The sequence below is a fragment of the Phodopus roborovskii genome, unplaced genomic scaffold (genome assembly GCF_943737965.1).
Source record: "Phodopus roborovskii unplaced genomic scaffold, PHOROB, whole genome shotgun sequence".
Lineage (NCBI taxonomy): Eukaryota > Metazoa > Chordata > Mammalia > Rodentia > Cricetidae > Phodopus > Phodopus roborovskii.
The window spans coordinates 3,425,941-3,498,029 of NW_026126546.1; the positions used below are offsets into that span (position 1 = coordinate 3,425,941).

The 72,089-nt window shown below is 42.0% G+C and overlaps 1 protein-coding gene across 1 annotated transcript; it reads left to right on the top strand.

The window, feature by feature from the left end:
* Window positions 1–27,922: 27,922 nt before the first annotated feature.
* Window positions 27,923–57,469, top strand: Hs3st1 (heparan sulfate-glucosamine 3-sulfotransferase 1). The gene is made up of 2 exons (XM_051200264.1): window positions 27,923–28,109; window positions 56,141–57,469. Exon 2 carries the CDS (start codon window positions 56,246–56,248, stop codon window positions 57,179–57,181), a length of 936 nt encoding a protein of 311 aa, XP_051056221.1. The 5' UTR covers window positions 27,923–28,109; window positions 56,141–56,245; the 3' UTR covers window positions 57,182–57,469.
* The last annotated feature ends 14,620 nt before the right edge of the window (window positions 57,470–72,089 follow it).

A 72,089-nucleotide genomic window follows, 5' to 3' on the forward strand; every position in this document is an offset into this window, starting at 1 on the left:
GACCAAATAATCAAGTGAGATAACCTATCATATTATCCATATATATCATAGCTTGGAATTGATCAGATATGTCACTGGATTTCTTTCAGATTTCATGATTTAAAATCAAGATAATGTGGTAGTTCATTTTGTCAATTTGAGAAATTCCCTGGGAGTGCATACCTGTAGGGATTATCTTGGATAGACTAACTGAGGTAGGATGACCCACCCACTATGGGTGACACTATTCCCTAAGCTTGTGTCCTAGTGTGACATATTAAAAAAACAAAAAAATAGAAGTTGGGCTAAGCACACTATTTCATTGTCTTCTGCTTCGTGACTGTGAATGTCATATGGCCGATGGTCCAAGTTTCTCCTGCTGTGATTTATCCACTTTCATAGACCATAGCTTTGACCTGTAAGACAAAATAATCCCTTCCTTCTTTAAGTTGTTCTTTTCAAATATTTCAGTACCTCCACAGAAAAGGAACTAACATATATGGATTGGACTATTGCAGCCTGGTGATGTTTTTTGCTCATCTCGGAGAAAAAATGAGTGGGGAGAGTCTAGGACAAGTGCCCAGACAAGGCAAAGCAAGGAACTGGAGAAACTTGGCTCACAGGGGGGCCAGTGAGGATCACTAGGTGTTTAGAATGGTAGTTTTAATAGAAGGATGTTTTTGATACAAATTACTGTAATGTCAAATTGTCATTCACCATCTCATGTCCCAAAGAAGTACAACCACATCCAGAATATTCTGCTTAGAGGCAGAATTGTTCTTCATGTGCTCTCAGATATTTTGAAGAGGATAAAAGCAAATGGAACATATTTTTGAGTAAAACTTGGCATACTTACACACACACACACACATGCACACACACACACACACACACACACACACACACACACACACACCAGTTTTACATTGAGAATAGTAGGGAAGTATCCTGGGAGATAAGAAAGGGAAAAGACCAATACGTAGTACACCCCCACAGGTCCCTTCTGACTAGCAGACCTCTGTCCTCCTTTTGGGGAAATGTACATTTTTATTTTTTGAATGAATTTATTTTTATTTTATGTGCATTGGTATTTTGCCTGCATGCATGTCTGTATGGCAGTGTCATGTGGGTGCTGGGTATTGAACTCGGGTCCTTGAAGAGCAGTCAGTGCTCTTAACCACTGAGCCATCTCTCCCACCCCCAGAAGTGCACAAGAAATGAGATTGACTGTATGTGTTTTCTTTAATGTTTAAATTATTATAGTTATAAATATAAGGGAAAATCTATTGCAGCATGAATTTATATAATTAGCACAATTATCATAATGCCATGTAATTTTTAAAAATAATTACAAACCTTACTGAAATTCTATATGCATCTCAATAAAAGCATAAGCTAAATGTTTCTTTAAGTGCTTTAACACCCTGAATACATACACAATATTTACATAGCATCACAATAGTCATTAACATATTGCTAGTTTTCAAACAAATTATAAACAATTATTAATCCATTGCTCTAGTCGATTTCTTTATCATTTATTTATCTATTTTAATGTATAATAGAGTACCTCTCCTAGGTATAACAATTTACTGAGTATCAAAGCAAAAGGCTATTACAAATCAGCTGACATTCTGCAGTGATTACTGATTTGAGAGTATCAGGTTTCTCTTACCTGGTTCCTTATAGAATCAGTAAGGGCTTTTGTGAACAGGACTGTCCAAAGCCAAGTTTCCCTTCATTTTTGCAAGCTGGTAACTTTATTTCATCTATGCCACGAAATGTGCCATCACAAAACCGTGTCCCCTAATTGCAAGTGTTCAAGTCTTCCACTCATTTGTGCTTCCATACGTGCCTACTTGAAGTAAATGTTATTATATTCTGAAGCACTAGGAGTCAGAGAAAGGGAAAGTGGAGTCTGTGTGGCCCATAATCCACTATGACTAGTGTCCTTGTGGCAAGACTGGGATAGGCTCACAGAAAGATAGCAGGACTCAACTGAAGGTTACCACCTTCAAGAAGTAGAAAGACCCCACCCTGCCACACCTTACCCTTGGGCTCTCGCCTTCAGGGTGGTGAGCTCATCACCACATTGGTTAAACTGCTCTCTCTATGGCAGACCTAGCAGGTCTCTATGGGATACTTTGTTTCAATTTGCAATTAGCTCATTGTCTAATCTCAGGGCAATTGGTGGAATTTTCCAAGGGAAATTTCCCTTTTCCGGCAGGGAAGACAACTGAGCTTTAGCATTTCCTTCTGAAGTGTGTGTGTGTGTGTGTGTGTGTGTGTGTGTGTGTGTGTGTGCGCGCGCGCGCGCACGTGCGTGCGTGCGTACACACACACACACATGTGCATGTTCCTGTTTGCATGTGTAGATGTACATGTGAGAGACAGAGACATTTTTACACACACACAAGCATGAGCATGTAGAGGCTGAGGTTGTCACTGGATGTCCTACTTGATCACTTATTCACTCTCCACCTTGCTTTTGAAAACAGTTTCTCACTGGAGTTCATCAATTCTACCAGATTAGCATACTGGAAAACTCCAGGGACCCTTCTGCCTCTGCTTTCCAGGGGGCTGAGATTTCATATGCATGCCACCATGTCTGGTTTCAAGTAGGTGCTAGGATTTGAATCCAGGTATTTACATTTGTTTGGCAGGCTCTTTACTGACTGTGGTCTCCTCAGCTCCTCTCTCTGAATTTTGACCATTCTATCATATAGCAGCACACTGACTTGTTTCCTGTCTAGTTTTTATTTCCCACTCTCTATACCGATAGAAACCTCCTATCCCTCTCTACCAGACACAAAGGAAAGTTAAAAAAAAGAAAATCACATTTTGGTACAGACAGGTTTTTGAGGAAGAGGAATGTCATGCATGTCAATCATCCTTCCTAAGTTTTGTTAATTTAAAAATTTCATTTGCCCTTCTTTTATATTATAATTACCATCTTAGACATTTTAATGAACTGATTTCTTCATTGAATATATGACTTTCTTATAGACTCAATTCATTGCAATTATCTATAGAGCCTTTTATCTTTTGATGCTCAAGTTTTCTAAAGTGTGGCTGATGGGAATGTTCTGAAGCTCCTCATCTCTCTTCTCAGGGTGGCCCTAGATACTCTTTGGGCTTTCTTGCTTGTCTTCTCACAGCTAAATTCCATCCATTGTTTTTTCTCCATCTCAAGACATTGAAGCAATTGGTCTCCAAGTGACCTTGATTTTCTTGGACTCAAGAATGAATACTGAAGAATGGATGTGGTTGTCCTGTGCCTGTTAGTGCTAAAGTAGAGGTGGGCTATGCCATGCCATTCTGGGGAGAGCTCAAATCAACTTTTCTACTGAGTAGCTAAAGTGCACAGCTGCATTCTGACACGGTGTTATGATTAATATGTTATTTTAGTTAGTTTAGCATTAGTATTTACAATGTAGTTTGGAGTCCACAATTCCAAATGTAGTCTCCTTTTCCTCTTCCTTGCTTTCTTATGTCTCATTGAACAATGTAACTTTATGATCAATTTTCTGACTCTTGACCTCCTAGGTCTCTGGTGTGTATTCTCCCAAAGCTGTCAGTGTTCCCGCAAGGCGCTCAGATTCTTGTGTGTAGGATGCAAACTGGAGTACAATGAAGCCATGTAAAGCTGACTTTCAGAAGCTCAAGGAAGGCATAATTTGCCAGCAACAAAATTACAAGTAGAATGATCTCTGACTGTCCTTTTCCCCTCTTTGCATTTAACCCCCTTGTAATATACTTTAAATTTTTTATAAGTAAAACAAGGGCAAAAAGCGAGAGGCTAGCTTTCAATTTCCAGTTTTCAAAACTGAATAATCAAGGCTAAGGGTGTAACTCAGTGGTAAGACTTTGCCATTTCACACACAAGGCCTTGAGTTTGAACCCCCCCTCATCTTCAAACATAAATGCATAAGCTAACAAATATACCCAGAATTAAGTGGGGTTTGACGTCTACAGGATTTCCATAGAATAACAAGGAGGGAAAGACAAGAAAACCAAGAACCCTCTGGTCAGACAAAAACAAATTAGAATAAAAATCAAACAAACGAACAAAAACCCAATAATTGTCTTCAGTCATGTTTTTCCATAAGAACTTGGAAACTTGAAAGTTGTAAATTATTTGAAAACTCTATGTGTACATGCTGTCAGAATTACATTACAAATGGCGGATTCTCTTGGGCATGAAGGAGTTAAGGTGGCCACCTCAATAAAGGCTGTGAAGTCCTCAAAGTCTGTGCCTTCTCCAGCTCTGATTCAGTGCTCTGCCATGAGGCCACACAGAGTTTGAGATATGAAAATTAATTCCATGGATAAAAAAGCAACCATTCACCCATGAACCAGGCTATTGGCTTTCTCTGCACACCTGTCTGGAAAAGATCCAACTGAAAGACCTCACTCACAGGAGATAAAGGCCAGTCCACCAAGGACTGTGATGCCATGTGCTTCTCCTCTCTGCTGTGTAGCTCTGGGCTGCAGAGGCTGGGGAACACAAGCCTTCCTGGACTGCTATATTTATTCCAGTTCCCAGGGATGACACTCCAAATTCTGGGCAGAAGTACACCTTTGTTCTCATTCCAACATTACCACATAAAGCAAGCTCATGTTACGGCGGCCTAATTACCCTATGCAAATTTTCATGCTACCCTTACCTCTTGTGTTTTCCAGCCCAGGCCTTATTTACAGGGAAGGCACACACAGCTCAGAAAACCTCACAGGGTCAAAGAGTCAGATAGGAAAGATCTAAGGCGGCAGCAGTCTGCACTCTTCCCCAACCATTATGGATGGGAGAGTGGCAAGGGCTGAGTCACTGCTGCAGCTCTTCCCCAACCTTTGTGGATGGGAGAGTGGCAAGGAAGAAAGGGCTGAGTCACTGCTGCAGTTGCTATCATGTCATATCGTGGCCTTCAGCTTTAGTTTGGCTATGGCTCTCTGGCATGGCTGGAGGATGAAGAGGACCCATATAATGATTTTTATGGTCACCCCTGAAAACGTACATCAAGGTAATATTATATGGACTGAACAGGTTATATTTAGGAATATATATATATATATATATATAATAATATATATTATAATATATATTCCTAAATATATCTATATTATGCATGTTATCAATTTAACAATTTGTGAAATAAGAGGCAATGTATTTGAAGGAGAGGGGTAGCAGTGTGTGGGAGAGTTTGGAGGAAGGCAAAGACAAAGAGAAAGGTCATTATATTATAATCCCAAATGTAAAACTAAAATGTTTATTTTTAATTTATATATATATGTGTGTGTGTGTGTGTGTGTCTTTTGTACAGTTTTATAAGACACCTACTGTAACCATCAGCACAAGCAAGGTACACAGCAGCAACAAGCACCACTATTTGTATTCAACTCCTCCCCTTGCCAGCCCTTAGTCTCAAGAACCATTATCAGTCTATCCTTACAGATTTGCCTTTTCCAAAACAGCATACAAATGCATGTCTACTTTCATTCACTTCACATAACGCATTTAGATTCATTCAGAAGGCATGTGTGTCAGTAATTTGTTCTTTTTGATTAGCCTGCTCCATTGTTTATCACTTGAACAAGCCAGTGCTTGTTTGTATGTTCTTCAGCTAAAGGCCGTTTTGATGTTTTCTGCTTTGGGTGATTAGCAATAAAATAGTTCTAAATGGTTAGATGCGGGTTTTTTTGTGACTTATGTTTTCACCTAGCTTGGATAAACACCGAGATAATATTGTTGAATATAGGGAAGGTAAGGTTTTGACTTTATATGAATTGACCAAGTGATTTTGAATGTTAAGGTATTTATTTTGCATCCTTCTCTGCAATGAAAGGAACTACCCATTGGTCCACACTTCAGCAACACTTAGTATTGGCTGGTTTTATCCCTGTGTTGATTTTATTGCTGTCCTCTCATATGAATGTGGTTTTGATTTGCATTTTCCCAATGACTGACCTATTTCATCATTTCATCTTTTATGTGTACCAACTATTATTGTTTATAATTTCGCCAGTTTTAAATGAAGTGCTTCCTTTGTGCTGAATTCCATCAACAATTTTATATTTCTTGCTAACTAGGGGCAGTTGGCAATCATAAACACAGAAATTAATGATAGAAAAAGTATATAATCTAAAAAGAATTAAAACTTTATAATTCTACTACAGTGGTTCTCTGAAGTTGCTATGCAATGAAGTACACAAGAATTAATTTGGAGTGTGGATTTTCATTGAATAGAACCAAGGTGGAACTTGAGGATCTTTAATAATCTCACAGAAGTTTTTTCATTCCTTGGTCTGTGCATTACAATTATAGTAAGATGACTCCATGAACCTTTGTTGGTTTAAATTATCTTTTTAAAATGCTAAAGCTAACCAACATTCATTATTTAATTAATTTTCCCTTTGCTTTTGGAAGAAAAAAAAATAAACAAAATTAATAAATGCATTGAGACATTTACATCTCTCTCTTAGGACATGATATTTAGTGTCAGAAATCTCTTATTCCATGCCCAAAAATATTCTGTCCTGTTCTATCCTGCTAGAGACAGATTTAATGGAGGAAGATTTTATTAAACCCACTCTGCAGAGAAGCTGCTTACATTTGTCTTTCACTGAAACCCTAACTTTTTCTCTTGTAAGATATTTTGATGTGGTCTGTGACTATAGTCAGATTTCTCTCAGCTTTTTTCTTCCTCAAGAATAGTGTGGGGATGGTAGCTTGTGAGCCAGTCACTTAAGTTGTTACTTACTATGGAAGATAGGAAGGGGATGTGAGCACAGTGTTTCCCATCATTCTTAGAGACATGTTCTAAAATTTCTAGAAAATATTGAAAAGCACCAGTAGTATGGCACTATAGATTTTGTTTTTATCCTATACACACATACATATCTATGGTTAAGTCTCTCTCTGAATCAGACAGAAAGGTCAAGCCACATTCAGAACTTCAGACTTCACCTTTAGGACATGGGGAACTACTCTGTGAGTTAAAAGTCTTTCCATATGGGAGGACAAAGGACATGAACATGAATGGACTTTGTTATGGGAAGAGTAACAGTAAAATCAAGTAGGCCGTCTGAGCGAAAAGAATGATGCCAAGAGTAGCTGACACACTATTGAATCATGCAGAGAGTCAAGAAAAGACAAAATTCACCCCAGTGTGGACCCAGCTCTTCCATTATCTTAACTTCATGGTAACATGAAGTTAACTTACATCAGTTCAGAATCGTATCTTCTTAAGGCCCTGGAGATTCTGGCTCAGGAGGTCAGCGTTGGAACATTAGACTATTCAATAAGCTCCACTATGTGATTCCTACACTCCTGAAAATTTGAAGAAAACTATACAGTACCTAACCTGATGCAGCTATCTAAGACATACTTAGCAGAGATTTCCCTAGTAACCATCTGAGGAACCATCTCAGAAAAACAAACAAACAAACAACAACAAAAAAAAAAAAAGATACAAATGTAGTTTGAAGCCCCAGACAGTTTGTAATTTTGCTTATGTCAATGCCAGTCAGTTCCACATGGTTTTAGACCAGAATTTCTAATTATATAGGTCTGAGGGTCTGACAATTGCATTTGCAAGATGATCTCAAGGGGAGTAGAGCATGTGCACATGGTGATGCAGGGAGAGGTCATGCTTCATGAACTGCCCAGAGCAGAGCAGAGCAGAGGGTACACATGTGTTCAGCACATTGCAAGTCAGGCCTTAGAGGCAGTGGTCCCTTAATTCTTATAAAGGCACCACCATCTCTGCCAACAGCCCACAAAGCTGAAGAGAGAATGTCCCCCTAAAACCTGCCTGCTCTACAACATCAAGCAAAAGACCTATGGTCATGTGTCAGAACATAAAATGTGGAGCGTTGGCATGTCTGCCAAATAAAGGCAGCCATTTATTTCATCTCTTAACCCCTTCTAGAATGAACAAAGGGGGGGGGAGGCATAACTAGAAAGGAGAGATACATACATGGGGGGGGGGGTGTTTCTACAGTTCAGTCTTGATGGAGCCCTGATAGAGTCAAGTCAGGGAAACTAAGTCAAATTCAGATTTGTGTATTAGGAAAAGAGTAGATGAGATGCTGGAAAGATTTTACTGGGGATTAATGTAAAAGGTAGAGGCAGGAGAATATGGATTGGAAAAACCAGTTTGAGGAGCCATGTACATAGAAACTAGTTTTAGGAAGGCTCTCAGTACCAATGGTGGAATGCCCTTTCATGAATCAGTTCTCTTAATATACCAAGCAAATACCTGCACATTGCTAACGTTATTCCTAACAGATTGGAAAAACTGAGGCATAAAATCATCAAGGATCAGCAGTAGGCACTCAGTGAGTCTTTTTATGGGCGACAGGCCACATCTCAAAATCAGGTTGACATCAGAGACCGTGGTATCACTCCGATATGTTGCTGCTTCTCTTTTGACAGAGTACCTACCTCTTGAAGAGCTAATGCTGACAACCTGTATTTCAAACCCTTGAAGAGGTGATTAAAGGAGAGAGTTTATAAAAATAAAAAATAAAATAAAAGTAAATTTAAAAAAAGAAGCATCTTTTCCTTCCTTTTCCTTGAGATAGATCACCATCTGATGGGACGATAGGCCCTCTCACAGCTAACTGGAAGACTGGGAGAATGCCAAGCATTTATGAATCATGGTAGAGGGTGTGCAGGAAAAGACAGCATTGATAGTTGGGATGCTTGCTATTATTTAAGTATGAAGGGTCATCTGGAAAGCTGATGTGTCGAAGATACGGGATGAAATGCCATTTTCAAAGGTGGGGTTTGAAGACAATGACTGAATCATGAGTGCTTGAATTTTCTCAATGAGGTGATTCACTGATGAATTCATGATTTCATGCCTACTATTAGAAGGTAGGAACTAAGAAAAAGTTGGGCCCTGAGAATGTGCCATTGAAGGATGTAACTCTTCCTCTAACCCTGCCTCATCATTATCATGGTCATCATTTCCTTCCTCCTTGCTATCTTCCTCTTCCTTCTTTTCTTCTTCCCCATTTTCTTCTTCCTGGCTCCTAAGAGCTAAGCAGTCACTGTCAGGTCACAGCCATGATGCTCAGCCTTAGCTCAGCAACAATAGATCTAGCTGACCTAGTCCATCCTCCTTTTCAACACCTTTCTGTCTGATTATGTTACTGTGATAAGCAATGTACTCAATGGCGAGCCATGGAGTTCTGACAAAGGGAGGTTTTGCCTTGAATGAAGTGGAAACAAAAATTTGTCAGTGGGAAAAACACCAGATTGTGAACCTCTGACCTCATTTTTCAAATGCTCCTCTATTGTGTGTCCTCTGACTTCCATTATAGCCACCTGCTTTCCTGCTGGCCTCAGAGCATAATAATCCTCAACTTTTCCAGCCAGACAGAAAAGACTTTTCACTTAACTCCCCACTGTACAGCTGAGGTGAGGCTAGAATTAAAAATAATGAAAATCAATAGGCCTTTTACTAAATGCTGAGGAGCAGAAACAGGGAAATAAGCAGCCCTATAATGTCCAAACTTCATCTAAGAGGTTTTCCCTATCCCCGTGGGACTTGCAGGAAAGGAGGCCATGCCTGATTCTTGTCCTCTGGGCCCTTGTCTCCCTCAACTTAGCAGTTGCTATTTTTATCCATGTCTATTATCTGGACGCCCCCAAGTCTAGACAAGCTGATGGGCAATGATTCTCTTTAGATCTGGTGCCTGCCCTCCAAGGTACAGCCTCCTGTGTTAGAACTCACCCTTTACCCAAGTAATTGGAAGTGACTGACTTTCCCTTATGGGCTTCAACTTCTTTATGATCTTTCTGAGAATGTCATGGCTACCTTCTCTGAGATCAGATCTGGATGTTACCATTAATTAATGGCATAAATTTGGTTCAAGCACTAAGCCTCTCTGAGTTTTTTCATTTTGCTGCCAGCAAAATTAAGGGTTTGTATCGGCACTAACTCAGCCCGTTTCTGCCTTCCCTGGGGTTCTGGGGCCATCCATTCACATGACTCAAGCTGTTCATAGCATATGCTTTGCCTCTGAGCTGTAATTCATTAAGGGAATCTCTGAACCTGAAAGTTTAGCATAGGACTGAGGCTCACCTCTCTGAGCTCAAAAGTTTCTTGTCTCTTACAGAAGCCTAGGTATGTAGGGCTTGCATTTTCTAGCCCTTTATTGTGCTTACAATAGGGATAAGGAAATTTAGTAGGTAAGTTGGGGAAAGGTTAGTTGTGTGTTAAAGTAGCTGATATGAAAACAAAGGCAAAGACCTCGGAATCTCCCTCAGGCCCCAATGTCCCAGACATCTTCCCACCTTCAAACTATGATCTAAGTCATGTGCCATAGGACGATCAGCTCAAGCACAGAAGTGACTCCTAACCACCAATCCCATGCTTAGAGTCCCATCATGCACAAATATAAAGAATTTTTCATGATGACAACGATAAGCAGAAGACTGGGATCAGATGTGGCTAGTAGCCTGATGATGTTTGTACTATCCCTATGGCCAGATACTACACTACATCTTCCCACAAACCATTATTATAAGCTTGTTTTTTTCTGTAAATTTATAGAATTAATCTCTATGGAAGGTGTCACATGTACTTTACAAAGAGTTTCAATGTAGTCACATCCTATCTTTATTGAGCTTACTTAGTACTTTATTGTACATGAGACTGAGTTAATTATCACCAGGAAAGTTTTCACCGAATTATGCTGTGCTTAAATATGCCTGGAATAAACTACTCATGGTTAGGACTCCCAAAGTTTTAACAAACATCATCTATGCAGTTGTGTTGAACTGAACTGCCTTCTTGCTAAGACCCTTGCTCTTTTGGCCATGGTGGTCACAGAGATCCCTCACAACCACTGGCACCTGTTAAAGTTCATGCTATTGACTGAAGGCTTTCACCAACTAAAGAGCTTAAAATGTGCAATGTTTCTCCTTGGGCAGAAAGTCTTGGAGAATCAGAACTGAAAGATAGAGAGTAGAAGAAAGATGGAAATGTTTGCTTGTATGAGCGCAGGGGAAACCACATTGGGGAACCCTACATCAGTGGGTAATCAAAATTAGGAGGTCAAGAGGAAAGGGAAGCAGATTTTAGATCTGGGTGCAGATCAAGAGATTCAAATGACAGGAAAGGAGGGGAGCTGGGACCACTGAAGCAGATGGGTGCTCAGATAATTAGTCTGTGGAAGATTCCAGAGCCTCTAAATTGTTCCAGTAGTTAATAATAACCAGTAGCATTTAAGCACACGGAAGTGCGGGGCATAGGAATCATCTCAGCTTCTCTGAGTCAATCCAGCCCTCTAAAATGATACAGTAATGTGCTTATTTGGCCTCACAATGTCATAGGCTTTCAATTTAATTTGGTTTCTGCTGTTTAGTTACATGCATAGTAGTTACACATTGAAGGAGAATAACAGCACATATTTAGTATATCACAGGTTCTGTGATCAGGAGCCAAGGCCTGGATGTATTTCATCCTCTGCTTCCAAACTCTTCTGAAAGCTACAGTTGAGGGGGAGCCAGGGCTGCAGTCTCTCTGTAAGGTATGACTAGAGAATCATCCTTTCCCAGGGCCTGTGGCTGTGTGCTGTTTCTATCGAGATGTCAGGGTGAGGGTATCAGTTTCTTGTTATCTATCAAATAGTAATTGTCCTCAGCTTCTGACCACGTAACCTCATCCCAACACAAAGCAGCTACCAACAGTGGACCTGATTTCTTCATAATTAGCAAGGTGAGCTGCCTACTAATACAATGCTATTAATGTCTGTTATCTAGTCATGGGTGTGCAATCACATATACACCAGCACCTTTATCTATCATATTTTCTCGGCTAGAACCAAACAACAGAACATGTGTTTGCACACTCAGAAACTGAAATCGGGAGCCATTTTAGAATCTGTCACACACACAGACAATTAGTGTTAGCACCTGGTATCAGGGATCCTCATCAAAAAATAAGATTCCACAGCAGTGCAAAGAGCAACGTCACAAAATAAACTACAGGCAACAAGAAGAGACAATGAGGTGCTCAAACCATGTCAAATAAGTGGGACAATTTTTTTTTCTTCCTTTCTCTTTCTTTCTTTATTTCTTTACTCATGGGTGGATTTCTTCCACAGAAATCAAAGCCTCTCTTTTTTCCAAATAGACAGAAACCACAAACACAATAAAATGAGGTGAGCAATCTAGCAGGGACAAGTGTAAAGATCAAGATTTAGGTCTCTAAATTGACTTCACAAGTTGAGGCAGGGCTGGATAATAAGGGCTTGTGAATAAGGCATAAGGGCTTTGGCTGGCTCAGTGAGTCAGCAGCATGAGGTGGTTGCCAAGAATAGCAAAACAATTGTGGGCCGTGTTAGGCGAGTATAACTCATTCATCCAGAGGGAGAGAGACGACCCTTCCTCATTGTGGTCGTGTGAGTACACCTGGAGGAAGGTGCACATTGGAGAGAAACATAAGTCAACTAAAGCACCTACCAAGGAGATATCTCAGGAAATGGACCAGATTGAGATAACAGCATGGCTATAAACAGAGACTATTCAATCTTCAAATGCAAAATCCTACAGTAGATAACCATATTCTTTCCAACCCTAGAGATCTTTGTTCAGGGTAAACAGGTAGCATATCAGTGACTCGTCTGTGTGCTGTGACCAGATACCTATCAAAAGACAATGGAAGAAAAGAGGGGTATATTTGGGTTTATGTTTCAAGAAGCAATATAGACTATCATAGCACAAAGACAGAAGGTGTAGAGCTGATTGCATTCATGCATTCGGCCCATAGGAAACAGAGAGCTGAATGTTGGTACTCAGCTTGCTGTTTTCTTTGTATGTAGGACTTCATCTCATGGGATGGTGCCACATTTAGGGCAAGTCTTCCTTGCTGAGGTAAGTCTTTCAGTAAATAACCTCATAAACAAACCCACAGGTATTTTTTTGTGTGTGTGGTGATGCCAGTTTCTATGAAGTTGGCAATGAAGACTAGCCATCAGATAATGTTATCTAGACAAAGAAACTCATAGGCACAAGTAGGCGTAAGTCCCACAAGGTCAGCTTTTGCTCAGAGTAAAATCACACCCAGAAGACACTTCTGTCCTAGCAAGAAATCGATGCTTCCCATTGGGAGCTCTCAGTGAACCATGGACATATTCCACTGAATGCCAAGCATAAGCTTTGCATGACAAAGATACATTCCCTGTCACCAGGTGTGTCCCTTGAGTAAGACAAGCAAATACATTCTTGGAAAATTGTTGGAACTTTTAAGTGATGAAATAGCCAGCACAATTTAAACCTCAGTTGCTTATTTTCTTTTTAAGATTTATTTATTTATTATGTATACAGCATTCTGCTTGCATGCATGCCTGCAGGCCAGAAGAGGACACCAGATCTTATTGCAGATGGTTGTGAGCCACCATGTGGTTGCCAGAGTTGAACTCAGGTCCCCTAGAAGAGCAGCAACCAGATGCTCTTAACCAGTGAGCCATCTCTCAGTTGGTTATTTCATGTAAACGTCAAATGCAGGAGGCCAACGACCAATGGCTGTGGCTTCTGGAGCATTCTTCTCATTCTTAGAATTGAGCTAAAGGAACTGAGGACATAAAAAGCAAGGGAACTGGTGGAGAGTTTATGCCTTTGGAGTTTTCCTCGGGAATATTGTCAGATCAGTCCATTGGCTGAAGGAGGTCACATGGCCAATGGCATCATGAAGGATGGGGAAGCATAATCTCACCATATGTGGAAAGGGGAATACCACAGATCACACAGGAAGTCCAGCTTGCTATTGAGAGGGGCCCATGGAAGGTCAAAATACTCCTTCCACTCACAAGTCAGATGTTTTGTTTGGAAGCAATAGTTCTTTCAAAGAAATAGCCAAGAATCACTCTTTCTACTACTGGACTAATCATCCAGTTTTGGAAACCTCTCTTCACATACACAAAGAGTAACTGCAGGCTTCACAGTAAACACCTATTAACTGACTATCTCTGGTCTACAGGGATCGCTTTCCTTGCCTGAGAGAGAGTTGGAGGATGCAAACCACTTGGGAAGAGAAATTCACAGAAATTCAAATCTTGTAAATGAAATCCAACAGCTGAGAAAGCAGCACTATGAAGAGCTAAATTAGTCTGGGGGTGGGAGAGGAAATGGATAAAAAGAAAAATAGGAGAAGCTCAATTTAATTAAGGGGCCTTAAAAGAAAGTATTAGTAGCTAGTCTCCATAAGGAATAATAAATGCAAACAGTCGAATTGGGCAGCAGGGGCATAAATTGTGGTACCTCTTCTGTTTCCTTCCTCCAAATTGAATTTATTTATCTGTGAAAATTCCATAGTTGGTTCGAGAAAAAGAAGGCTGATCAACGCTTATTTATCTGCTTTTAAGAAATTCTTATTGTCTGGCCACCAGGAGTGAAATAATCCCCAGTGGTGTGGAGAACAAAGACCGCTTCTGGTTTCTTCAGTGTGCCCAGGGTGCCAGGGGAAGCTGGGTGAGACAGAAGGAACACTTAGCTGAAAATATTCCACCACTCTCCTGCGGCTCTTCTAATTTCAAAAGGATTTTATTTCGGTACTCAGAGGGTAGTTTTATTTATTCGTTTGTTTTATTCTTATTCTTCCGTTACCACTCTTTTTAATCTCTTGTGAGGAAGGCTAGGGACACGGCTTAGTAAGTAGAGTGTTGGCCCAAAGTGCATGAAGCTCCAGGTTCAGGACTCAGAACCATATAAACTGAGTACTGTGGTACATGTGCAGCTGTAATCCCAACACACTGGAAACAGAGGCAGGAGGCAGAAGTTCAAGGCTATCTTCAGCTACACAGTGATTTCAAAAGCATCATGGACTGGGCTACATGAGACCTTCTTTCAGATAAGTAAAACAAAACAAACTCTTGGAATAGGCAAGTCCAAAACTACCCACAGTACACACATAGCTTGTGCGAATTCAGATTCCCAAGTAGCTCTGTTTCAAGGTCAACTTGCTATCCTATGGGGAAAACGTGTTTTAAAAATTCTATTGTGATAGCCAGCTCAACAGCATTCAGCTCCAAAGCTTGCATTATACTTCGGGTTAAACCGAAAGTGGTGAATGGGCAGAATTTCTAAATGTCAAGTCTTGATCTGACCAATGAAAATTGGAAGGTTTGGAAGGAGTCCTCTGTCTCCAATCTTGGCTATTGCTATAAGCACCAATCACTTACTGTATACCACACATGGCTCTCAGATTTTGCTTGTAGTGTCTCATAAAGATATGATATGATAAAGGCATTATTTCTGTGTCCAGTTCACATATATGAAAACAGAGCCAGAGCAGTAGGCTCACACATACAAAAATTTATAAAAATTCATTATTACAAAAAAAAAAATCAGTGTGTCAGCTGTGGTGGCACAGACCTTTAACCCCAGCACTCAAGATGCAGAGGCAGGGCTGGGGGTAAATTCAAGGTCAGCCTCATCTAAAGAGCAAGTTCCAGATCAATTATGGAGTCAGTCAACAGAGTGTCCAAAATTGAATGGATTGCTGTGACCAAGTCCTGGAGAAAGAGCAGGGCAACACAATTGAAGAGATATGAGCAGATTCTGCTTCTTAGGAAGATCAGAACAATCAGTCTTAATCACCAGGATGGGGGTTGCTTTAGGAGCTAGCAGCCTCACTTGGAGGTTTCATCAACATACATGTTTGCCACTGTGCACAAAAGATTACATAAGAGTGTTCTGAGAGGCAGAGTCTGTCAAAGTACTAACTACAGAGAAACCACAGAAATGCCATCCACAGAAGGGCAGCTAAGAATACCCCTCGCATTCAGCCCACAGCATCCAACATTTAAAAGGAACTATAGCCATGTGCAAAAACAGGTGAATTTTGTAAACAGTGGTGAACAGGACCAAGAGGAAGAAAAAAAACATATGATGGCATTTAAAAACAAGAAACCATTTGTGAAGCTCAGGCTAATGGAAGACTTTAGGGGTACAGGAAGGGTTTGTTGATGAGGAAGAGACCTCCAGGGTCTCCTGGAATGACATCAGTGTTCCACACTTTGCCTGAGTGAGATACAAACCACACTTCTTGCATCCTGCTTCATGAATTGGGAGTGAGTGCTGGCGGCTCAATGACAGAACCATTGCCAAGCATACATGAGGGCCTGGGTTCAATTCCCCTTCACCTAAATAAGTAACAATGATGCCAAGAGCGATAATGTCTGGAGGATTACCTATTGCTCATGTTTCTTTAGATCTCCATGTACAAGCATGCTGGCTTTTAATTTATTGTCTTATACAGTAAGTGTTGAAGTAATTGTTCTGAAATGAAAATTTCTTCTCTAATTGTACCTGTGCCCATGAAAACGGGAAGCTAAATAAACAATCAATGTTATGTTTAATAAAGCTAGACATGAACTGCTTTCAATGTGAAAGACTTAACAATGGTGATGTACGACAGACCAAAGGCTGAATTTCCCTCTCAGCTGAGCCTTGCTTCTCCCCCAGTTTTCATCTGTGAGTTGCCTTTGGGTAGTGGAATTACTGCTGTTTTCTTCTTTATTATTTCTAATTTTCCTGATCACTTTGAATGCTTAAAAGGGACTACTTTATAATGAACCAAAATACAGAAATAAACCATTAGGTTTAATTAGGTCTTGAAAGCAAAGATTGGGGGTTAAGAGCAAGGCATAGTACTGTGGGTATCATTCCCTCACATGGCACCTGCTTCTGTCTCCATGTCAACTCACAATATCCTGAACAAAGAATGGTGTCTTTGGACATCCTCCCAAGACAATAAGGCCATGCTGCATGAGTTCCTTTCGCTCATCTCTCTTGTGAGGACCACATTCTCTGACCAGCCAGAAGGAAGAAACGCTTTGTAAATCTTACTGGCAAATGCAAAAGGATCAGGAGCTCATGGTCACCTTTAACTATATGGGCAGTTTGTGGGCAGCCTAGACTACTTACATACAACCCTGCTTCAGAAAACCTTATTATATTTTTAAGCTATGACCAGCATTTTTTCTACCAATACACATTCTTAGGATAGAATAATGCTCATATCTTGACTAATTAAATGATTTACCTAGTGCCTCAATATTTGATACAGGGTTACTTATTATTTTACATTGCATTATAATAATATTTTCTATTATGCAATGTGAAAGTCTCAAGAAAAGCATCTAAAATATGACTTCAAAGATTTTAAGAAATAATATATTGTAATTTATTGACCTTAGGGGTTTTGATTCTTAACATTTTAATACTTGAGAAAATTTAAATGCCTCTTGAGGGATGGCAACTTATGCCTGCTTCTGGTCAAGTGGTCACATGGTGTCGGTGCCAGAGCAGCTGCTGCTCCATACCTGCTCCCCTGTGCAAGGATACTCTCCTATGGAAGGATGCTCCTTGCAGAAGGATGTAACCCTGTGGACGGATGCACCTATTGGAAGATGCACCCCTGAGGAAGGAAACACCCCTACAGAATGATGCACCCCCATGGAAGGATGCACCCCTGTGGAAGGATGTATCCCTACAGAAGGATGCACCCCAAGGATGGATACACCTCTATGAGAGGCAGTCTCTCCATTGCCTTCCTATGATCCCACCTCCCAGAATTTGTCCTGCTAAGTAACTCCGTTAACATGAGAATGAGCTGGATCTGGTCATTTGTCTCCAAAATCTATAAATGCCAAATGCAAGAAGATGACCCTTCAACGATTCAGTTACAATGACACTATGGAACCTACCTTGGGTGCATTTTTTATTGTCTCCTGCTTAGCCATGAGGATGATTATGTTCTATGAACTGCCCTATAAAAGACCACATAGCAAGGAACAAAAGAAGTCCTCTGCAACAGCCATCAAAGAACTCAGCCCTGACACTAACGACCTGTGAAAACATGAACCTTCTCATTAGCCAACGTGGACATAGGCTCTTGACTACAGAGCCTCTGCAGCCACAGTCATATCTTGTGACTAAGACATTGGATGCTAGAACCAGCTGTGCCAACTGAGATTCCACACCCCACAAGATACCATGAGATACTGGGTTGGGTTTTTTTGTTTTGTTTTGTTTTTGTTTTTTTTTTTTTTTTAAGACGAGACATTAAAACATTTATGGTTTTAGAACAAGAACTTCATGCAGCAATATCTAACCAGTATGTATATAGTGACATCAGTTTAATTGCCATAATACCGGCACTATTTGAAATATAAGTATGAAATATAATCATTTGAATATCTTTAAAAAATGCATACTAAGATTTGACTTAATACCTAAAAGAAAATCAGAGATAGAAATGGAGTACTTTAAAGCTCCTGTCTAGATATGAGTGACCAGGAATTCTGTACTATATGATCAAGCCCAAACCAAAACCTTATGGAACTAGACTGCAGAGTTTGTCGGCCCTAACGTGGGGCCACAGACAAGATGACCTAAACAAGAGACATGTGGTATCTCACAATTTTACAAGCAAGGGCTTCTAAGATCAAGGCCTGCGCAGGTTGGCCCCTTACGAAGGCTGTGAGGGAGAAGGCCCCATGCTTCTGTCATTGGCTGTTGATAGCTCAATTCTGCCTGTGTCTTCTGCTTCTAATTCTGAGCCTGTATCTATTGTTTTCATGGTTGCCGTTTATATTGCATTTGGCTCACTACCTGGTAGAGCTCATCCCATTGGCTGAAAAGATACTGGGGGGGCCAGGGGGAGCTGGGCAGTGGTAGTGCATTTGGTAAATTCCAGCATTCAGGAGGCAGAGACAGAGGAATAGGCAGAGGCAGGCAGATCTCTGAGCAAGTTCTCAGACAGCCAGGGCTAAACAGAGAAACACACACACACACACACACACACACACACACACACACACACACACACACACACACAGGCACGCACATGCACGGTGCGGATGTTCATACTCCCTAATCTTTAATAAATATAAACAGATACTAAAAGACATAGACAATGGACACAATGGAATTACAGTACTTTGAGCAAAGCCACGGGCCATGAACACAAGTACAAAGCCAGATAGTGCGTAAGGGATGCTAATAGTGGGTGGTACGAAGATGGCATCAGGATCTTGAAAGGAATCGAATCTAGGAAGTGCATCAGGGTTGTAGGAAGGCAGGTGCTGGTATAAAGAGCCTCAGCAATAGCACCACTTTCCTGTGCTGATGCAACAAAGACTTAAACAGTTTGAGAACTAAGCCCATTCCTTTTCAAAGATGGAGCTTAAGTTGGAGAATGTTATCACAGGAGAGGCAAGAAGCCTCTGTCCATTGAGTATGTGACCATTGGAGGCCTGATGGTCTGCTATTAGGATCAACAGACCTTAGGGCCTCAGGGTGTGCTAATTTCTCTGGGCACACCGGAATTGCAGCTATCTCTTTGTTTCCTAAGGACCCTATTCACCACCTGCTGACTCACAGGAAAGGAGGGGCAGTGTGAATTCTTCTTATCTCAGGGCCTTGTGAGAGGAAGTTAGCAAATCCCAAGGAACAGATATCGGTTAGGATATCCGTTAGCTTTCCAGGTCAGACCATCCTTCATTTTCTTTAATTTCTGGTCTTTCACCTGCTAGCTGACACACCAGCTATACTTACACTGGAAAAAAGGGCCACCCTAGACCAGGCAGAAGTCTACCCTGCAGCAAAATGTCCCTGAGTAACAGCCAGAAACCTTTGCCAGCTGGGCACTCCCTGAAGACACTTTGCTCCCTAAAGAAGGAAGGATTGAACTGATGGAAGCATCTGCAATGTTCCTTTTCACATCTGTCAATAAGTGCATTCCTCCATCCTCTTTGGCAGGCAGTACCCTGCCAACTCAGAGTGGCTTCCAGGAAAAGGTGAACCCTGAGAGGCGGGCCCCCGCCATAGAATGAACAGGAGCTGGAGAAGGGCATTAAATCCGACATGCAATGGGGCAACATATCTCTGATACATAGCTCCCTGGGGACAGTGTACCACTGCTACGTCACCTGTGTCCCTCTGTGGTCTATCATCCTCTATGCTGAGCTGAGTAGGACTGGCCTTTGGCACAGATGCTGACAGAGCATCACATGAAATCTAGGGCCTTCAAGACGACTGCTAGAGTATGCCTGGGAACTCTGAGACCATAATAGCTTTTCTAGTTAAAGGCTGAGTATATGTGGGAAGAGGAGCCCAATTACACAGAGAACTGAGCTCTTAAGCCTAGCATTTTCTTTTGTCAATTAGTTTATGCAATGCAATTACAACAATATCATGAATATTGCATTTAAATACTTTATGGAAAGTTACATTCCTGGAATGTAAGTACATTTTGAAGGCATGAAGAATTCAGCTCTCTTTATTTGAGGAAGTAATGTAGGATACACTACACTCCTCTCTCTGAGTCTGTGATGCACACACACAAGGGGTATAGCATGGCAGGTTTGACTTTGGCCTGCCCCTCTAGCCAGCATACTGTTGGCAGCTGGAACATTCAGCCTTCAATTCTGACTCCTCCATCTTTTGCGTGAAATTGAGACACGTACACAATATATTCAAATCTCCTAACATAGAATTAAATAAATAATTTGTTTTTTAACTATATGCCTTTCTTGTTTTGTTTCATGTGGTCTAATTGAATTTTCTAATTTCATATGAGATATCTATTTTTCATTAATTTAAAAGCTTTGTGATGTTGTGACATATATTAAAGATGTTTATTTTAAATGCAAATTAACATTTTCATTTCATTTAGGAACTAATTGCCTAAATTTTGAAAGCATGATATAGATATTTATTACTATCACAAAGTATAGACGATAGACAGATAAGCAGATAAACGATAGACAAGTAAATAGATTGATAAATGGGTAGACAGGTAGATAAAAGGATATACAGATGATAAGTAGGTAGGTAGATGATAGAAAGATATAGGTAGAAGATAAATATAAGTAGATGAATAGATAGATAGATAGATAAATAGATAGATGATTATAAGCAGATACATAGATTGATAATGGGTAGAGAGGTAGAGTAATATATAGGTAATACATAGGTAGATAGATGATAGAAAGATGTAGAAAGAATATAGATACATGCTAGGTAGATGGATGGATAGGTAGATGATAGATAGATAGATATATAGATAGATAATAGGCAGGTAAATAGGTTAATAATGGGTAGAGAGGTAGATAGAGGGGTATATAGATGATGGGCAGGTAGGTGGATGAAAGACAGATGATAAACTGGTATATAGATAAATGTATACTAGATAGATATATAGAGATCACAGGTAGATGATAGATTCTAGAGAGATGATATACAGTGTAACTACACTTTATTTCATAAGTAATCTGTCCACAAACAAGGCAAACTGAAACCTTATCAGTTTGAGGCTCTGGAAAGGCCATATGGAGAGAACCCCAGAAAAGAGAGAGCTGCCAAGATCTCCCTAAGCTGCGTAATGCAGACATCTGAAGGTGAATTGGAAGGGCAGGGCTCAATGTTCCTTCTGCTTTCTTAGCACCCAAAGGCTCAGGAGCTTGTGAGACTCATAGGATACAACTGTAGTTTTCTGTTCATACCATTCACATCTATGAATTCCTTTAGAAATGGAATTGAATTGCATCTTCTCTATAAAAATCTCTGCCCATATGCCCAGGGCAGAGCTGCTGCACAGGAGGAAGTCTGGAAAAGTTGCTTTGACTGAATGGGCGGGGTTGTAGTGAGATGGACAACTTTCTATTTTTATCTTTTCTCTTTGCATAAGGTCCAAAGGAGAAACATCAGGGCCCTCAGAGGACCAGCAAATCTAAAATCAAAAGGAGTTCCATCATTTACAATTGCCCTGAAGGTATTGCAGTCAATGCAGAGTCCAACAGTGTGAACAAGGAGACCACTTAGATCCCTGAATGTGGCCATTTCTTTGGCACTAACGTGTGTAATTCTGGCAAAGTTTGGCAGGAGATAACAAATCAATGCAGTATGTTGTTTATAGCCCAACAAAGAGATTCTCAGGCATGTGTGTAAGTACCTTTTAATGAGGACCCTTCATCCTTACTAGCTAAGCATCCAGCTCCATGGTATCCTCTTCTGAATACAGCCTACCTGGTTCTTAGCCGTCATTCTCTCAGTGCCTAGAGTCCAGAATGCTTCAAGAATCTAAACATTTTACAATTTATTTTAAAGTTAGAAAAAAGGTTAAAAGTGTTAAAAGACTTAAATAAACAAGAATAATGGAGTTATCTTTATACTAATAGCATCATAAAGTACAATTTTAATTTGTGTGTATCTTTAGTCAAGTTTGTTACCATAACAAAAACAGTAGAGACAGCCTAATTTACAAGTGAAGGAAGTATAGTCATAACACAATTCTGGAGCTTAAGTCTGGTACAGATTTCTTGGAAGGACTTGTAGTCTGTTTTACCTGTTGTAGGTTGCAATGGCCAAAGAAAGGTCTGGGGCAATCCAGCTTAACAAAAAAGAATAAGGGATTGGATAACCTAGTATTTTTTCTTTTATTATTTTAGTGTATGTGTGTGTGTATGTGTGTGTGTGTGTGCGTGTGTGTGTGCATGGTGCATGCGGGTATACCTGTAGACTTGTGTGTGTACCTGTGTATGGGTGTGTTATGTGCCTCTGTATACCTGTGGATGGGTATAATATGTGCATGTGTATGTGAAGATGTACTTGACTATGTCTCTGTGTGCTCATGTGGAAGCCAGAAAAAGACATTAAGTATCCTTCTCCATTGCTCCCCACCATATTTTTGTTTTTGTTTTTTTGAGACAAGGACTGTCACTGAACCCGAGCTTGCCATTTCTGCTAAACTGGCTGATCACAGAGTGAGTCTCTGCCACTCTCACTGCCCCATTCTGGCACTGGGGATGTAGCCATCCCAGCTTTTATGTGACAGGGAACTAGGACTCAGACTTGTCCTCAAACATCTGTGGGATTACTGCTGTTTTAACCGCTCTTGGGAGAATTACTAAGGCATCCTCAGAGAACCATCTTAACCCTATTCCTAGACCCAACTTCAGTGGTCCAAAGACCTTCCCTTGAACCTCACCTATAAAAAAAAAAAAAAAAAAAAAAAAAAAAACCAAAAAAAAACAAAAAAAAACCCCCTTCCTTTCAGCCACATGAAGCCACCTTTGGGACCAAAGTGGAGGTGGGACTTTCGGTGATAGTGGTAGGAATCATTTTTAAATCCTAGCAGATGAAAATGAAGGGACTTGGAGTCAAAAGAAGAAATCAGGTCATGATTTCAGAGAAAAGAAAACCATCACATCACCGATTAATCACAAAAGGGTGGGTTGTTTGTATGTGTGTGTAGACAGATTGGGATTTGGGATGGTCTGCAGGGTAGGCATGTGATGGTCAGCTGAGTTGGAAGGATGCCCCAGCCTTCATGTTTGTGGACATGACCCAAGCTTCCTCCCTCCCAAGCAGACAACTCTGGCTAATTAGCAAATCAAAAGAAACAGAAACAGTCTTAGACCCCAGCACAATCGAATTAGTGGAGTGATTTGAGAATGTCATTTCATAGTGTAATCATGCTCTCTTTGTTGTGGTCAAAAGGAGTGAAAATTATCCTGCAACCCCAAAGTGTTCCCTGTAACCAACTGGCTCAAAGGATGGCTTCATTTCCTATCAGCTCTCTTCAGTTTTAGATGATGGCTTTTGATGAAGACAGGAATGCACAATGCACAATTAGGCAATATCCATCAAGCCTCCCCTACGAGGAGGACCTTTTAAAAATACATTTGACTTTTAAGGTGATTCAGCACAGAGAGCCATTAGCACACCATCTAAATCAGGACCTGGAAAGTTTATTAAAATTGGATTTTTAACCTGATCCCAATTTCTACTGCTTGTAAAGAATCCCACTGGACTCCTTAAAATTCAGGCTATTAACCTGAAAGACTCAAACATCCATTATAAGAGGAGAGGATATAGGGCAGCCCTGAAGGTAGGGATTGTAGGTAAGATTCCTGAGTGTGGTCAGGTAGTGAGTGTGACCCCTCCAAGTCCTCAGAAGAGGCAGGGTCCCTCTGCCCCTCCTCTCCCAGCTTCCTCCCCTCCTTACCTCCTCACCCATCACATATTTGAAAGACAGGGAAAGTATACTCACAACAAGAAACATAAGCAAATCATTCGGTTGTTGAGAGCCCTGGACTATGAGTGTAGTTTTAACTAAAAGGGGAGTGGCCTAGATTACTGCTTTACCTGATGCACTGACTCTCAATTGCAAAGTAGGGAAGGGTTGATGATCCCTGAAAATGGTTAGGAAAAACTTACTAGTATGTCACGGTAAACAGGTTACCAGGTTCCTTTCTGCGCAAACTAAGTTATCCCACTAGTAAAGTGAAAAACTTTTTATTTCTAATCAGGGGGCCATACAAACAGCAGATGCATAAGGGAAGAGGGCTTGGAAAGTAAATGTGTGCCTGCAAGTCTAAGGATCTGAGTTTGGATTCCCAGTGCATCTGTGACTCCAGGGCTGAAGGGTAATAGGGGAAAAGCAGAGCCTTTGGGTGGTGGTGGTGGTGGGGTAGGGTGGGTAGACACTAGCCAGACAGCACAGGGAAGTGGTAATTTCCAGGTTTCATGAGAGAGCCTGTCTCAAAAAATAAGGTGTCAAGATCTAGACAAGGCATCCAATCCAATCAACCTTTGGCCTCTGTATATACTACAACATGTATACCTACATATCAAACACACACACACACACACACACACACACACAGAGCATTTGCAGTGTACATAATTCATTTTTCCCAGCACCTGGCTCAAGTCTTGGCTCTATCTTAAACACTATTATTGCAGATTGTTGATCAAAGTCTTAGGTCACCAGCTTTTTTATTTCCTTCTCACGGCTTTAGCTTTGATCTGGGGACAGAGTTTATAGTTTAGCCAGGATGAATGAGTCTCTACAAAGGTAACTTGTACTTATAAGCCTTACTGTTCCGTGAGCCAGTGACATCTTAATATTCCTTTTCTCTTTCATATCAAGAATCTAGAAACTGTTATAATACCTCCAATTCTAGTGGTGAAGAAACCATCTGCAATACACTCCAATTTGCTAGTTGGTGGGACTGACTTGTGTTATAGAACCATGAGTGATTGGTTACTAACATGTCTCTTATGCACCTCAATTCTCACATCCAAACTTGTCTGGACCAAATCAAACCATCTTTAAAATGACAAATATATAAACTTAAAAATTATTTTCAGTTTCCATATTAGGTGTGTGTGTGTGCTCATATGTTCACACTTGTGTGTGAAGCAGGGCCTGTCAGGTTAGGAGAGGGTGTTGGATGCACCGGAACTGAAGTTCCAGGTAATGTGAGCCCTCTGTCCTAGGAACAGAACTTTGATCCTCTGCTGGACAATGCTGGCTTTTAACCAGTAAGCCATATCTCTAGCCCCTACAGATTCATACTATGTTATTGTTTGTGTGTTTGTTGTGGGTTTTGTTGATGTTGTTATTTGGGGTTTTGTTTGTTACTCTTTCTGGTTTTTTTGTTTGTTTGTTTTTTATTTCACTCTTAGGTTATATGTCTGACCACCTACAAAAGGCTGGTAAGTGATAAAATTGCATCATGGATGCTCATGCCCAAGACCCTTCTAATCTACTGGAAAAGACAGATGCAAAAGCAGATCTGTTAAATTCAATATGGGGGTGACGCAATAAAGCTGAGAACTACACCGAGTGAGCAGAAGCCAGGCCCAGAAAACATCTGGAAAGAGCTCCGAGTCTAAGCACACACAGCCAAAGAACAGCACAAAAGCCCATTGAGGCTTTTATTTACCTATGTCTAAGAACATTGATTATTGATCAGGAAGTGCTTGAGGAAACTGAGGTGTGGTGACAGCTGTAAAGCCTGGGCTCCAATTCTGATCACTTTCGGACATGCCTAGAGTCACTTCCACAAAGCAAGGTGACTAACAGAGACTCTGAGCCCAGGGCTGGGATTTTAGTTTCTTTTGAGGTTTTGTAGTAGGTAATTAAGAAAGCTGGTTAATTGACCTCTGACTTCCAGGGTGTGAATAGAAGAATCCTTGCTAATCTCCCTTTGTGTCTCATGGATGACTTGTGGAATTCATCTTGTGTGGGGGGGGGCATTAAAACACTTTGGATTCATAGGAAACAAAACAAAACAAAACCTTAACCATTACAATACAAGGAGGGGCATCACCACCCCTCCCTGTATTGAAGGACTCCTGATGGGGCTGGGCATCTGGTGGCCGCTTAAGAAGACCATAATTGACAATAGGCCACCCTTTAATTAGCTCTCCATTTGTCCAAGAGAATTTTACACAACTTCATAGAAAGGGAGAAAAATCTAAGGTAAACTTTACATGCTAAGACTTTTCAAGATGCAATTGTTTTTTCTTTTCTTTCTTTCTTTCTTTGTTTTTGTTTTTCGAGACAGGGTTTCTCTGTATTTCCTTGGAGTCTGTCCTGGAACTAGATCTGTAGACCAGGCTGGCCTTGAACTCACAGAGATCGGCGTGCCTCTGCCTCCCCAGCGCTGGGATTAAAGGCATGCACCACCAATTTAAAGTGACTTTTGTAAATGCACAAAAAAAAAAAAAAGAAAAGAAAAGAAAAGAAAGAGAAAGAAAGAAAGAAAAGAAAAGAAGAGAAAGAGAAAGAAAGAAAGAAAGAAAGAAAGAAAAGAAAAGAAAAGAAAACCCAAACCTGAAATGGCCAACTTTACATTTACTCAAAGGTGAAATGGTCAAAGGTTTCTAAGATGCTTCTTGCCTCATCTGCCACAGTACACTGTACTGGACATTCCTTGGCCTTCTAAAAGGACTAAGGCTAACCTTTGCACCATTTAAGTGGTCAATTTCCCAAAGGAATTTCTCCCCGTAAATGAGCGAATATGGATTCTAGAAATGTAAATGATAAATATTTATGTTCTCATTTTTTTAAAGATATGGAAGATACTAAAAGCTAGAGAAAGCTGTTTTGATTTGTATTTGGCTCCTTCTTTCTTTTTCCTTTCACCCCCCCCCCCCCCCCACACACACACTAGGCCTGCCTCTTCTTTTGGTTGCCTGCTTCAGAAGAGGACTTGTTTGGGCTGAAGCAGCTCAGTGTCTCCAAGGAGATTCCAGCTCCGCTGCCCTCCACTTCTTAAACTGAATCACAATATGCAGGTTGGCTTCCACACAAAACCTTTCAGCTTTGGAACGCAGGAAGACCTTGATTAGTTCCGGAGGTGAAATTTGCCAACCTAGTTATTTTTGCTAAAGGGGAGCTGAATCCTCCGTGTTCGCCTAGTTAAGTTTCAGTCCTCTTTGGAGGGCGAAACTGAAAGCGAGAGAGAGTGCGTTTCATGGAGACAAGGCATACTAGCTCTTCAAGCAGCTCCTGTCCCTGCTGCAGCGGCGCAAGATGGAGCAAAGGGCCCCGGAGGCCTCCGGGTCCCCACACCGCACTCCTGTGTAGGAGCCTAAAGCGGATCACCTGCCGGTAGGGAACGCTGATGCGAACACATGTGGGTACTGCGAGGATGTTGGGGGATCACGCGGAGTTTACGAAAGGGGTAACGGAGGATTGGGCCCCATTCAAACACAGAGGGTGTCAGTGAGCGCTCTGGGAGCCCAAGGGTTTGCCAGGTTGATGAAGTCACCCAAGCCACACGCCCCACCCTCCAGGTTGAGCTGGTCTCTCCTCCTAGACTGTAATCCGAGGAGCCACTGCACGGGATGAGCAGAGGAGCCGCCTCCTTCGGGAAGCAGAGAAGCGCAGAAGCCAGGTGCTAAGCTGGGTCGCTGGAAGTCGCCTCGCAGGGACGCTCTGGGAGGCGGGACTCGGGGCAGCACCGGAGCCAACGCGGCAGCAGTGGGCGCTCGCGATCCTCTCCTGCCCTCCGCGCTTTCCCGGAGCATCGGCCTCCGCTGTCCCCTCCTCCGGCTTCTGCTCCTCCTCCTGCTCCTCCCATCCTGGGATCTGGCACCAAAAAGCCTGTCTGCAAGGTCCTCTGCGCGCTGCAGCCACGAGCTGCCACCACCGCCGGGTCTCTCTCGGTGAGTGACAGTGTCGCTTCTTCGCTCGCCGGCCCCGAGGTGACTGGGGATTTGCTCCAAGTGGCTCAAGTGCTCGAAGGCGGTGCTGCCCATGGCCGAGCCGGAGAGAAGACTCAGGGCGCCTGACCGGCTGGACAGGTACACGTCTCAGGTGAGCTCTGTGCGCCGGGGGTAAAGGTGTCAGGCTGGGGAGTGGCCGGTGAGGGCTTCCTAGGCTCTTTCTTCTGGTGTCCCTATTTTGAACAAGTGCAAAACCTAAGGTGAGTGCAGGCTGAAGCTGTTAGACTGAAGAGTACACTGAAGGAAGACTCGGGGGTTTCTAATCCTCCTGTCCCCTGCCCTGGAAGCTCATCTCTAAAATTCACAAGATAGACTATAAGGGTCCCGAGTTTCTGACTCTTACAAAACTGGACTTATGTCTCTACCGGACTCAGGAGAGTCATCATCGGCTGCCGGCTGCTCAGCGTCGCGGATTCTCTCTAGGACCCTGTTCGAGTGCAGCTGGAGCGCAGAGCTTGCCGAGCAGGGTACCACTTGGGGCGGAGAACTGGGCTGGGGGGACCGCTGACTGGAGTTACTCCGGAATGGGGCGTCTGGGATGTGCAAGCCTCGGTCTAGTGTGCCTTTACGTTCAGTAATGCGGAGACCGAGCATCTTCTGGGGTACTCCAAAAGTAAGGCGGCAGGCAGGACCGGCAGGCAGGACCGTAAGTATTAAGAAATCCAGTTACAAACCGCTGTTGAATTTTCATGTTACTTTTTACTACCCCCCCCCCCAACCTGGATTTCTATTTCGGGTACTGCCGATAGAGGAGGTGAATGGGGCATGGTAAGGGATGTCGGGACACGAACCAGGGGAGACTGTGTTTAGAACAAGCAGGGTTTACTCATAGCCCGACCTCTTCAGGGGCGCCCCACACACCCACCCGCCTTTGCAGCAGTGTGCTTTTCCCATCTGGAACCAGCCTTTCCTTAGAACTGGAGGGTCAGCTCTCAGAACCTAGGGCTCAAGCCAGTGGTGGAATGGAGAAATCATCCCTGAAAGCCAGATGCGGTCCAGGGACTGGTCAGTAGTGCCAGACTCAGCAACTATTTTTGTAGGTGCTTCAGATTATGTATGGCACAGCCTAAGCTAAGGAGGCACCCTATCTTATTTTCACATGCAGGGCTCTCCTCCGGACTAGGTTCTTTCTCTCTAACCCCCACTATGCAGAAGCCGTGGTATCCTTGCCTGGCCTTGCCTTGCCTTGCTTTGCCTTGCCTTGCGCGAGAGACTTACTCCTCCTCTTCCCTCCACGTTATGTTATCCTGGGCTATTTTTATCTAAACTGTGCTAAAATGCTTTGGGGGGATCCCAAGGAGGCAACTCTGGAGCCGCGGTCTTGAAACTGCTCTTCCAGTAGCAGCCTCTTGTTAGCCAGGACCTAAGGTGAGGGAGGAGAGAAAAGAGTGGACTAGGGAGAAAGGGAGAAAGCCCCCCTCCCCCCCCCCGGGGTTCAGACTAAGTTCACCGTTCTCAGGACAGCTCCACCAGCACCCAAGACTGACACCCCAGACACCACCCACACCCCTGGGGAGCAGGTCCCCAGCACAGTCCACTTGTGTCCCAGCCTTGAGTATTTGACCAGCTGCTGGATGAAGAGCAAGGTTCTATGGTCTCAGCTTTGCTCTCCAATCTCAGTGTATTTGTTGAAATCCAATTACCAGCTTCCACCCAGGAGTTAATTCCAGGAACTCTATATTTAACTCTAGTTTTTAATGACAGGAGATGGAGATAGCTCAAGTTCTGCACCCCTACCCCAGCATTTCTAAAGTACTGATTCTGTCCGACGCTGGGGGTTAGTCTTGCTTCCTACTTTCCCAGCCACAGTGAATACAGTTAGAATTAACTGGACCTTCCAAAATTCCAGATGAATGCCTAAGCTTCAAATTGCTGCGCTGTTCTTTTTTATTTCCAGCATGCTTAGACTTTTCTACTCACAGAACTGGAAAAAATAACGTTGAAATGGACCCTTGTGTTATGCAAGGTAACCGCCCACCCCACAACACCAACCCCCTCCACAGCCAGGAGAAGGTGAACTTTTCAAAGAGCCTGGTTGGCGTCAGTTGCCCATCTAACTCTTGTTCGACAGGGATGGACAGCTTCCTGACTAAGCACTCTAAAGTCTCTGCAGTTAATTAGCCAGCAGCCTGAGAAGATGTCTTGGTGAGCAAGGCTGAGCTATGCATGCTTCTGGGTTTCATTTCCTCTGCCAAGCTCCTGCTTCTTGCGATTCACCTTGGCTTTAAGATGGGAAGTTTTGAACAGGGAGCGTGGTGAGAAAGTGATGCTGTGGTCTTGCAAATGGGAATTTTGGACACATCGAGGGAGTGCCCTTCTGCTGGTGTGGGAGCAGAAGTTTTATCCCCTCAACAGATTCTTGCCTTCCTATACCTTGTTAAGCAGACTGAGCTTTGCTTTACTCAAACTCCTTTATATAGCTGAGACTTGTGTTTTCATCCTCAAAAGAATTTCTCTGCCTTGAAAAAAAAAAAAATCCCAGGGACTCTCTGAAGGGAAAAGCTTCATGGGAGCTTTTCTTTTCTTACGTTAAAATTCAGTGGTGATTTGAAAGCAGCTGGGAATGGATTGGCTGGTATGTGTTGTTTATTGAGCTCTGCCTTTCCTAGACCAAGCACACACCCTGGGTGGCACACAGAAACCAGCAGGACTGAGACGGGGTCTCTCCTAGGTCATTAGATTTGGAGGCAAGGGCAGTGAAACATGTGGATGCTTTAATGGTTTTCAAGGTGTGTGCCTGTCACGAGTGTCTAAATACCAGTTCCAGGGCCCAGAGCTAGGAAGTGTAACACTTTGCTGGCTGCTTTGTGGCAAGTGTACTGGCTTCCTAGATGTTGCAGAAGGTAGGGACTTTGCAACTGAGATTAGAAAAGAACACTGCTGTTCTACAGTCCTCAGCCCAGGCATGGAGCCCTCTGCTTTTCTGCTCAGACTGCCTTTCTGGAAAGAGAAAGTAAGAGACTACAGGATGGGGTGAAGCCAACTTCTGGCCCCATGACCTTAGGCCGATTCTGTTTGCTCTCTAAACCTCACAGTCTTCCCTGTAGATTAGTGACTGGAGGACGATTACGAGGAAGTAACAAAACACACACAAAAACACTTGAGAAAAATTTGTTTATTTGATTTGCCTTTCTGGCATTGATATTTTATATATACTTCATGTTAATTGTAATTGGGGGTATGCCTGAGTTCACCGCTTGCACAAAACATTAAATGAGGGCAGATTTAAATAAGTTTCGTCTTAGGAGCATTCTACATGAATTACATCAGCACTGAGCCCCACTGTTTCCAAAAATTATAATTTTAATTTTCAGGATCAGCATTCAGTTTTAGAGTTGTTTTTCTTCTTCATCTTTCTTGAGACAGTCATATATCCTGGGATGACCTCAAACTTGCTATGTAGCCTGAGATGACCTTGAACATCACCTGGCCCCCTCGCTCCTCGTTCATGTGCTGGGGTTGTAGACATGAACTATAGCTTCCAGTCACTGTGGTGTTGGGCTTCAAACCAGTGTGCTAGTCAACAACTCTACCAGATGACCTACCTCCCTTGTCCTTTAAAGGAATTTGTTGTTGTTGTTGTTATTGTTGTAGTTTTGCTTTTAAACTCACTATGTACATGTGTCTTTGGAGATATATTTGGAGGGAGGGACTTAAAATTGTTTAATCAAAAGCAGAGAAAAATTAAAGAACAATGACTCAACTAGAGAGAGTGAGGCATGAGCAGTTTTGTGGGTCTCCCTTGTCTAACTTGGTCATCTGTACAGAGTGCTTGCTTTTCTTTCTTTTTCATTTTTTTTTTCCTTCCAGAATTTGTCCCCAGAGCCTAGTTCAGTACCAAGCACTTAATAGGCAGTCCATAAATGTGTTTAGAAAAGTGAATGAATGATTGAACGGAATATTCGCAGCTATTCAGGAGAGCAGATGGCATCATTTCTATTTTAACAATTGAGAATCTGTAGATCAGGAGATGCTGTCAATTTTCTAAAGGTACAGAGGATTCCAGAATGGAATTCAGATCTGTGTGTTCTCATTATGGTCTGGTCTTCAGTACTGTTTTGGGTACCTCTCCCTTTATCACCACTTAAAGCCCTACTATGTGGCCAGAAGGTACCCAGCAACCAAATTTATCATCTTCTATAGAGATGCTCCCAGCTGGAGGTGGAGTTTCTTTTCCTAGTTTGTACCTTGTAGCCCTGAACTAAGGCTGAGTTAAACAATCCCCCCAGGGGATTGGAATCTGGAGGGAGATGCTTCAGGATACAGGAACTGCTGAGTGTTTATCACCCACTTGGGTCCTGGATCCAGTGGCTGGCGTCAGCAGCAGCAGCCTCCAAGTCTCAAGATGTACTTACTCCCAGTGGAACCATTCCTGGGGCACCATCTTCACAAGATCCCCGAAGTCTGTTTTCCTTCATTTCTTCTCATTTTCCAATCCTGGATTTTTAGCATCTCACTCCTTCCTAGAGGCAACACATAGTCTTCAAACAAATTCCCTCTTGTGTCTGAGTCAAGCAGCATTGCAAGCAGCTGATACACACAGCCTCCTCGATCCATCTTCAGGACTGCCTCTGGCATGCAGCCTTCTCAGCTCCCTCCACCCATAGGGAATTAAGTCCATAGCTTTTGCAGGCCGTTAGAATAATATTTACTGGGCCATAGTTTGTCAATAGTTATGTGCTACCAGGAGAGGACTAGAAAAATGAATACATTATTCTTCCGAGGAATGGCTTAAACATAACAGAAATAGATCCCAAAGGACATTTTTTTTTTTTTTTTTTTTTTTTTTTTTTTTTTTTTTTTTTTTTTTTCCTCTTGGATACAGCCTGCTTTTTGGTAGCCTTCCAGCAGGGGTCGCAATGGCAATGTCTTCAGCTGCCAGGCAAGGAAGGAGCAGCCTGGGTAGAACAGAAATGTGGGCTTAGAGCTAAGGTCCAACTTTGTTGCCAATGAAACCTGCATCCTAACCTTGCCAGGTTTTGTTTACTGTTTAAGATAAATTGCAGGTTCTTGTTTTACATGAAATTTACTGGCATCTGGTTCTAGCAGCTAACTCAACATGTCTAAATAGTGCATGTGGGACCAATGGAACATTTTTCTATAAGGGGACCTTGGAGCTCTCCCACAGGCCTGAAGTGATGTGGCTTCTGGTGCCTCGGGTAGAATGGAATTGGGTTGGAATGTGACACTGAAGTTCTTACCTATACCATCACAGATCACTACAGGAGTGTGAGAAAAGGGGTATAGACTGCCGTCATCATTCCTGTCCACGTGGATGGAGCATCTGCTTCAGTCAGTTGGGGATGCCTCCGGTCCTTGTCTCAGTAAGCACTTTCAGAATCCCATTTACACCTTTAAGTCACTTGCTGAGTTCCAGCCCTACAACACTCACTGTTCTTCTTCCTACCAGTAACACAGCAGGGAATGGAACAGATGGAAACTCTCACCCCTGTGCACATCTTCTCTGGTGAAAGAGACAAAGGGGGAGAACTAAAGAAAATCTGTCCTAGTTAGATTGGGATACACTAACTATTTTTTTTTAAAAAGACAGCATAGTAAGATACAAAATGTCAGGGTATCTGGTAAGTTGGGAGGGCTTCAGCAGGTAGCCTAGGTTCTAGTTCGGTGTAATCAATATCAAGTTTCACTGTCTGACACAAACCAGTTTTCAGAACAGGAATATGGGACATTGATTGCATTTTGCAGTTTCAAGTTCATCTCTGATATTTCTCTGAATGTCTAATGTTTTTAAGTGATGAGTGGGCATGCTTGCTGAGCATCTTCCTTGAACCAGGCATTGTGTTAAATATGATGATGGACCACCGTATCAAGCAACGTTACTATAGAATAAGATGGAAAACATCAATACCAGATCACTGGTGATTAGGTCACCAGAGCTATGGAGGAAGATGTCCTCGTAGATAGTCCATGTGCAGAACACTGGTGTTCAGTGCCTTTTTAATTGAACAGCAAATATGCATTTGTGCCAGAAATAGTTTTTGTGTGTGCCTTCCAACTTGCTTTCCATGCCTAGATTCCATCCTTAGTGGCAATTTCTTTGGAGCTTTAATTTCTTTGTCTGGCACTGACTTAAAAATTATTATTGCAGAAATTCACTTTGTTTTTCAGGAGCCATTTTTTTTTTCTTAGTATGAAGGTGCTTGTGCCCTTGGAGACTCTGACACTACATCTTCCAAATCTGTCCGACCTTTGTTGATAGATAGGCGGTTGTCCAGGAGATGAAGAAATGCCTTGGGTTCATGATGAACTTACAGTTTAGGGAGCAGTCACTTCAATTAGCAAGGTTGTGTATCGAAGGCGGGACGTGTACAGACGTGTTTAGTGGCCTCACCTCACAGATAAGCCTCTGTCGTCACAGTCCCCTTTGTTCACATCAGTACTTTCTTAAGACAGTTGTGAAGCTCTTGAATGTGCTTATCTGAAGTTATCCTGCTACTTGACTCACTCACTTTCATACTATGTCACACTCCCCCACGAGGAGATACGCTCCACGAGAGCCAAGGTGTATGTTTGTTTCAGTTTCTCGAATGCTGCATCTACTCCCAAGTACTGGCTCAAGAGAGCAACCCTGAGAGTCTTTATCTGGGAGAAATGACAGAGGGCGAAACTATCAAACATAGTCAAAATTGTTATAGATCCAGTCATTGAGAACACAAACAATTGTTTTTAGGTCTTCCAAATAGAAATTCAGCCGAGTAACTGACCTTTTAGCAGGATCCATGGCCGAGGCTACCAGAGCTATGCAAAGCCCTCTGACTCAGAAAGAATACGCAAGGATGAGCCCTTGCTTTGGCAGCTGGTGATAGTAGCAGCTCTCTCCTTTCTCTTCCCTCTCAGTCCTGCAAAGGTGGAAGGGAAACTTGGCTCCTTTGATTTATGTTTCAGGAAACTGAGGCCTTGATATGAGTCACTTTTTCCCCCCATTGCCTTCATGAAGCTGGTATGTGCCTGACCTGCAGCCAGAACCCTCTACCTGTGCCGAGCAGGTAGCTTGAGATTATTCAACCTTGGGAGGACTGAAGGAGTCCACCCACACTCTGTAAGTGAAGAAGTACACTTAGACTGCAAACTGTTCACGTCTTCTTTTATCCATCAAGAACTTCCACCTCAGCATTTTCCGTCTTGTTGCCTTTCCCCTAGAATTCCTGCAGATTCAGAGCATGTAAGCCCTGCAGTAGGTTGTTTTATGTAAATGCCTTCATTCTTTTATTTAGGAGAGTCAATCAAAGCCCTAGATCAGCAGTTAGAATACAGTGAGAGAAAGGTGATTGCAGATGAAGCTGAAATGAAAAGGCACGCTCGCCTTGCTGTGCTCAGAAAAAATAACTACTTCAGAGGCAGGGACCAGAGTGGGATGGGAGTCTCTTCTAGAAAGCTGGTTTGCCCTTGACTCTCACCGCTTCTCCAAGCAGACCCTCCCCAGGCTAGGGAGGAAGGAGGGTCTGGGTGTTAGGGAAGATATCTAAGATTCTACTTTGGAATTACTTTTGTTTTGCTGGCAATTGTTGCAAAAGAACAACAGCAATATGCACTCATGTTGGCTTTCAGTAAGAGGTAACTTTTTAGGACTTTAGTTTTCTCAACAGTATCCTGAAGACACAAGGCTATAAAAGTGTCGCTGGGTGGGTGCCATGCTCAGAAAGTCATCGTGTATATAGTTGGTAGACTTTGCAGATGGAATTGTAAGACTGCTGAGTAAATCCTAATTTTAGATAAATAATATGTAACAGTTTAGGTATATCCCAGATACTTAAGAATTCATTTCCCTGTGGGCTGTGAGCTTAGGTCAGAGGTAGGGTGTGTGCTTAGCATCTCTGAAGCCTGCAGTCCATCTGCAGTCATGTGTCTTCAATCCTCTATCTTACAAAGTCTCCTTAGGTTCCTGTGTCTTCTGAGAAATTATTTCTTCTGAAAACTCCCAATCATATGAAGCTAAGCAAAGGGTTACACTGTAATCTCAGAGGTGAAATGGTTTAGCCTGGGGGAATGGTCCAAGATGAAAAAGAAATGTTGTTTCCCGGTGAGCTAAGCAGGGAGCAGCCTGGCCTAGGAAACCTTATTTACCTGCTCAAAAGAGGGAAACAGAACCTGGGGTGTGTTTAGTAACAGAGACACACATTCTCTCTTTCCAACCGTGGTATCAGGAGCCATGTCTTTCTCAGGGGTCTCTGTGAAGAAGGGATGCCAACCTGTGAAGCTACTGGAGCAGTACTGGGTCCACTAAGGCAAGGCCTTATTAGTGCGAATATGCCTCCAAGCTCATCTCTACAGACCGAATTCCGTGTGTTTAGCTTGCAGTACCTGTAGAAGCCAGGAAACCAGAAAGAGGCCAATGGGCGGATTATGGTACAAAGGAAAGAAGGATAGTAGAGCATAGGCAATGTCAAAATAGAGCGAGGGGGCATATAGGGAAGATTAAAGCAGGGACGGGTGGGAGGGTAGGAGGGACAAGGCAGTAGGGTGGAGTATTAACCAGACGAAGGGATATTAAAAACCATATGGAAACCTACTACCTTGTAACCAAATTGAATATATTATTTATTTATTTTTAATAAACTGTTTGAAGGGAAATGCCATGGGTGGGATACTTCCTTATGAGTTGTTGGTCAGGGATCCCCAAAACAGTACACGCTCTTATCATTTTCTTTGTTGCTGGTCAGAACTGGTAAGACAGTGTTGCTAAAGACACCATATTCCCTTGGAAGCATAACACGCAGACATCAAGCTGGAGTGGAGGTGGAAACGCCCATCTGCGGGCTAGCTTTCCCAGTCCTAGAAGATGCTGTCCAGGCTGCTTGGGAAGTGTGAGGAGATGCTGATCAGCGGATGGTCTTATACAGCTATGAATCTTACTATGTATGAAACCATCCTTCCGGGCAAGGTGTATCTACCTGTGTGACGTCATTATTACTGTAATGTGGGTTATCAACAGTTCTCTGGTTGAAGTTGAGACCTGCCCCCACACGAGAGAAATCATGTCTGGTACTATAAACCCGATTAAGACAAAAAAGGAAAACAATGTGGTGGGGGAAATAATGGGTGGGCCCCCCGTGGGAAATGAATACCATTGCTGAGCTAAATTGAGAGAGCCAAGCTTTCTTACTTCTAAAAGTATTTGTTTTATGCGCATAGATGTTAACCAGTGAGTTCTCTCCTTCCAGTGAAGGGCAGTGAGTGTGAGGGGGCTCATATCCGAACTGGGTGCCGAGAGCTTAGCCTGAAACAAACAGTTCATATCAGTTCCCCTGAGACAAAGGGAACACTATGGAAGAAAGGGAGGGAAGAATCCAAAAGCCAGGTGATAGGGAGTAGGGCTGTAAATGTTATCTTCTAGGCAGGGCAGATCCATTGTGATCATGACCTCAGAGCAGCTCTGGTTCTGCACAAGTCAAGCATGGTTGGAGGAGGGACTCAGAGGGCTGAATTCTATTTAGGGAGGGGAGGGAAGTATTGCCTTTAGATACATCCCCACTGGTGACCCCATCAGGTTCCAGTGCATGGTTCCAAACCAGGGGCCACACTGACAGCCCTGGTTAAACCAACTAAAGCATAAAAATCAACCCCAAAAACTGTGATTCAGAGAAAGGGACTGTCGGGGACGGTGGGTGGTGTAGAGATGGGAGGAATATAAGGGGCAGTGAGCACTGCAGTACTTTATATCTGTGTGTGAAATTGTCAAATAACAAAACGGAAAACAAAGGAAAGGTTAGGTTACCATAAGGCTCCACTGGGGACAGATGTCCACTGCTTTGCAAGCTCACCCCTGAAACTGCTCTTTTCTCAAATGACTACAAAGTTCATCAGCCCATGAGACAGTCTTTCCAATGTTCCAGACCAAGTATACTGGACTGGAGTTAGGAACTGAACAGCAATCCCCCTACGATTCTTGGAACATGTTCTGAGGATGGATGTGAGTGTATCTGATTAGGCAGCCACTTGATAGGACTCAAGTCAGCAAGAAGTTTGCTGCTTGTATAGTTTCTAAGGCATTTTTTAAATAGCTTACTTACTGGTAAGATCTTGCTTAAGATAAAGAAACCCATTCCTGTTGCATATAGCATGTGTAACATGAACTGCTTACTAGCAGTGTGTTTCTACAGAATATTGTCCAGAAAAGTATGTGCACAGTGGCATTCAGGTAGCCAGCCAAATGGATCTGCCTGGAGCTTGCTTAACTCTTTATGAACTGTGCCATGAAAGGTAAGCTCCTTTAAGCCCCAGTCTTTACATCTGGAAATGAGCATGCTTAAATTTATAGCAGGTGGTTGCTCAATGCTCAGTTAACCAGATAAACTATGTCAAGAGACACAATGTACCTGGCCGACAGTGGCACATGAAGCTAACGACAGAAAGAGAAAATGACCCTGGATAGATAACTGGATACTGTGTCATGGGGGCCAAGAACTAAAGTTCGGCATCACATTTATAGGACAGTGTTTCAGTATTTTGGTTTTCCAACCTTAATTTATCTTTCCCACATGAAATAGCAATGAAGAAATGGTATACAATGAGAGCAGGGGAAGATCCAGAGTGCACATTGTGGGAGAGAAAAATGGAGACAGGGAGGAGCAGAGGGTAGAGGACGAAAAGAGAAAGCGAGACAACAGAAAACCCAAGAGGAACAGACAAATTGAATTCAGGGGCAAGGAGTCCTCAGCATCCCTGCCTGCATCCTCATGTACCACTTAGTTTAAAGCTACCTCCAAACAGTGTCTCACAGCTCAGGTTCCCAAATGCCCCTGATATGCTCTTTGGTTGGGTTTTACATCTGCATTGTTTAAATTAACTCTTGGAGAAGCCTTTCGGAGTGGTGCCCTGTCTGATCTGTCCTCTGTGGGAATGGGTCTTCTAGAAGAATTAATTCTCCCTGACACTCTCAGCTCTATCTGCACACCTTGCAAGAATGATCCCTTCATGAGGTTCACAGAGCTACCCTTTATCATTCTTCATGGAAAGTAAGACCACACCCAGGGCTGGAGCTCTGTTCCAAGAGTAGTTTGGAGTTTACATTGACTATGGGCACAAAAAAAAAAAAAAAAAAAAAAAAAAAAAAAAAACCAGCAAATCTCTGACCAGGAAAGAAGCTTTTTTTCCCATTATATTTCACATTTGGAAGTGATTTTGCTTTTAAAAGCCTCCACTGTCTTATCTGAAAAAAATGCCTTTCTATTGGATTAGGAATCTTATCTGTAATGTATGCAAAGCATTATCAGGAAGTTTGGCACATATCCAGAATCAACATGGTGGCACCTATTACACATCATTAGTTTCTCTTGCTGGAAAGACAGATTTTGACTGAAAATCAGATCTTGAGTATAGATGATTGCTCATTTCGGCTGGTGCCCAACCTCAGCATGGTGAAAGGTCACAGTGTCCCCCACACAGGTGACTCCATCATTTAGCTCTGAAGCAGGAAAAGATTGACTTGGGGGACCTCCCTTGTCCTTTATCTCTTGCCGTTTATGTAGAAAGAGAACCTCAAAATCCTCTAGATTTTCCTAATAGTTCCTAGCAGCCAAAAATTAGCCCACAGGTAAATAGGTGTGTGTGTGTGTATGTATGTGTGTGTTCGAATATAACAGGAAACTGAGGCACAGAGGCATTTGAAACAATGAAAGCAGAAAATTAATTGACTATGACAGCCCTGAATCGATCCCTCTTACTTTGAGCAACTATTATAGCTGTGTTTGTACACGGCAGTCGGTGATTGATTAGGCTGAGCCTCATAACTTCCTTTTTATTGCTATGTTCAGCTGAAATACAGATCTGTTATCCTTCTGCTTTCCTCTCTTTTCCTCCTTTGGCTCCATAACATTTGCAACCGTTTGCAGTCTGCAACATTTCTCTGTTTGTCTCTCCTGATGTCCCCAGTAATCGTTGCAAAACTCAGAGATAAGCAGAAACCTCCCTGTTTCCCAGTGCAATGAGGAATCCCAGGAATTGTGTTGGACTCTTGGACATAGATGCAAGCTCATCCCAGAACATAAGGTTCCAGTGCCGAGGTCACCTTGGGCAAGTAAATCATCTTACTCTTCCTTAGGTATTCACTCACAATTTCAGTTATACAGTTCTCTTTGCTCATTTATTTAATATTAAGTCTATTTCAAGAGATGAAGTTATAAACCTCAGGGAATTTGTCTAGAGCCCCTCACAGCCCAGCAGATTGTTGGTACATAATCACTGTTGAATGAACACACCAGAGACCTTGCCACCTTCCTTTTGAGTCTTTAAGATTAAGTGCAACGATGCATTTAATGGTGATTTTAATGACAGTCCATTTAATTAGTCAGAACATTTAATGCATATAGTAGGTGCGTAAAAAGCTCTCTTCTCCTTCTGTTTTACTTTGAAAAAGTGAAAGTATTAATGAGCTTCCAAGTTGGGCAGCTGATGTGCCCTCTGAAATCCTTTGCCACTCTATTCTCTGGAATTAGATGATGGGATCCCTGTGATTTCCCCCATTTAAATCAGTGACATGAGTATCTCCATATTTGGTGCACTCTGCTTCCTGTCTGGAGAATCTGTGCCTTCTTTTTCTCATCACGTTCAAAATGCCTCATTTTTTTATGTCCTCTCCTGGACGACCTCCTAATATATGACCTCTGTATCCCTTGATAAATTATTTTCTATGTGGAGAACAGATCGCATTTCTAGGTATGTGGTGGTCCTACCCTTTGCTTCTCAGGTGATAGGAGGACAATGGATTTGTCACCTGACCTGTAAATTGAGGAACCATTTTGAGTTTGCTGCACTGGGGTGTGTTCGCTTTCCCTTCAGGTTGGTGACACCCTTTGCTTGCCACAGTGGCTGCTCTCTTTCAGGATTTCTGAAAGACTTGAGTGTGCAGAGGCCTGCCTTCAGCCTGCACGAGACCATTCATGGAGGAGATGCTGAGAAGTAGGCACTCATCTAAGCTTAAGCACCTTGATTAAGTATGGATACCTCTCCTGTACTGAGAGAACGCTGTTCCTCTGGGTGACATGGTTATGACCACTATTGACTTGGCTGGATCCCCGAGGACTTGGGTCCCAGACAACAGGACAAACAATTCTTCATGCTTCTTGATGCCTTACACTCGGTCCAGGTGCAGCAATGCAATAGAGAATGAAGTGTATGTAGATGGATTTGTTGAGCAAGGTACCAGAGAGGGATGTGGTCCTTGCATCTGGGAAGTGAAAGTACTATTATTACAAATTCAAAGATCATTATTTATAAATAGAAACACCAGCTCTGAGGGCAAGCACATGTGTTAGTTTAGACTTCCTGAGTTCAGATGCACAGCTGTCCTTTGTCTCCTAAGAAACTTAAGGCAGCCTCTGCAGGCGTTCATTGTGTGGTCAAGGTTATTGCTCCCAGTGGTGTCTTTGGCTGGGTTTGCTCACCAGCACCTTTCCATGAAGCAGCCCTCCCAGGGCTCAAAGGCTTCTGCTCCCTGAAACACCATTACTCTTTCCAGCAGGTTGAGCCTGCTCATACTGATACCCTTCCTGAGTCTCAATTTGATCACATACATTCTAAAGAAAGCTGAGGGAAGTTCCTGGCTTGCTGTCAGGCCACATGGTAGGAATCTGGTTGTATGGCCCACTAGGTTTGGGCCTAACTGGTTGGCTAAGGCAAACCAGTGTGTGAGTGCGAGATTATCATCATGGCTTACTTTCTTTTCTTACCTGGGTAGTTTTTAAGGTTCTACGATAATGACTAATTGCCTCCTAATAGCTGTCCTTCATAAATACCAAGATAGGAACAATTGTGACCCGTAGTCTGCCTTTTTCTGTGAGTGTTTACTTTGTAACTAAAAGTATGCAACGTTTTTGTATTTTGATTTGGAATGTTTCAATTCCCTTCTATATTTAGGAAAATTATTTAAGGTGACAAAAATGTTCTTTAAAAAACACAAATTATCATCATTGTTATCCTTTTTTTTTTTGTTTGTTTGTTTTGTTTTGTCTTTTTCTCGTGTTACCAGGTCATGAAAGGTCACATGTCACAGAATCCTCTGTGCTGAAAACCTACCTTGTATCAGGAAAGTGAGCATGATTCTTATAATCATTTAATTTTTGTATCCACTCAAGTAGGATAGCAGGGTGCCCTTTCTCACTTTCTGGATGGAAAACTGAGAGAGAAGTAGAACCTTCAAATTTACATGATGTAAATTTGAAGAATCTCAAGCATACGGCTGTGTTTATACATTTCCCTATCTCTGTGCTGGAGCCTGAATGCCACTCAAATGTGTTGACCTTTGTTCTTATTCCCATTGGACCCCCCACAAGTAGTCTTCAATGTCTTCTCCAAGAAGTATACTGCAAATTTCTCTCAGTTGCTAAATTCACATCAGCTCCAGTCTTTTGCCTCCCATTGTGGAAGTGATGGTCTCACTGTCCAGTCAAACCACAATATGACATAACAGTACCATACTACTGCCATCGTATCTTACTTTATTCTTGTAATAACTAAAATCTCTTATAGACTGTTCTTTAGTTTATTTAATCTACTCTAAACTAGAGCTTTGGTTCAATTACATTAATTCTCAGCATCAAGAACATCTTAGCCCCTTGGAAATTTTCTATGTGTTCCTACACTTAACCTGTGCCTGTCAGGCTGATGATGGATTAAGTCTTTATGGCTAACTCAATAGGAATCATCCTGTTTGGAATCTTGGGTAATTACTAAGACACATGAGTATGTCTTAGTTTTCTGAATATTTCTGTTAAGATTGTGTTAAATAGAACCCGTGTCTTAATTATTTCCCTGCTCAAATGAGTTTAGAATATCCTCAAATCTTGGACAAGGTCACAGAGAAGACAGAGTACAACACTGGGCTGGATCCCAGCTCCTGACAGTAGCTTAACAGGCATCTATTTCCAAGAAATGGCCCTTTCAAGCAAGGGACCTTTTGTGAAGACCTGTTGTGTATGGCTGAGATTATCTAGGTTAGTTACTTAGACTACGTGAATAGAACCTTTATCAGCTACAGTGGAAGACAGAAGTCAGAGAGCAACAATGCTGACATTTCATGAGGATTTTCTCTATGCCAGGCCCTCTCTTTAGCCTTTTCTGTACTAACACTTCCTTTGGTTTTCATGACAATCATACAAAGTCGGTAGTGTTGCAATCTTCACATCTCAGATAAGAAAACAAGACGCACAGAGCACAGGATTTGATCTGGGTTACACAGGGGAATATCTGTGCAGCTGGGATTCAAAGCCAAACTCGTAACTCTACAAATCTTCCCATTGTGAGTGCCAGGATTCATCTAACTGTTTCTAGAAAGTTTCCTGCTAATGCCAATGTGTTTCAAGTGCTTTATCTAAGTAAAAATAAATAATATGTAAAGGTACAAAGTGTAAGTCAATCACTTTGTGTTTATATTCTGAAAAAATGAAAGATGAGGCTCATAATGATCTCTCTTGACAAATGCCAGCACATTTTAATCCGATGATATTGAAATTACAGTAAGAAATAATGAGAGAACACCCAACAGCATCGTATCAAGGGCAGCAATATATGGATAGAGGACATGGCTTTTAGATAAGTAAGATAAGAAAATAGGTGACCCTTGTTTATAGTAGATTCGTTATGGATAAAATGAAGTTTGAGTCAAACAAATTGAGGACCTAATTAATTTTGTACTACCAAAGCTGAACATAACAATGGCATTGTTGAACTCAAGGAGCATTTAAATGTTGCTTTTGTAAAGTATAATTTGCTGTGGTTTGTGTGTGCTTATGGGTGTGTGTGTGTGTGTGTGTGTGTTTGTAGCAAAGGAGGTCAAAGAGTGTTCTTTTATTAATGGCTAAAGATTTATTCAGAGAAAAGATATGGTCACCATGAAATCACTGCTGGCTGTGGTGCCAGACTTGGGTTATTTCTATTTCAACATCTCTCCTGAGTTCCTCATGGACATGATTTTGTTTTTAGAAATCTCTCTCTCTCTCTCTCTCTCTCTCTCTCTCTCTCTCTCTCTCTGTGTGTGTGTGTGTGTGTGTGTGTGTGCATCTATGTCTATGATATGTCTGTATATGATGTCTCTGTGCCCATCTATGTACACATCTATGTGCATGTGTGTGTGCATCCATGTCTATGATGTACTTGTATGATGCTTTCTCTCTGTGTGTGTGTTTGTGTGTGTGTGTGTGTGTGTTTGTATGTCTGTAGTTGTACACATACCAACACATGCACAATGAGGTCAGAGGATCACCTAAGGTGTAGAAAGAACTTCACCTTCCACCTAGTTTGAGACAAGGTTTCTCTCTCTCTCTCTCTCTCTCTCTCTCTCTCTCTCTCTCTCTCTCTCTCTCTCTCTGTTCATACTTGTGCATGCCAGATCAGCTGCCCTTTGAGTGTCTAGAGAGTTCTCCTATCTCCACCTCCTAGCTCAATGTAACATTGGCATACATCTTACCAGTAACACTGACCTTTATAGGGGCCCTAGGGATTCAAACTCAGGTCCACTTGCATGCCAAGTGTTTTGCGCACAGAGAATCTCCCCAGCCTGTGCTGGTGTACGGCATTGTTCACTCTCTGATTCATTTACAGTGCTTGGCAGGACAGATAAGATGTGATATTAACATCGGACTTTTCGACGTTATTCTGGTAAGAAAGAGATAAACATTCAGCAGAAACTGTAGTTTAGTCTTAAATTTGGAGTTATTTCTGAACTAGCAATGTTTGGTACCATCCTCTCTTGGGATGTTGGGCAACTCTCTACCTCTACTGAACCTCCAAGGGAGGTGTGATGTCACCACGGAAATAACCAAGATTCTCTGTGGTGCACCTTGCTGCTCAGCTGTGATGTTCGATAGACTGTATGTGTTTAACATACATTTTTCAGGCAACTACACTGTCAATACAGAAGCATGTGTATGAAATTCTAGGTTTTCATTTTATTCTGTTTTTGAGACAGGATATCACTATGCAGGCCAATCCTTTTTCCTTTGCTTTCTTAGCATTAGGATTGCAGGTGTATGTAACCATGCCTGGCCTAAATACTTGCTTTTTAAATGCCTATGACCAACCAAGAACACATGTATACAAAAATCTCTGAGCATAAATATCCAAGAATTTCCGGTAATCTACCCCAAATAAGTGGCCTTGCCAGAATACACACTTAGAACTCTGTATTCATTCTCCCATTGGGCTTCGACACTGTGGAGTCCCCAGGCTCCTAAAACTTCATCTCTGCTAAGATGCACCAACAGAGTGTGAGCCCCATAGCATGTGCTAGGTTAGGGGGTATGCATACCTACCCATGTTTCCTGATCTAAAAGAATCTAGAACAAATGCCTTGTTAAGGGGCCTGCAGAGCAAGCCCCATGTCTCCTCCATGATTATGCCCAGGTGTCACCTCCCCTGTGGCCTCTTTTTAGGTACACCCTGCTCCTCTCCAATTTTCTACCATTAAAGTCTTTGATTTACAAGGCTCCCTTCGTGTTCTCTCAGAAACTTTGCAATTAGCTCCATTATGTTGCCTTCCACGTTAGAGAAAACTCTTCAAAGACAGTGAGCAGATTGTTTATGAATCTCTAGAACGCTATGCAAGTTCAGAAACCTTGCAGAAGCCACCGGGGAACAACGAAAGCTTACCTGCAGGAGAAGTGGAGACCTTAGGCATCAAAACTTATAGGTTTGGTTTGTTCTCCATCTTTCTCCCTCCCTTCTTACCTTCTCCTTATTTAGCAACAAATATCCTTGTATTACGTTTAAAAAAAAACAATATTTCTCACATTAATATACACAGTTGAATCTGGAAAAACTGGACTATCAGATCATTCTAGTCCTTGGACTTGAATGACATCAGCCAGAGTGGACAGCAGCTGCCTCTTTAGACAGAGCATGTGCACAGCTTGCTTGCCACAGCCCCTAACAGTCAACTGACTTGCTACATGATGTCACCTGCCTGGATCCAGCAGACTGTCCTGTGCTTACACAGCAGAAGGCTTCCAGCAAAGAGCTTAGTTCTGCTGTTCTGTCTCTGAGGACTTAGTGCTAGTGGAGCTGTTCGACCAGATGCCAGGGAGAGGTGCTTAAAAGGCAGGCATCCATTGTTCATGGTCCTAGAGGATGAGCTATCAAGAGCAAGGTGCCAAGAATCTCACTTCTCTATATGGTTTCTTCCCAGCCTACGGACAGCTTCCTTTCTCTTTGTCTTCACTCGTGTTGGACACATAAACAAACAAACAAACAAAAAAAAACAACTTGTTTTATTTCCTCTTCTTAGAAAGATACCTGTTCTTTCACATCAGGACCCCAACTGCATGACCTCACCTAAATCACTTCTCAAAGACTCTGTCTTGCAAATGCAATTGAACTGGGCATTAGCGCTTCAAAGTATGAATGGTGAAAAGACATGGATGTTCATTCTTTTAAAGTGGCCTAAGGAATGAGGCAAATCCTCTCCTGAGTTTTGTGTAAGAGGAAGAATTCACTTTGCTTTGCACATTTTTGTTTACAACTGTAAACTATTCTGGCCTCCCTTGCCCAACACCTTAAAAAGCACGAATCCAAACTATAATTTGTGTTCATAGGTATGGGGTCAGGATGCTGTGCTATCCTACTCTGTCTACCACCTCTGCGCATGACTTTGGTGTTCTTGCTCGTTGCCTTTATCAGTTTCTCTTTCTGTGAAATGGTACCATGATATGACAGCTAAAGATGTTGGTACAGGGCCTTTGTGCCTCTCATATCTCTTGTATCTTTGCATTTCTGGAAAAATGCACAGAACTCGTGAGTGCTTGCCACATGTGGCATGATGGATGACCCTCTGCCCTACCCAGGAAGGCTCCTGCAGCTACGCATGCACCTGTCAGAGGCTGAATCTCAGCTGGAGCCGGTCTACAAGAGTCTGCAGCACCTGGCTCCATCCCCCAATCCACTGGCAGGGCCCTTTTCCACTATGCTACTTGTTAATAAGAGAGGCCCTGTCGTCCCTCCTGCGACAGAGCTCTGCCATGTGCTGCCTATGCCAGTGTGTTTCTGTGTGTAATGAAGGATTTATTTAGGTCACTGCTGCCTTCTGTGCCCAACAACGGCACATGAAGCACACTGAGAAGGAACACTGCAGCTACTTGCACCTGCTGTTCTATTTTGTCTGGGGTGGGGGGGGGGCTCTTATCAAGGCCTTGCTCTGTGCTGTCCTCAAACAGAGAGCCCCGGCCTGCCTGGTGTCACTGTCCCTTCTTCCTTGAGCTTCTGTCTGGTTGAGTCACTGCAGCAGTTTGGCTCATGAACAAATGCATTTGACTAATTATCTCTAGATCCTATTTATACCAAGCAGCATTTTTAGGGATAAAATTAGCCACCATGACTTGAAATGTTGCCATATGAACTGCGCAATAAAGCAGTGTCCTAAGTGCTCCATATATACCATTTTATTTGAACCTTACAATAAAAAATACAAGGTCAAAACTCTTCGGAGTTTCAGGGCTGCCCTGCAGGTTTTAACTTACGGAGCTGAGATGGAAACCTCAGCTTCGGCTAGAAATCCTCTGTTAAGTCCAAATTTTTGTTATCCTCTTCCTCGAATAGCTCTGCCTCTGTGGCCAGACAGATCTTTCTCTTTGTTGTCTACCAAGATTATTCTTAATCCTGGGTTTAAAAGCTAGCTATATCCACCCAGTGAAAAAACAAATGGGGAACAAAGAATAGAGCTTCTACAGGCTAAATCAGTGAAGATTGTAGAGGATATTGAGGTCCCAGGACCATTCCATGGGCTGGCCAGTAGACCAGTGCCCCTGAGAACTTAGGGGTGCAGAAACCACACCTCTCCCTGAATTTTTAGAGGGCCAGTTTCCTCTTTAATTAGATCCCAAGGTGTTGGTGTGTAGACCTCAACTTGGGCCCCTGTAGTTCTTTAGATCTTGATCACCCAGGACTGTTGGGTGAAGAAGCTGGAGTCGCTTTTCCTTCTAACACCTCCTCAGGGTCCTTGGGTTCTAATCTTGTACTGGGAGGGGAGGACACTATTGTGTTGCTTGACTTCCAGATGCCCTGGGTGGGTGGGGGGGTGGGGGGGAGATAGGCTTCCCTGATCCTGCAAGGGCACGTGATGCCTTCCTGTCCTTGACAAGATAACCCCCCACCACAAGCACACCAAACCCAATCTTATCCAGCAGTGCCCATTATCCAGGTAATCTTTTGTGGATTTGGAACCTTTCGGCATCGTGGAGGACTCCAGGGAACTCAGAAAGCTTGGAGGAACTGCATTCCAAGAGTATGAATCTCATCACATTGAAGGGAACTTGGGCCCACTTTTACTTGTTCACTTCAGACAGAAAATGCGCTCACATATTAACATTATGCGAGCCGCCCTTTGGTCCTTCCTACCCTGCATCCTTCCCAGCCCTTCCTACGACACAGCAATTATCATAACTCTAAACAAAACCGAATGTCATTGTTGGCTGAGGAGTGTCATGTATAGGCAATTTCAAGAAAATAAATATTTATGGAGGTCTTGAAATACCCATGTCCTTTCGCAGACTGACAGGCACAGGCTGAATCTGTTTCCTATTCCTTGGCTTCCAAGATGCCCTGCCAAGGATGGAAATGTGACACCACGGCAACAGATTCCTAAATCATTGTGCAAAAAATGAAAGTGAAGACATTTTTGACTATTCCGAATGAACAAATAACCTGATGCTTTCGATTGCCCAGTTTAGTTGCATAAAAAATAAATGACAGTTTTGTTGTTCAAACTGTCTCTACTCGGGTTTCAGTACATTCCAGAAAATTAAATCACTCATCACCATGGGAGGCTTGAAAGAAGCAGTTTCTGCCCAGCAGTTTATTAGAGCAGGTGCCTTCTGCCATCTTCTCCTGCTTTTTTGGGAGATTCCACCTCTGCTGGGAGCGCACTTGTAGTGTCCATAAAGAACTTTCCCATCTGGTGTGGGGGAGGGCAAAGCGAGGGTCTTGGAGAAGGACTTGGAGTTTAGTTTTGATGCTTCCTGGTTCTGTGGCCTTGAAGAGGCTGTGGAACTTTAATAATATGCTTCCATAACTTCCATGGGGAGAAGAGCAAGACATTGATGTTTGTTGAGGACCTACTGTGTGTTAGACATGTAATGCATATTTAGCATGACTAATAGCATTGTACCGACTGTCTAAGCTGTAGGCTTAGATCCATTTAGTAGAATTTGTATAGGCCTGGCTCCAAGTCTCAGAGCCATTTATTGAACTTTTCCAGGTCCTGTGTCCAAGGATAAAGACTTGGACGTGGGGCACGAGGTTCACGACTTTATCAGTCTGCTGTGAAGTATCTGCCTCTGTCATGTTTGTGAATCTCTGGCTTCTCTTAGACACATTTCTGTTTATCCTATCTGTGCCAGGTCAAGACGTATTCTGAGCCCTTCTCTGTAACTGGTTTTGTGCACATGTTAATCTTGATGCTGCTATCTACCGGCCCCATTCTCTTGACACAACATCCCCTTAGAGCTGTGGTTCCATGTGTTTTCCTGGAGAGCAGATGGGGTGATACACTGAGTCCTTATGGAGGTGATAGACTATCACTTAACTGTAAGAGTTCCCGTTTGGGTATGTTCGATTACCAGAGCTCCCTTGCCTTTTCACCATTCTCTAAAACCTTTTCAGTACTTAAAGATATGAAACCAAGTGAGAACAATCACTCTTGCTGGTTGTGGTATTGTAGGTTTCAGAGGAGACCTTGGCTTGGGCGCTCACTGCCTGCCACACAGCGGCTGCTCAGCAAATAACCTGTTTCCCTTCCATCTCTTTTGCCAAACCTCCAAGTTCTTTACCCTAGAGAACCTACTTGCTTGAGCCAGCAGTGTTCACACATTAGGTGGAGGGACTGTGGCGGTGTGTTGAAGACAGAGGCACACAGACATCACTGCTTCTCTCGTGAAATACTCCACTTATTTCCTCCGACCGTGAATATGTTCACCATCACTCTGGTGGGACTTTGAGGGGATATTAAAGTTAATTACATTTGGAGTCTGAATCACAATGTGAGTTATGTAATAAGGAGACTTATGGAGAAAATTAAAATATTTTTGAAGGGATATTTCATAGATATACCCCTCCTTTTAATTAAGATGTTTTCTAGACTCCTGGGTGAGCTTGTCCAATCACTGAGCAAGATGAAGCCCCCTTTCAATATTTGGCTTCTTGACTCACTTGGAATAGAAGAGATGTTACACTTTGGCAGTCTGTTCAGTACAGAGAGGGTTATGCTTCTCCTTTTGTTCATTGAAACCTGTCCTCAGTCACTTATAGCCACTGGACTTACTGGCCACTGCATTTGACAAGCTTATGGAGGAAATAGGTCCCTGCCCCCACAATGAGCCAGGAATTGTGCCATACTCTGGAATGGGCATCTCAGGAGGATAGGACACTGCCAGGAGATCCAGTGGCGTGTGCATGACTGGGTGGCGAGGTACCTAGCAGACATGACTTGGAACAAATGGATGGGGACTTTAAAATGGGATAATGTGAAAAACTGTTGAGGGAAAGCTGACATTTGAAATAAAACCCGAATAGCAAGAAAAAGAAAGCTTCACAAAATCTGGGACACCACAAAGCTGGGATGAATTTGGTACCCTGTTAAGGATACAGACGGGAGTGTGGCTAGAAATCTGCAAAAGGAAGAAACTGAAGCCTGAGGGGCATGCAGGTCCCACATTAAGGGTCTCCCTAGCCTGCACAATGTGAATTGGATTCAAAGGACAATGAAGGCCACCCTCTGGGAGAGCCTACATACTGGACTCTTGGTTTCCCTTACCTAGTATTCAGTATTGTCACAGGGGGCCTAGGATATCTGAAGCCTTCTAGTTCTTAATTTGTCACCCCAAATGCACAATAAACAGTCTCTTTGATTAAAGGAGCAGGGAGGTGAATGACTTCCATCTTATACCTAGTAATCCATCTACAAAATATGAGGGTTAATTTTGTCAGCCTAGCCAGTCTGAGTCTTCAGAAATGATGTCCACCATTTGATTAACTACACAGCAGGATGTAAAGACAAAGGCTTGTTACCCATACAAGTCTTGGTTAAGAATCCAACAAAGGAGCTGGAGAAATGGTGTCTCAGTGATTAAGGTCACTTCCTGCTTTCCTGAGGACCCAGGCTTGATTTTCAGCACCCACACTAATCCCAGATGCTGTGAAGGAGTGAGATTCACAGAAAGCCTCAAATTTACTTGCTCAGATTCCATTTGGAGGCTAGCTGTGCCCATTCTTTCCTGACAAACCGATCCCTTTCAGCCCAGCTTTCCAATACCAATGCTAGTTGTCTTGAGGGCTCGTCATCATGACTGCAGACACGATGTGTGTGAAGATGCCAGTCTAAGGCCTACTGCTAATGGAAGCTGGAGCTGCTGTCGCTGCACTTTACCAGGGTGCGTGGCTTCAGGTTCAGGTACTGTGTTATAGTCTGTCTGTGTCCTTGGCAGTACCAAGCTTTCAGATAGCCCTCTGTGTTCAAGGTCACCCGATTTATTTCCTGTGAGAGAATAAGGATGTTATCAATAGATAGAATATGAATGTATTTATGGTACCTGCAAGTTTGGGCTTGCCTTCCTTGTCCTTTTCCTGCACAGAAACCTCTCTGTTAGTGGGGATGGAACTCTATGAAAGGCTCAGGTGAAGAACTACATCTTATACAGCACTCTATCCTTACCCACCTCAGTCACCCCAGGCCACACAGGGTCCTGGAGTGGAATGCTGTCGCTAGAGAGAGGCACACTGGATAATCACAACTTACTGCAAAATACTGAAAAAGTTGCTCATTAATTTTATAACATGGTTTCGTTCTGGAACAATGACATTGTGTATACATTGGATTTCATAAAATGTATTTTTCTTATGTGGCCTCCAGGAAAATTTAAAGTACAAATGTGACTCGTTTCTGATAGACTCATTTCTGGTACATGCTTCTTCATTCATGTTTCAAAGCAATCATTTGGAGTAGACTGAAACACCATTATTTCACAGTTGATCAGACTGAGGCATAGCGACAAAGTCACTTTGACCAATCTCAAAGCTAGAGATAGGACTTCTAGCTCCATAGGCTGTACAGACTTGTTGCCCATCTACTGCCTAAAAGCAATAAACCGATTTAATATCATGCCAAATGTACTATGCATATGTTTGAGATCTAGAATCGGCAACTGAGGGATTGTCATAGCTGAGTGTATTACAGTGGGTCTTCCTTTTTTAACACCCCTCCAGAACTATCATTGTGATGTGTCAAGCTCACCTGCTTGGGAGACAGTTATGACAGCACCCAGACAGCTAGACAGGAACTCGGGGGCCAAAAGCTCCAGGCCCAGCATTTCCATGTGGCCATAACCAAGCCATCTCAGGATCTCCTCATGTGTAAAATGAACGGCAAAAACTAAAGGACTCTCTTCTTTGTTGTTTAAAAACCCATTGTCAAGGTCAGGATGACCCAGAGACTGTTTGCAGGTTCATGTGAGCTTGGAGATGTTTTTCTTTCCTGTGAGTAAAAGACAAAGTAATTCTGGTTGTATCCCTAAGAGCCTGAATTGTCAAAGCACTAGAAACATAAGGCTACTGCATGTATATATATTATATATACAAATGTGTTAATATAGTAACGTGTATATTATATACATTTATATATGTAATATAAATATATGTGTATACATCTTAGATACATCCATGGCATTTGTATAGCATGTAGATAGCTGTAAATATGTGTGCTGTATTTGTACATATGTGTCCATATACACACACCATACATAATTTATGTGTGTGTGTGTGAGTGGGAGTCAGTTTTACTAATGTAACACCAATATTTTTAGAATGCGAGGGTCCAGACATAATAAAACATGTTGTTTTAGAAAGTGTGAAAGATGGACAAACAAGTAGAGTCTAAGTTACTAACGGTCCAGTTTTAAGTTTCTCTCTTTTATTTTTGATAGTGTAATATAATTATGTCATTTCTCCTTTTTATTTTCTCTTTCCAAAACCTTCCATAACACCCCTTCTTGCTCTCTTTCATGTTAATGGCTTCTTTATTATTAGTCATTGTTAGTTGTTACATGCATATGTGTATATGTAGATACACAGAGGAACTTGTGTACCCCCCCCCACACACACACTCACACACACATGTTCAGTCTGTATAATGTTCCTTGTCTATTGGATTTTCTTTCCCACTTTTAGTATTCTAGACAAACCATATTTAGTATGATTTCTGCTGTCGGCTGGTAACTCTCAGTTAGAAAGAACTCTCAGGTGTACGCTGTGCTGACCAAATTGCCTCCAGTTAAAGTGGAGAAAGCATGAGCAGGCAGATAGTACAAATGTCAGCTGGAGCCTGTACATTTGTTACATGAGTGCTGAATGCTCGGAATCATTGGTTGCCCCTGAGTCCCGAGTCCAAAGTCAGGACTCTAAGAACATGACAGTAGTGCCACCCGACACGGTGAGGCTCTCCATCATGGCAGAGTTAACGCCACCCATGCTTCGCCTGAGTTTCATTCTGTCAGCCTGGCCTGGACCTGTGCACGCCACCCTCAACTGTACACAAAGGCAAGTAAGTGCAAGTGGCTCCTGGGCTTCACCCATGTGAGCAGCGGAGAGGGAAGTGGAAGCAGGTACAGCTTCCTGTGTCCTTTCATTGAGGAAATAAGTCCCGCCACGCTGAGGTCACCCCTTTGTAAAACCAACCTAACCCACGCTGTGTAGTCATACCCCACATGAACACCTCTCCCCCAAGGGCCCCCTCACTGATCTCAAGTTCCTTCTCGCAATGGTACATCATCCATAAATTCATTTTTCTCTGTGTTTGGCTCTCTCTAAAGGCTTCGGTCTGTTTCAGTGCTCAAGAGTTTTTGCCTTTTTCAACTTTTATTACTATATTATTATTATTATTATTATTTTAGTTTTTATTTCATGTGTGTGAGTGTTTTATCTTCATGTATGTATGTGTACCACATGTGTGTCTGGTGACTGTGGAGGTCAGAAGAAGGTGTCAGATCCCCTAGAGTGGGTTCACAGCCATTAGTAAGCCATCAGATGGGTGCTGGAATTGAAACCAGGTCCTCTGGAAGAGCAGCAAGTCTGTTTAACTGCTGAGCCATCCTCCAGTTCCTTGCTCATGTTTTTTTTTTTTTTTTTAACATACTTTCCAGACTATACAACCTAGTGTCTGAGGGGAACAGGTCAACTAGTATGGCCACAAAATTGGAAGTCCTGGATTTGCTCTTTGTCCATGCATTCTTGCAAGCTAATGATAGAGATTTACATGATCCCACCTGGTTGGCATAGCTCTACATGTGGAATGGAGGTGGGGGGATGGGAGGGGTGTTTTGAGGGGGGAGAAAGGGTAAGAGTGAGGGAGGGAGGTAGGGGGAACCGGGATCCACATGTAAAATAATAATAATAATAATAATGATAAAAAGATTGATTCAAAGAAGAGGCAAACATTTCACTGAGTGGGAAACCCCTACAATTCCATTGCAGGGGCTTTTCCAACCCTTTATTGATGACCAATGCAAATCAGTGCCTCTACTTCTTAGTGAGAGAATGAAAAACAGGTTCTCATTTGTTCACTTTTCAGAGCGGCACCCAGGGCTTGTCGCCTATATGAGTCCTTGCATCTAGGCTAACAGTTAATGTCCTGGAAAGACTTTACTCCAACAGGTGATGCAGTTCAGACAAGCAGAGGGGGGAAGTCTGTAAACCCATAGGTCTTCATTTAAGCTTTTAATTTGGGCCCTGAATTGTGAAATGAATTATGACATTTTTAATGCCCTTACATAAGAACATCAGCAATAAACTGTTGGTGATAGTAGCCCTGACTTCCTAACCCATACTGTGTGGTTGTGCTGACAATGAACTCTGCCAGCTGTGGGCCACTTCATAAGTAGTAAAACTTTGTGTCCAGGAAAGCTTTGTTACCTTTTCAGTTCCATTAGGCACACTTCACTGTCTTCTTCTGTTGTGAAGACTTTCCAGTTGTTTAGGCAAACGAGTAAACATCTCTCCATAGAATATAATCCTAACATACAACCCTAACCTGTTCCAGCCACCCTGCTGCCTGCAGTCAGTATACACACATTAACCGTTGCCAAATTCAACACACCATTCCCAAACCTAGTGAAGAAGCCGTAGCCATTGATTCTTGCTCATGAGCCAGGGAGGATGTCTTCCCTCCCAGCTGACCAGACCTGTTCTTATTGCAAGCCTGTAGCTTCAGATACTGGTTCAGCCTATTGGCATGTCTGCCTGTATACAATTTGTCAAACCCAAAGCTCCAGAGCATGGCACACATGATGAGAGGCAGCAGCCAGAGTTTGATGCTGGGCGAAGCACTTGATTATTCATTCACTCATCCGCATACGATTATCTATGCCATGGAATAGAAACCTCTGATGGGAGACATGGGGTGCAGAGGCCAGCTTGCTTCTGCGTCACTCACACCTCTGCTGGAGGCTGACAGGAGAGAAATACTTCTTAGATTCTTTCTGGATTCTAAAGGATGTTTCTAGTCCTTTTCTTCATACCAAGGATTAGTAAACTATGGCTAATATGGAAAGCCCCCTTTTGTACAACTACCCAACTATTTAAGAGGTTTAGAAAGATGGCCCTCTGGCTAAGAGCATATAATGCCCTTGCAAGGTCCTGAGTTCACTTCCTAACCCCCACTTCCTGGTGGCTCACAACTGCCTGCAATCCCAACCTGGGGTGAACCATAGGCCTCTTGCCTCTGCTGTCACCTGCACTCATGTGCACACACACACACACACACACACACACACACACACTAAAAACTGAAGCAAGTCTTCAGATGGAAAGTAATACTTAATGCCACATGAGAATTATTTGACAGTCAAACTTGTGTTCATAAAGTTTTATTGAAACACATTCATACTCCCGCTCTGTCTATTGTCTCTGGCTTCTTCAGATCTATAAAAATAGTTAGGATTAGAGTTGCTATGGAAACCATGTGTCCCACAAAGCCTAAAATATTTACTTGCTAGCCCTTTACAGAAAATGTCTGCCACTCCTATTTTATAGAATAAAGAAAGTTTGGGAGAGGCAGGGCAGGGCTATAGATGTTCATTGGATTACTTCCATGTTTACTTGGAGTTAATAGTTTCTTTCTTTCCTCCCTAGTAATTTGTACCTGGAGACACTCATGTTCCAGTAATCAGGAGGCATCTCGCTGCCACTTCATGGTCCAGGGGTGTGTGGCCCAGTGAGGTTCCCAAGGTGTACAGCATGACCTTGCTGCTCCTGGGCGCGGTGCTGCTGGTGGCCCAGCCCCAGCTCGTGCCTTCCCACCCAGCTGTTCCCGGCCCCGGTGCCAGACAGCAGGAGCTTCTGCGGAAGATGGGTACCCTCCAGGAGGACACCCGAGAAGGTGCAGCGGCCAATGGTTCCACAAAGCAGTTACCACAAACCATCATTATTGGGGTACGCAAGGGTGGTACCCGAGCGCTGCTGGAGATGCTCAGCTTGCATCCAGATGTGGCAGCGGCTGAGAACGAGGTTCATTTCTTTGACTGGGAGGAGCATTACAGCCAGGGCCTGGGCTGGTATCTCACCCAGATGCCCTTCTCCTCCCCGAACCAGCTCACCGTGGAGAAGACACCTGCCTACTTCACTTCGCCCAAAGTGCCTGAGAGAATCCACAGCATGAACCCGGCTATCCGCCTGCTGCTCATCCTGAGGGACCCTTCAGAGCGCGTGCTGTCTGACTACACCCAGGTGTTGTACAACCACCTTCAGAAGCGCAAGCCCTACCCACCCATAGAGGACCTCCTGGTGCGGGACGGCCGGCTCAACATGGACTACAAGGCTCTCAACCGCAGCCTGTATCATGCACACATGCTGAACTGGCTGCGTTTCTTCCCACTGGGCCACATCCACATTGTAGATGGCGACCGCCTCATCAGAGACCCTTTCCCTGAGATCCAGAAGGTCGAAAGGTTCCTAAAGCTGTCCCCACAGATCAACGCTTCGAACTTCTACTTTAACAAAACCAAGGGCTTCTACTGCCTGCGGGACAGCGGCAAGGACCGCTGCTTACACGAGTCCAAAGGCCGGGCGCACCCCCAAGTGGATCCCAAACTACTCGATAAACTGCACGAATATTTTCATGAGCCAAATAAGAAATTCTTTGAGCTCGTGGGCAGAACATTCGATTGGCACTGATTTGCCCTCCATTAGACCCTGGACTTAACCTGTTGTAACTTCTGATGTACATCTGTGGGAGGGGGGAAAAGAATTTTAAAAAGGCATTTAAGCTATAATTTATTTGTAAAACCTACAAATGACTTCTGTACAGTATTAGATTCACAGTTGCCATATATAGTAGTTATATTTTTCTACTTGTTAAATGGAGGGCGTTTTGTATTGTTTTTCATGGTTGTTAACATTGTGTATATGTCTCTATAATATGAAGGAACTTAACTATTGCACTGAAAAAAAGATTTTTCTGGAGACGTCTTTTTTTTTCTTTTTAATATAATTAACTTGCCTCCAAATCAAATAGCTCTCTGTTTGTACCCTCCTTGTCAAATCTATATTCTTTTTCTCCTTAAAATTTTTTTATTGGTATTATGGACTTCTCTCCTTTCTGAATTTGTTCTTTTAATATTTAATGTCTCACTGTGGACATCAGATGAAGTTTTTACTTGCACTTTAAATTTCCTCCTCATTGAGAGTTTGGAAAAGGCTATTGTATCCATTCTCAAGTCACCCTGAATACGGGTTTAACCCCTGCCAGCCTACATGTGGGTTTACCCCTGCCAGCCTGCATGTGGGTTTAACTCACGTAAATTTCCAGTGCAGAAAATAGTAGTGAGGATGGAAACACAGATGATGGCCTGGAACAAGTTCCCTAAGGTCCAGTTTTGTCTCAGAGGATATCTGCATATACAGTGTCAGCAATGGCCAAGATCCATAATAAAGAAGATTACATCCTTGGATTTCAGAATGATCTTGGGCCTGGAAATTTTGCCTTTTGGAGCAATTGGCCTCTCAAAATCTGCTTGACAGAGAGAAGGAAGCATGCAAGGTCTCAGTGTGTGTGTGTGTGTGTGTGTGTGTGATGTGTGTGTGTGCGTGCACGTGTGTGTCCATTCTGTAGCTTGAATGAGGAGCAGAGTAGGAAGTAGATTTTGCTCACTCTGAAATTTGTTTCCTGGAAGATCAATATGCACTTATGATCTTCTGTTTTATACTCCTCATAGACATATAAACTTGTACGCTTCAAAATCAGTTCCAACTTTAAACCCGGAATAGGAAGGAAAAGGAAAACTCCCAAGGGTTGAAGTTAGGATGTGCACCTGCACACTTAAATGGGGGAGTTCCACTTCTCCCTAGACATCCACTTAGCAGAGGCTGCTCACAAAAGCTGGTTGTAAGCCTCTGGATTGACATGCATACCTGTCAATCAGCCTTTTACAATTAAACAGACTAGAGCTCATCCATAAGAAGGTAAAATGAGGTCATTACAGTAGGAGAGAACAGGAGTATAAAACCTGGCTCTTTGGAAAGAATGAAACACAAATAGGCATTATTGATTGTGTTCTCTGTCTAAGAACTCTCTGAAACTTCCTTCAAGCAAACTCAAGAGGAAGGGGTTACTGGGACAAGTTCAAAAAGATAGAGAATAGGCCCCCAAACACACGGAACTTGCTGAAGGCCACACTATCAGGCTTCGAGCCCAGTGGTAGCCAACTGTTACTTGTTTACTTCCACTCTGCTCTAGCTGTATCTGAGCTCTAAAGAAATAGCTCAAATCCAGAGACAATGTCTGTCTCACTTGACCTGACATGTTTTCCCTGGTGTCATAAGTCTTCTTCCCTGACTGCTGTGTTTGAGCTAGAGGAAGAACAAGGGGGAAAGCAAAATTTTTCTTAGCAGTCTTCTCAGGAAAATGAGTCACCTTGGGTGTGTTAGAAATACCAGTCTGACTGGACATTAGTCTGGCCCACACCCCATTCCTGGCTAGGCTCTGATAGAAGAGAGGATGCCCTCCTCATCTGAACCCATTAGAATTGTCAATCAACCACTGTCTCCTCAGAAAGAGGAACAGAAATACTTGCAGCAGATTTCTGTAGGCAATGTGGTATGCAGGGTACTTCCCGCCACAGCATGCCCTTGGATCATTTATGTCAGAAAGAGGAAATCAAGTTTTCAAAGCTGATCAGGAATGTGGTGAAAGAAAGTTCCAGTGGGAATCCCTGCTGATCAAGAAGATGGTTGGAACCCGGTGTGCTGCGTCCAGGGGTGCTGGTTACGAATGAAGAAAGTCAGGACTGGCACCATGGATGAGCCTCAGCTGTTAGAACCGGCATAGCTGATGACGTGCGGTAGCACAGTGTAAGTGATCAGTGGATGTGCATTCTATTAATTGCTTTACTGGGGGCACACAGTATTGACTCGGGGCATCATATTCCAGCATACCATCAGGGAAAATATCAAGAGTCCCAATAATATCATATATTCATTATTTTTCTAGTAAAACTCCAGTGGGACATCAGTACATTCTGAGGAGCAAAATCCATCACTTCCTACATTGCTGCAGACCTCATCCAAGCCCCGTTACCTTCAAAGGATGCTGCAATGGACCCATGGCCATTCCTGTCAGAACAAAATCCAGTACGATAGGACTCAAATGGCATTTGGTCTCTCCTGACCATGCCAAATGCCAATCCCATTAACAAAGATAGTTTCCTGATTTGGTGGGTAGGCTGTAGGTTCCCACTCCAGCCCAGGTTACAGCCACCGCAGGGTTCCAGGAGAGCAGCTAGGATTTACTGAGCTAAGAATCATCTATGAAGTTAGATTCATACCTCATTTGTTGTTCTGAAGTAAACATAGCATCAGTTTTCCTTCCTCCCCAAATTAGGCAGTGTTAAAATCCTGGTGATATTATGTGACTATCCATTAACAGCCTGGAAATTGGTTAGTTTGAGAAGAACCAGGACAGGTCTCTGAGCTTAGGCTGCTTTGCTATTTCAACCTTCAGCAAAAGAGATATGGAGGCTAGAAGAAGCCACTGTCCATAATATCGGATGCTTACAGATATGGGAACAAAGATCATTATATTCATTAGAATGACCTTTTTCTTGAGTTTCTATTACAAGGCAAGGGTGGTGTTAACTCTTCAAAATATACTAAAAGGAAAGCCACAGGAAATAATAACCATTAACTGCATGGGGTCTTAATAAGAAGCAAAGAAGTGCTAAGACAACATGGGAAATGGCCTTGAGATGTGTACAGGCTGAGCAGGACAGTATGTTTCAAAGTTTGGCATCAATTCAGCTACGTTCCCAGAAGGATCAACTAGTCCACATGAAGATTATGAATGAAGAATGAGGCATGAGATTTTCCTGAATGCCGATCCTTTGCCTTACTTTTCCTTTTTAGAAGACAGGAAAGGATATTACCTAAAGGAATCACTAGAGCTATGGCCAAAGCCACTTAATTCAAGGGTCACAGAGATCCTACCCTTTTGTAGGAAGGCGTGGAAGAGTAATTGCCCTGGAGCCAGAAAATGAAAGCCATTGATGTTACTACCAAAGGGAAACATCCTGCATAAGGACATGTCTTGAATCAAAAAGTGGTGACTGGAAAGGAAAAGGAGGTAGGGAAAGTACAGGAAAAGTCTTGTTTAACAAGTGTGTAGCTTGGATTAAACACATTAAACATGACAGAAGTGCTGAGAGCCTCATGGTCTCCCATAGGACTTTGATTCCTGTGCAGATTTAGTCATTACATAAGAATACCCATAATGTTTACATACCCACTTTGGGCTTGGTATCTTAAATACATTGCTTCTAACCTGCATACAAACTCTGAGAGAGGAAATAGTGTCCTAGTTTAATAAAAGAAGAAAATCATAATCAGGGATTAAAGGGGTTTCCTGTGATAACAGAGAAAGTTATTGATTTCATGTGCATATGTGCATGCTTTTTCTAGTGTCCTGAATCTGGTTAATTTCCTATGGTGAGTAAAGGGAAGAACCAATACATAGATCTCTTTTAAGAAGGTGACATCTAACAGAAGCTATAGGGTGTGAGGTTGGACACAGGAGAATACTGGAAAGTCACCTCCCATAGAACCACACATAGGATGGCCTAAGGTGTGGGCAGAAGTTAAAAGACAAATATATATATACATATATGGGCATGAGATAAAGGGCAGAGCATGTATCCCCCAACATCACCAAATAAGCCGAGGACCCGTACACAACACATTACCTCATCCAGTGGCTTGATTGAAAGATACTCAGAGAAGAAGGAACCCTGGATCTTCAGGGGATACTGGTACCAAGGTAGCTCCATTTTCCTCGAATTCTACAGTTAAGTAAAAAGAAAGAAAAAGCAATTACAGTCAGGAGACCTGGGTGTAAATCCAAGTTTGATCATGTGGCCTTCAGCTCAAATTCTCAGAGCCTTAATTTCTTCTTCTACATTCTTGCCCCTTTTTCTTTTTTTGGTGAAAATGGGCTCATACTTCACTCAGTTGAACTGTAAAGACCATCAAGATGGTGCACACATATGGCTGAATTATGATCCGGATTTAGGGGTTTAGGAGACACATAGTTTCTGATTGTAAAGCAGTCAGCAAAAACTCACTGTGTTTGATCCCTCATCCACTGCCCAGCTATGTGACCATTTCTGTTAGTGCCCCAGGCAGATCCTGTCTTCCAGCCTTCTCCATCTTCCACAAAGGCAGACTACTAAACAGCTATGCAGAAATTTTAACAAATGGCATGTTACCTGGAGATGGCTGCACTGCCTTCTTGCTGGGAGCAAGTCATTAATGTTTGACTGTGTGATGAGGAGAGTGAATTGGATGGTAATGGGGAATTGATTCCTGTTCCTTGCCTCTGCACAGACAACTTCATAGGACAATGTCTGCTTGGAGCTCCTCCTGATATCAGCCTAGATCCAGACTTCCAAAAAAAACCGTGCCTGTTTGTTTCTTCCCACCCTTCCCCCTCCCCTCTTTGCTGCCCTTTCTCTTTTCACCCCATCATTCGTAAATGGATTCCCAGGCAAACTTTTGCTTCCAGGACACCTACTATCAGAGAATTAAATGTTCATACATGTCTTATTCTATGCACATAATATAGTTAGTATGACCAACCTATAGACATCATTTTTCTAATTAAAGGAGTAGAAAACAAGTCTGTTTTTATTGGCTAGCACATAGAAGGATTAAATACAATAATAGATGAAATTTTTACCAAGTAACTCTTTTCCTTGTATTATTAGATGATGATCAAAATCCTATCAATGTAGCCAGGCATGTTGGCACATGACTATAATCCCAGTACTTGTGACTTTGAGGCAAGAGGATCACCAGTTCAAAGTCATTAGGAGTTACATAGGCAGACCCCATCTCAGAAAAGAAAAAAAGTGTCAATATTCCATTGTATAAATATAGGTTCCAGTTCAGAAAATATTTCTGGGTCCCATAGATAAGGCTGCATTGCTTTGATTTACTTCTGTTCCACAGTATAGTATTTCTATTCATTCACAATGTTTCTTTCAGGGTCAAGGGTGAGTCTTCCTCTTGACAACAACTCTGTGGTACTTTGCACTGTTCCTGCCTAGGTAGGAGGTAAACAGAAAGTACTTATTTGTGGATCAGATGGTGAATCTCACCTAGTTGTCAATCTAATGTGAAAATTCTCTTCCTCACCTTCCAGCCTCACAGTGTGGCCTCCCCCTGGGAGTCCTTTATTTGGTCCAGGAACTGCTAGGCACTTAACAATATGGTGTTTTATTCAGTCACCAAAAACCCCCAGGGAAATAACCAAACTGAGTTCTATGAGTTTGCTTATTAACATATTGCCAGCAAATAGTACAGTACTTGATGCCGGAGTCGCAAATATTTATTAACTAAGCAAATCCTCCTGCTGCCCAGCCTCCCTCCCACTCTGCTATACTCTGCTGCCTCTTTAATATTCAACTAGTTGATAACTCAGTCTTCTCCTAGGCAACCTTTTATGTCTTCATATCGACTATTGACATTCATACTTCCTGGACTTATGTTCTTTAGCTTCTGCCCATGAATGCATGAATGAATAGTCCTTAAATCCCAAACACCTGGATATAAGAGTTTAATATTTATTTATCTATGCATTTTCTTATTCATTTATTGTGCTCTTGAGTATGAAATGTGACAGTTGATATTTGGAGGTCAGAAGACAACTTGTGTGATTCAACTCTCTCCTACCTTGTGAGTTCAGGGGACTAAATTCAGACGCCCATGCTTGAGAGCAAGCACCCTTAACCACTGAGCCATCTCCTCAGCCCAGATTTAGGCCAGTCCTGTTCAGAGCTATGTGAACTTGGACAAATTTCTTAATTTCCAGTAGGAAAAATAATGCCTTTCCCACAATTACTATGAGCAATACATGAATAACAAAGAACTGAATACTTTTGAAGTCACAATTTGCATAAGCATTAGGTAAATTATACTTCGGTCTTCACAGCAACTGATGGGCCTTTGCTACCATTAACCTTGTTTATGCATGAGGATACCAGAGGACAATGGTAGCATTTGCCTAGATTCCTGTCTAGTAAGAAAGAGCCAACTCTCTCCTGGGTAGTCTCTAGCATGTGTGTCCTCCAGAACTCTCTCCTGGGTAGTCTTTTGGCCTCCAGAACTCTCTCCTGGGGTGTTCTCTAGCACAATTGGTATCCAGGCTGTACTCCATTCCAAAGAAGATTCTTTTGTCAGTGGCAAAAGTAAGTTCAAAGAAGTCAAAGATAGAGGTGAGAAGGTCAGGACAAAGCCACATGAAAAATCTCTTGCAGAAAGAATTCCAGAATGACCTCATGATACCTATCCCTTTGGTGTATATATCTTGTTTAGCAACTTCCCCTTACATCTGAATAACATTTGAAAAGATGTGCAGTTTGTTATATTAATTAAGTTACTCTGCACGGTAAAGGAAGTGGTATGTGGCTTAGTTGACCAGTTCAGAAGGAGAGGGAGAAGAAGATAGAGATGGATACTCTTGCCTTTGCCTGCTATGCATAACAGGACTCTGAGAAAATAGCATAATATAGGACTATTGTGAATAGTAGTAGCCAAGACTGTTTCTAGAAATATCCAGCAGGGATGTTTCTTATTTTTGTCACAATGGTGAGCAGGAATACAGATATTGATTAGAAAATGTTCTGGCTGTAACCTTGTTTGCCTCTGTGGACACCCTCCCAGGGCAGGCTTGGGCTCCTGAGTCATCTACACTGAGCGAATAGATGTGTGTTGGTTTAACCTGCTAGTATCTAGTAATGCGCTTGCCTTTATGTCAATACAAAGACTTGAGTCAATTCTCCTAATCCACTCAAATAGCTTGTGCTCACTTTTCTATAGCTTCCTACAAAACAAATAAAACCTATGGTTTGTTTGTTTTTTTTTTTTGTTGTTGTTGTTACCAAATAAATACACTATATAGTATAACAGCCAGAGTCTTCATTTATTTGAGTTTATAGCCTTCCAATTTTTTTTTCCCAACCTGAAACCCACACCAACAAGCTTTCTATCTACATATCCTTGATCTTATCACTCACTGCTTAGTAAAGGCCCTTGGCTCCTACATTGCCTGTGGAAGCTGGTATCTCATCCATGTCTCTACATAGACCAGGAGTTCAGCTAGAAGATTCCAGTTAAAGCTGTGCTCCTTGATTAGTTGTGTTTTGGAAGTGAGGAGATTGTCAGACCTGGTTCACTTGATTTTCACCTCTCTGTAACAAAATACCCCAGCATTGTTGGTTCAGTGACAAATGTATAATCTCGTAGACCCTAGAGGTTAGATGAGCTTAGCTGGGCAAGTCTTACCTGGCAAAGCCTAATGTGTAATCACTATGAAGGAAAACACTGGAGGGCTGAACTGGATGAATATCCAATATGATGTCACATGTCTGAATCCTAAGTTCTGAATCTCCAACGTTCTCTCCTTCCCTTCCCATATTGCCAACTTGGGTGTGTTTACAGTATGACAGAGCTAGGCTAATAAGTAGATATTTCATATGGTTGGCTTGTTCTACAGAGTTCCAAAAGAGAAAACACAAGTTATCAGGTATTAAAGTGAAAGTGTGGTCACATTCTGCTGTTCCAAAATTGCAGCTAGGATTTCGTATGGAAAAGGAACACACAAGGGTCTAAATAATAGGAGCTATGGTTCATGGGGATCCATTTATAGAGACTATCTACTTATCTCCCCACTATATATTCTTTAACAATAAAATGGTCAGCACACCTGCTTAATGGATCATTGACCATACTTTAAGGGAAGATTAATATAGGTTTAAGCTTTAGTGATATCAAAAGTCCATTATACTAATGCATGTTATTGTAAGTCCTTGTACCTCCTATGTAATTTCAGCTTTTTGACCTCATTGTTTGACTCTTTTAAACCCAATTCTTTGATGATATTGATGGTGATTAAGTGATTTTTACATAAATCCATTCACAAGACAAGTAGAACACAGGCTTGTTTCTGTGTTGCTTCTTCTGGATTTTGCTGGGTGATTCCATTGAACCATTTAAAGAACAGACACACTTAAAAGAAATTATAGGTTGAAAGCCACTTGGGAAACTGTGCTATATGGAAGTACACAGCCTGGCAGACCCACCACACTTCTTAGACAATTTGTCAAACACTGAAAAGTGTTGCTGAGACTTTTAACACTAGATATTAAAAGCTATGTATGGCATTCAAAAATGAATGCACAGCGGGTTCTATTTCCAGCTTCCCAATTTGGAAGTTCTATCTTTAGCAGCAATTTACATTTTCCACACAATTAAAATCTACCTAATTCTGATTTGCTCTTCAAGTATACAATTCATCTGTAATTTACATTTTTCTTTTATTTATCTGTTAATGTCTTCAGAAACAAACAACCACAAAAATTTCCTATGATTTAAATGTTGGAATAATGACTTAAAATCTCAGCGACACTAGGAAAACTGGACTAAGAATTTCAGAGGGTCAGTTTGCTGGCATGTTGAATGGAAATTAGGAATGGCTATCACCCTTAAAGCCTATGAGCATATCCAGGCACACAGGTACATCCAACATTTATACATTTAATAGTCTTTTAATATACTTTCCATGGAAACATTCAAATGGTCTTTAAGTAGCAACTTACAACTAGCAATAGAACATTCCTTTAGCCATAACCAAAACACCCTAAACACCAATACATCTAAACTTTTATTTTTTAAATGCATAATAACTCTAAATATGAATATTCAAAGAGACTGAATTGAGGTTCTGGATAATTGTGCTATATTAAGAAAATGCACGCTGTATTTTGGTCTCCGCTCATTCTTGACTAATAGTTTCTAAACTGTTGGATTTCCGAAGTATTAGGAACAATAAAGGAGAAGACTTTGGTTATTTATAACAAGTCATACTTTAGTGAGTGTTAATGAAAATCCTTGCACTAGACAATGATAGGGTGGAACACAGTTGCCGGAGGGGCCAGTCTTGTCACTAGCAGTTTTGAATTTCCTCCCATTTCCATACCTTTGGTCTTCTAGGATACAGACAGCAGGCAATGAAGGTTGAATTATAATATTTGTCCAAAAATTTAATTGACTGAGCCTCCTGAGCAAAACTTCTATAACATTCATAAAAACAGACAGAATCTAGAGATGCCCTGGGCTAGAGAAGATGTTGAGGCCATGGGTGGGACTTGCTAGGATTACATGGAAGCTTTTTGATCCTTACATCACCCTTTTCTTTACCTGTTCCCCAATTGTGTCTTTTGTAATGAATTGTTAATCAAATGAGGATTCCATTAGCTGTTCTAGAAAATGGTGAAACCCAAGGTGAAGATTTAAAAAATTTAACTTGTAGCAAATGCATCAGAAATGCAATGGACAATATGGATATTCGTTGTCATCTGAAATGTGAATTGATTTACAGAACTCAGACCTTTCCCTATGTAATCAGAGAGTGTCTCAAGAGACTGCCAGAATGCAAATAAATACCAGGATACCCAGTTAGTATCTGCCAAGAACTGGAGAAAAAACAAACAAACAAACAAAAACTGCATATATTTGATGACCAACAGAAAAGAAACAGTGGGTGAATTGATTAAGAATATAGACAAACACATTTTGTTTTTACTGGGCTATGAGCAAATGCAATTTTTGAGTCAACTATCAGAAAAGTGCAGGTCATTTTGTTTCCATGTAATATTCAAACAGTAAAAAAGAAAAGGTAGGCAGTTCTCTACTTCTCCTCTGATATAGAAAAGACATAATTTTTTAAAGTACTTCAACTAAGCCATTTGAAAATTTATTTTTACCCCTTTGGGAAGTAAAGGTTGTCAACTATTCCACAAACACAAACTGGCTTTTTTTTATATACATTTTAGCAGTTTATTTTTTATTTTATTTTTGGTTTTTCGAGACAGGGCTTCTTTGTATTGCTTTGGAGCAGTTTATTTTTTAATCTTGTCACTGTTCCTTGAAAATTAAGCTATACTCCTCTAGAAATGAACAGTGACCTACTTAATTTTCTTTTCCTCCCCTTGGGAGAGAGGATGACAGTGTGAAAAATGCCCTTAAAAAAAGTGTAAAGTACAGCAGGTATCATAGTCTCCATATATGGTCAAGTGTAATTTTATTTATAGCCAAGAGGAAGAAACAGTTGATTGCATTAGTTACTTTCCTATTGCTGTGTTAAACACTATGATCAAGGCAATTCACAGAAGAAAGGGCTTATTTGAGGCTTACAGTTACACAGTATTAGAGTCCATTATAGCGGAGTAGAGGTAACAGGTAGAAGATGGTTGGAGAGTAGCAGCTGAGAGCTCAAAGCTTGATCCACAAATATGAAGCAGAGAGAGTGCACTCGAAATGTTGGAAGCCTTTTGAAACTTCAAAGTCCATCCCTGGTAACATACATCTTCCAGCAAGGCCACGCCTCCTACACTTCCCCAACCGTCATCAACTGGGGACCAAGTGTTCAAATTCTGAAAACTTATGAGGGACATCTATTTCATATTAAACACCAAGTGTCCTCAGTAGATGACTGGATATATAAAATGTGATGCATCAATGTGATACTGTATTGATCAATTACTGAAATTAACATTGTTTTGATACACACATGGATGGATCACGGACCAATTCCAAAAAAGAAAAAATATGGTTTCCCATACAAAATACCTGGGATAGGCAAATTCAAAGAAATAGAAAGTAGACTATGTTACCAGGGAGTAGGATGAAGAGCAACAAAGAGTTGCCCTTGGGATATGAAATGTTTTGGAAACAATGGTGTTTAATGCGTGATATTTTGACTAATTACTTTTATGCTGAAAATGAACAAAATGGAAATTTTTATATATTTTATTGCAACTATATAATACTGTACATCCATTATATATATGCATGTATCTTATATATGTCTTTACATTTCTCAAAGGGCGAGGATGTCTAATCTTAGTCTATATATGAATTTGTACTTAGTTGAAAGCAAGTGAGTATTATCAATTCACTTGTAGTACATATGAAAAGATTCTCATAAAACAATAAATCTACACCTATTCTACAGGGTAATTTCATTCCATTTAATACATTATTTACCAGTTGTGCAGATTAGGAACTGCCATGATGCCTAATGTGAAACAGACCTACACCACTTCTCTCATGCCCGCCTCATGACTTACATGAAAATAAAACAAAATCATTTTATATTCATGATTTAATCCATTGATAGAGCTTTCTAGCTCACCTTATCAAGAACTGTGTTATTGTCTCTGTAAAGTATGTTCTTTCCAAGACACCCATGAAAGGTTCAATAGAACAACTTGATGGTTGTGGATCATCAGCAATCTCTTTCTAGGATGAGAATTAACCTCCTGCCTTGTCAAGTCTCTTGGATAAAGATTGATCTTGGAGTGAGTACCACTAGCTGAACTGTTTAAAATGGTCACCAAATGCTGAGCTAAATAATAGATATAAACAGATAAATATTGCATCTGTTAAAAATTAACAAAAGAACAAATTAATAAGAGGTGATGATCAACTCCACAAGATTTGGAATCACCTAGGAGACACAGACTCTGGGCATTTCTGTGATTTTTTTTTAGAATTTGTTAAGTAAAAAGGAAAGACTAACCTAAATATGTGTGGCACTGTCACATGAATTGGAATCCCATACTAAATGAAAAGGAGAATGTGAGCTGAGCAAGTGTTCATCTCTTTCGGTTTCTGTGAGGATCTGAAGCCATGACTTGCCCACCATGATGGACTGTCCTACCATGATGGACTTTCCCACCATGTTGGACTGTACCCTCGAACTATGAGCCAAAATAAACACTTTCCTTCTTCAAGTTGGTTTTGCTAGAACAGGAAGAGATCCTACCATTTTTGTTGTTGTTGTTGTTGTTGTTCTTATCTGCTCAGCACATGATTTGTTCCAACAGATAAACCGTTGTGTTTTATTCCTACATCTCTCTAGATATCAAGTGAAAGCTGAGACATGCTTTAAAAATAATACTAACTCTTTCTATTTAACATTAGCAAATATACACGATCCTAATGGAGAGATACTGATTCTTTCTCTTCCCCAAATTCATAATTTGGAAACCTAAACTGTCCTCTGATCTGAGCAACTGTCATCCTAAGGAGTTTAGCTATACCCACTGCAAAAAAGATAAACCCAAGCCAGCTTATTGGCTGTTGATACCACCTCAGGAAGGAGTTGGAAGAGTCACAAGACCCTCACCTGAGTATCCAGCCACTTCCTACCACCTATTTTATGAGATCCTGCCTTAATTGCACATGGCCTTGGGGAGGGGTTGAAATACACAGAACCCAGGATGAAGAATGCTAACATCCCTGTAAGAAACTCCTCACGTATGCTCTGAAAGGAAGCCCAATAAACTCACTGGTTCTCCAGAGTGAAGTTTGGCAGAATCAAAACTTGGTTTGTTGTTTGCACCTTAGATGGAAAGATGTTGCTTATATCTCTTCCTAGGAAAGAATTTTAGTAATGTGAAGTCATGAGTTTAAATCCCCCTCTAGTGGAATCTCAGGGGACTCGGGGACACGTATATTCATCAAACAAACAAAAATATTACAAGGTTGAAGTATGAATTAAGTTTTATTGGCTGATAGAAGTCTTCAAGTCATTACACTATCCTGGAGTATAGGGCTTAGACAAGGGTACCACCATCCAGAAAGAGGATGATTTTCAAAAGGAAAGGGATGAGAGGGGGACTGGTATGTCCAGATATACCACTGAGCAGCAGGAGAGGATGGCTCCCAGCTGGAGCTCTGGCCCTGTAATTGTGAGGTCCTACTCTCCTTACAGTTGAGTGACTCAATTTCCTGGAGAAGTACAAAGCAAACAACCTTGAAATGGTTTCCTTGAGATACTTAAAAACATTAAAAGAGTTAAAATCTTGAGTTTCCAAATGAAGTCTTTCTTCCTTTTGAGTGCCAAATTATTTATCATTCATAATGTCATTTATAAATGAAACATGTCTTTTTATAACACAGTGTTTTATTATTTAAATGACCTCTAAATGATAATATACAATGACTACTGTTTTTTGAAAACTCATCCAGGAATTATGATTTCAATTGTATGAATACTCTCAACAGTCACAAGAAGTTAGAGAAATTTGGGAAGGTGGCAAATGAGAAGACATGCAGAGTCCATGCTTAGCTCAAAGGAAAGATCAGGGATGTCTCAGATAGGAACAGGCTTATGTGTACTAGGCTGGTCCAGTGCAGGGAGATCATCACAAAGCTGGAATAATTTATTTTTACAACCATATACTTAGCAACGTACAACATAGAAACTTATCTCATTAGTCTGAAATTTATTTCAATATCTGTGAGCTAGAACCACACTGTTGTCAGGAATCTACTTTTCCTGGTGGCTCCTGGAGAACATCCTTTCCCTGGAATCCCAAGTCAGTGCATCACAGAAATATTTGCACGTTAGCTATTCACAATAGTTAAACTACAATATCAACTTAAGTGTCCAAAAGCAGAGGAATGAGCAAAGAAAATGCAGTATATGTATGTGTATATGTACATAGTATACACATCTACAAATATATACAAATATCCATATTAACCCAGTTTTATAAAGAAAACTGTCTACTCTGTGTCAGGTTGCCTTCACTTCAGAGTCTGCTTTTTGATCTGCTTCCATGGGGCCCTGTAGGCAATTCAGAACAGTCTTTCACCTTAAAATTCTTAATCCCATGCACAAATTGCCTTCCCATATAAAGTAACTTAGTCACAGGACGTCATATATTAGGATATGAATATCTCCAAGGTCTTCCTCCTGCCTCTTGGCAATCTCCAGGACAGAGTTCTAATGTGCCTCAAGATATAGACTCAAGGTGAACAGCCTCAGGTTGAAGACACAAAATGAGAGGAAGTCCAGAAGACTTCCTATAAGGAAGAGCCCTCAGCTCATCTAAGAAGTGCAGTTCTCCAAGAAAGCCCAGCTACTTACTTAAGAAATGGAGGGGAGATTTGGGTCTAATAGTTTTGAGGACTAACTCTCATAGTCCCAGGCTGCTTTCAGGCTCTAGGTCTGGCCCATATCGAGAAGTTGTGCCAATAAGGTCTTACTTATCTCATCTCTGGTTCTTCTGACCTCAGAGCACATTTGACGCCTTTCTGTCTGCATTCCAAAATCCAAGTGTCTCAGATGCTTCCTCTTTGTCTGAAAGTACCTGTAGCCCAGTGAAGGGGGCTGTAAAAAGAGACTATATTCCCTGATGGCTTCCAAGTAAAGCCTTTGCTGTTGCTTTTATGTTGGTCATTCCTATGATCTGGCCAACTCCCCTCAGATTGAAAAATGGAGCGACTGCCACAAAGGAAGTAGCCAATTTCTACGTTACTCAAGAAATGGCCTAGTAGTGGGTTGTAGTATTCAGCCTCATACTGTGCACAAAGTCTATCACCCAGGCCCACTCTACCAGCTGAATTAGATGGCAATTTTCTTGAGGCCACAGGCATAGGTGAGAGAGTAAAGGAAACAGAGTGGATTTGTAAGTGACTTTCAAGTGCTTTTAGGGACTGTCCATCTTAATGATTCTGATGATTA

Bases quoted from the DNA above. Each gene is read 5' to 3' on its own strand.
- Hs3st1 (XM_051200264.1), top strand. From the start codon at position 56,246: ATGACCTTGCTGCTCCTGGGCGCGGTGCTGCTGGTGGCCCAGCCCCAG.